Source organism: Neltuma alba, unplaced genomic scaffold (genome assembly GCF_004799145.2).
Source record: "Neltuma alba isolate B1F8T4 unplaced genomic scaffold, ASM479914v2 tig00012476_pilon, whole genome shotgun sequence".
Classification (NCBI taxonomy): Eukaryota; Viridiplantae; Streptophyta; class Magnoliopsida; order Fabales; family Fabaceae; genus Neltuma; species Neltuma alba.
In genome coordinates this window covers 1-68,951 of record NW_021636951.1, presented here as the reverse complement: position 1 = coordinate 68,951, position 68,951 = coordinate 1, and the positions used below count along the sequence as shown (strand labels likewise).

Genomic DNA, 68,951 nt, shown 5'->3' with positions numbered 1-68,951 from the left:
ACTAAAAGACAGGTCTGATTCGGATAATGTGCAAACGATTCTATTCTGACAAATATCGTAAATTTTGTTCGAAAATGTGTAAATGTGAATCATTAGGCATCAAAAGTCATCGAATTTTTGGAAATGAAGCTCATTTCTGATAAATGATTGCCTGTCGACAAACCAACATTCAAGTATTCAACCTTCACGAGCGAAACGCGCTCAAAGAGCGCGTGCTTTTCTTGTGGGCTGAGTTGGTCTGATTTTCTCAAATAAAAACCTCATTAATTGTCCCTATTAATTTTCGGCCAAAAAGCATTGTCCTGTTTTATTATACTCCTCCGGTCCTAATTATAAGACCCAATTGACTTATTTGAAGAGATTAAGGAAGTAAGTTAAGTTGGTTATTTACAATAAATAAGTGTTGTTATTCCTAAAATATCCTTACTAATTAAGTATATTGGCTAAAACTATCATTATTAGAAGGATTATCTTAGAAAAAAATGCATAAATATAAAAGAAAAAATGGATTGGATCTTATAATTAGGACCAAATAAAAATTCAAATTGGGTCTTATAATAAGGACCGGAGGAGTATTATCTTTAATCATATCTGTCAATTTATTTTTAATACAGGTAAAAAATTTATTTTTAATAGATTAATTGAATATTATTATCTTATTGGCAAAAACAAATTGATATAACAACTTTTCACATATAGAGGTAAAATAATACTCCTTCTTTTCTAAATATAAAAGTTAGTTATAAATATAAAATTTTAATTCATTTTATCTTTTATATATATGATTTTTATTCAAATTGTAAGTTAATAGATAATTTAATATTACACGGGATTATTTTAAGAAGATAATATCATAGTTTTTAAAATTAAATGATTTATTTAGTTTTTAACCTATTCAAATTAATTAAATATTTTTATTAAAGATAGAAGGAATAGAATAAAAAATATAATTGAAATTGATCAATGAGAAGGAAAACAAATAAGTAAAAAGTACACAAAAATTCCAACAATTAAAATTAATATATTTTGAAGCAAATATCGCAATATTGGTTCCACTGAAAAACCAACAAAGGTAAAAAGAAATATCGCGTGTTGGATGTGGAGGCTACGCGGACGTTGACGCTGATGTGCGGAGCGGTATTGCGTGACGCGGCATCATTGAGGTCAAGAGTTATGTGGACCGCACTTGCCCAACTGCCGATATTCCCACTATGTCTCGGGCGCTATATTCTCTTTTTGTAGGCACACTTTGACTTCATATTTTTGGGATTATTATATCAAAGTCATTGTTTTTAAAAAGATGGCAATAACGGTCAAGACTAAAGTAAATATATCTATTATTATAAAATAAAAATACTAAAATAGGTTTTAAATTTGAATTTTTAGCAATGTACTACACTTCCAGTTCTTAATATAAGAGCTCGTTTGCTTTTTATTTTAATTCTAAATATAAGACTCCAATGTATTTTGTCTATCATATTTATCTACTTTTTTTTCCTAAGATAGTCATTGTAATAATAGTAGTTTACTAATACACTTGATTAGTAAGAATATTTTAGAAAAAAATGTATTTATTACAAATAACTAACTTTACATACTTCCTTAATCTACTCAAATAGTCCCTTACAACGTAGCGAAATAAGATTCGAATCCCTACTAGGAGAGATCCACATTTAGTGCCAAACAGTATCTTGAAGAGGATTGCCTCTAATGGAATGATACCTATGCTTTAGCCAAAAAAAATCTATTCAAATTAATCAATTAGCTCTTATATTAAGGACAAGAGGTAATATCTGTAATTGAAAATGTAAGAATTTATGTAAAATATGATGTGTTGATGATTGATTATATTTAATGAGATTGCAGTCTCTAAAGCAAAGGAAGTCAAGTAGTAGAGGAGAACCACTCCTGGTCCTTGCCTCATGCACGGCTGTACTCTAAACGCAATGCCTATTCAAAATGAACTTAAGCAAATAATTTGCCTTGATAAATGACGATTATAAATAAAATAAGCATTTCAAAAAATTAATATGAACAATATCCAAGTGTAAGTCAAATCCCGTTACTATTCATAAGCTTTTATTATTATGTCTCATTTATAGAGACACCACCATTAAGTTCCCAATATCTAACAGGAAGGAAAAAAAATGGTCAAGATGAAATAATCAAGGTTCCCTTTTTTCTCTTCCGGTTAAACCTGCAATTTATTAATAGAAAGAATGTCAGTTACTTGCCAGAGGCAAGCATAAAATATCAAGAGTAGAAAGGTGAACTAAATTAGAAGAAACAATAATACTACTTCTCATCCTTAATATAAAAATTTGTTGACTAATTTGAATAGAGTAAAAAAAAACTAATTAAGTTAGTTATTTATAATAAATATATGTTGTTTTTCTTAAAATATTATTACTAATCTAATGTATTAACTAGAATTATCATTATTACAAAAACTAACTTAAAGAAATAAATAAATAAATATGAAAAACAAAATATATTTGTTGACTAATTTGAATAGAGTAAAAAAAAACTAATTAAGTAAGTTATTTATAATAATATATGTTTTTTCTTAAAATATTATTACTAATCTAATGTATTAACTAGAATTATCATTATTACAAAAACTAACTTAAAGAAATAAATAAATAAATATGAAAAACAAAATAAATTTAAATCTTTTATTTAGAACTACTATTACTACATAACTAAGAACTAAAAAGAGCCAAATCAGACTTGATATGTTTGGAGGATTGTTGGAGAAAGTCACCCTTTGAAAGCGCCTCATTTTAAAGCAAACCATGATCTTTGTGACTCCTTTATTAGCCCAGAGCAAGTTTTCTCCAAGCCGCAATGGCCCTTCATGTGTATATGCGTGTGTGCGTGTGCCCGGACTGTATGCACCATCTGAAACTGAAAAATATTTCCTTTTCCAGAACAACATCAATAAAATAAGAAAAACTTGACGCTTCGTTTTGCTTTTATTGAACCACACCTTCCATCCCTTGCTGCAGTATGTGCTAGTAGTTACAGTGGACGAGACCTAGCTTCACTTCCGAGAAAGTTATAGGCAGATTTCAAGTGATCTGTACGGACTTGGATCTCAGAAAGACCTTGCCGGCAGAGGTTGTAGATCCTTGATGAATGACCTTACTTCAACTTTTTCCCAGATGCAGTTATATCCAACATGGAACAATGTTATATCAACCGAACTCAATCTTTGACAAGTCATAACATGTCCCAGTCACGATGTAGAGTTCTTTTTTTTTTTTTGGGGGGGGGGGGATGCAGGGAACCTTACATGAATGTATGAGTGAATTTGATTGTTTTAAATTAAAAATAAAACTTCTACACTTGAAGAACGTCTATTTCAGACAAAAACCAATTCTAAACCACGCAACATCAAACGAAAATATTAACTCGCTTGGGTTTCAGCTTTGAGGCCATTGTCTGCTGAACCAGTTGAGCTCGGTGAGCTTTCTGATGATTTTACTATATTTTTAATGTATCTCCAGCAGCGCTTGTGAACCCCACTAATTTTCTTTGGAGCGTCTGCTGCAGGCAAGCCTGCAATACGTTGTAAAAAATTAGAAAAGCCCCATGACAGTAGGAAAATATCTTGAACAAACCCCCATTTTTAAACCCATAAACAACAGAAATAAACTAAACTAAGCATCAACTCAATCATTTAGACAACATAAATAAATTTAAGATTGCATCCAGATGAATAGTTCATAAGAAGTATCCCAGGTGAGAATGCAACAGCATATAATAAAAAAGAATATTAGCCAAAAGGAATTCAAAAGTTTAATGACTATCCATTTAGTTATTTCTCTGTGGTTTATATATTCCACTAAAGTGATTGAGAAGGGATTTTGCTAATGCTTCAGATTGCAAAGACTTCAACCGAGTAACGAATGCCATACAACGCAGAAAATATATAAGGAGCAAAGGTTATCACAAAAAATAATGTTGTAAAAAAATCAGAACCAACAGCCACCAAAATTGCGAAAGAAACTCAATAAATGCATCCTTGGTATTCCATCTGGAATGCCTTATGCCTAAATGTAATTCCTCGCCAAGAAAGTGCCTTTGGAGCTAATTCAGTTTCTAGGCTGGAGAACATGTTTGGACAGTCCCAAATTTGCATTTTCAAGCAACATAATTGCTCCCCCCCGCCGGCTTGGGGGCCCTGCTGCCCCCCGGGGGGGGAGTTTATCTGTGAACGCATTCTTACATGTCCACAGAGCTTAGAAACTCCCCCCTCCTAACAATATCTCCGTCTGAGAAAAAACAGTGGTAGAGTCATAACCACGAACAATGAGGCAATTCATCCATCAGAAAGGCAAACTCAAACTATAGTCTCATTGAAGAATACCACTACAACGCATGATCACTACCTTCAACGATTGTCAGGATATAATAGTTCAAGTACTCTTGCATTGAAATCTTTCGCAGTATGATGAGCAAAACTAAAATGACAATAGGGAAAAACAAAAGGAGGGAGGGGCAGAACAAAAGAAACCGCAGGATGATAAGAAACTTTAGACTGACCATTTTTATGAACTATTCCCCATGCCTTGCCATGCCTTCCATCCTGAAAATTCGGTAGACGCATAAAATGTAAGTCTTTAACAAACTAATGCAAAAGCGCATTTGCTGGATAAGGTTAAATTCAAAGGGACAAAAAGACCTTGTAGAGATTGATTTTGGTGATTTCATAAGAGACGTCAGTCCAGTGAGTCTTGGCCATGTGGTATCCGATTCCCCAGCTCGGCAAGAACTGAGCGACCTCGAACAGGTTCTTCTTCTTTCTTCTCTTGGACTTCTTAGAGTTGGTAGGGTTTTGAGAAGCGGAAGAAGCCGAAGACGAAGCAGAGCTGAAGTTTCTGAAGAGACTGAATGAATATCTGAATAAATGAGAGCCTCGAAGAGGCAGGGCTGTGCTAGCGAGAGCAGTCCCCATTCCAGTACTTCCCTTTCTGACAAACTAAAATCACTCCTCTCCTCCTCTTGGCAGCTGCTACCCAATCCAATGATGCTCTAATCTTGAAAAACAATAATCTTGTTACAATGCTATGAGTAATGCTCTAAGTTAGTAACAACTGGCAATGCATCAATTCAATTTGCTCAGCGATGGAAGAGGACGTCATCATACACAACGTTTATGCAAGGTTTCTACAGAAGCATATAGAAGCAGAAAAAGATTATACTTGTAAGTCTTTAAAATTCCGTACCTGACGAGAGAACGCCGCCGACGATGTCTGATCTGAATCAGTAGAAGCGAAGACTATATGAGTCCCTCCTTCTGAATCAACTGGAAGTCCGGTAGATTGGGAAGAGAAGGGATGCGAGACTGTGAAGTTAAAGAAGGAGTGAGAGAGATCTGTCAAAATTGTGGGGATTGCGGGAGAAAGACACAGAAGCGACGGCTGAACCCACGCTCGACGATCCTCGGGAGCGGGGGGAAGGTTGGCCTATAGTCTTAAAACCGGGACCGCATTCCGTGCTCATCAGCCTGATGAGCTCGGCGTGCTCATCACTCAAAACGCCAGCGTTTTGAGTGCTGAGCAGTAGAGGGCCTTAGTTTGTTTTTTTTTTTTTTTTTTTTTTTTTGCTGTCCTTGTTCATCATTAAAAAAAATTATGGTTTTTAATATGAAAGCTTGTTTAAATTTTATCTTGATCCTAAATATAAGATTATAATCTATTTTATCTCTCATATTTATCTATTTTTTCTTAAAGTCATTGTAATAATGGTAGTTTTAACCAGTACATTTGATTAGTAATGACATTTTAGAAAAGACAACATCTATTTATTACAAATAACTAACTTAACTAGTTTTTTTAAATTTATTTAAATTAGTCAGTTAATTCTTATATTAAGGACCAGAAGTAGTATATATTAAAATTATTTTTGGATTAAGTTTCATTGAATACTCTAAAATAATTTTTCATGTGTATTCAGTAAAAATATGGATGCATCTAAAAGATATTTTTAAAGCATTAGATGAATCACAAAATATTTTAAGATGTTAGATGCATTTGACAAAAAAATTTCAGGATGATAGACGAATCAAAAACTATTTATAGGATGCTGAACTTGCTTGAAAAATAATTTAAGGTGTTAGATAATTACAAGAAAAAATACATTAAGATGTGGGACACATCTAAAAAAATATTTTAGTATGCTAGATAAAACACAATATTTTAGAATAATAAATATACCTGCAAAAAAATATTTTAGAGTATTAAATAAAACTTAAACCAAAAATAATTTTTATGCATATATTTTTTTTAAATAATAAAGGTGAAGGGGGGAGAGACCTAAGGTCCCACGGTGCTCAGCACTCAAAACGCTGGCGCTTTGAGTGCTGAGCACGCCGTGCTCATCAGGCTGATGAGCACGGAATGCGGGCGCCTTAAAACCCCACTCTAAACGCCCAGCATCATCAATCATCAAATAAATAAATAAATATTTTTCTAGTCTGGTTCGTGCAGCGAAGAGAAATAATATTTTTAGATTCTATTTATAAAATACTGAGAGAAACCTTTTATACGAATATGTAATTTTAGTCTTTATTTATTATTGTGTTAATTTTATTTATAAAATGTATAATATAAACTACCTCCAGTTCTAATTATAAGAGTTAGTTGACTAATTTGAGGAGATTAAGAAAAAAAGTTAAGTTAGTTATTTATAATAAATATATGTTATCTTTCCTAAAATATCCTTACTAATAAAGTGTATTAGTTAAAACTTCCATTGTTAGAAGGACTATCTTGGAAAAAATGCATAAATATGAGAGACAAAGTAGATTGGGGTCTTATATTGAAGATCAAAATAAAAATAAACGAGATCTTATATTAAGAATTAGAGGTAGTATTAATTAGAGATAAGGTTGGAAAGTCATTGAATTTTAAATAAAAATTAATAAAATTTAAGATTTTTTTAAATAAAATTATTTATAATCAAGAGTAAGCATACTGAGCTTGGGCCTTTGCTTTGTTCGATCATGCAACCTCTTGATGATGAGTTTTATCTACTTATGGGGGAAGTGACAATTCTTAGAAAGTTACTCCCTCCGTTCCTTATTATAAGAGACAAATAATCAAATTACATTAATAAAAAAAACAGTTAAAATTAGTTGAGGACAATTAATATGTAAAAAGTATAATGTTTTTTCCAATAATACCCCTATTAATAAGGAGAGAGAGTATGAGAGAAAACAATTAAATTATTAAAAGAAAGAGAAGTGGGAGGGGGAAAGAGTATGAGTAGGAGACAAAATAAATAGGGGTAAAATAGGAAATCAATACAAAAAACTAGAGACAACTTTTAAGTGTCTCTTATATATGGGAACATGCCATAAGCATCAAATGTCTCTTATAATAAGGAATGGAGGGAGTAACTTCCTAAAATCTTTTTTTTTTTTATTTGAACGACGGAAATTTTCAAGGAAGTAGGACTTAAAAGTTTTGCTTAGGAAATTGCTCCCTCCTATCTTTTTGTATAAAATCTCATTACATGGTTTTTCGCTTCTTTATATTATTTTTTTTGGGGCCAAACTTCTTTATATTATTCGGTCTAATGTTTAACGGCGTCTTAAATAAAATTGAGATGAGGCCTATGTTAACTGAAAAAATTGATTGAATATAACCAACGGTTAATCAAAGAGGTTAGTTGTTGACAATAATATTAACACAGTTGAAATTATGATTAAAGAGGTGTGCATATTGAATGTCTGAAAATACTACCTCCTATCCTTAATATTACTTCTGGTCTTTAATATAAAATTTTATTTGATTTTTATTTTGATACTAAATATAAGATCACAATTCACTTTGTCTTTGATATTTATGCATTTTTTTTAAAAATAGTCCTTCTAATAATAATATTTCTAACTAATACACTTGATTAGTAAAACTATTTTAAAAAAACAACACCTATTTATTATAAATAACTAATTTAACAAATTTTTTAATTTGTTTAAATTAGTTAATTAATTCGCATGCTAAGCAGCTGACTTTGTATGAGTATGACCAAGAGCGTGCTCCCTCGGCCCGGCCTGCCCACGCAGTCACTCGCCCGTGCTGGAGCGAAACCCACTCTACCCTTCAGTGCTTTGGCGGAAGTAGCTGCCCTATTGTTACCGGTGGCCGTCGATCTATCCGCCGTCTGCTACGGGTAACTTTCCTTTCTTAATTTCTCTTTGCTTTTCTACGGCCGAAAAGTGCTTTTGGGCTATGAAATCAAGTCCTGATTTGCCATCTCCATTCCTTGCACCATCAGAGCCTACCCTGAAGCTCTCTTCTTTGCTTTCTATAGATTATATATTTTAAATTACCAGAATTATTCATTTCTGGTTCTTGCTGCCCCATTTTGCGTTTCTTTGACGGGAATGGTTAAATTTATCAGGCGTATATGATCGTGGCTGCTGCAGTTTGTGAGTCATGTGTAACTTTTTTTTTTTTTTTTAATTATTCAAGTCATGCAATAAATTTTTTGCTTTTTTCTGAACGTTGAATTGAATTTTCAACCGTGAAGTTTAAACTGCGGGGAGGTTATTGGATTAGATTAATAATTTTGAGCTGGACATGATCCTTTTAAAGTGTTGTTGTTTTACTATTTATGCAAAGTTTGAGGCGGCGGGTTTTGCTTGTGTAACTTTTTCTCTCTGGTTTACAGTTTACCTTCATGTGTTTGGCCCAGAAGCAGTCTATCTTGTGGCTTTAGGGTGTCTCATTCAACTTCCATGTGGTGTTTGGTCTTAATTTTAACCAAAACAAATTGAAAGTTTATCTCAATGTACTTTGAACAGCTTCAAAATCTTAGATGTAACCTAAAACATTCAATGTATAATTGTATAAGTAAATCGGAGATGTGAAATACTACATGGTGGTTAAGTGGTTATTGAACAAATCATAGGGGCGTTCAATGACATACATCAAGTTACAGGGAGGGGTGAGAAATCAAGTCTGGGCCAAATAATAGGAGTATATTGAAAGTTATCCTTCAAGAAGATTTGATACATCTTATTGTGTGAGTTTTATGACTTGATTTTATTTATCTTCAAATGATGTAAGTTGACGTCTGAATATTGTTTCTACTTAGTTTTATTGTTCTACTTAGAGTTATTGAGTGAGATCTTTCAATTAATAATCTATTCAAAAACTTGGTCGTTGATAAAGCACAGTGGCACTGTACGATCTATGTAGCTGACTTTATCTAATCGGATAAGGTTTTGTTGTTATTGTTGTTGTATTAATATACATGTTCTGTTTTTGTGTATCTGACAGATATTTATCTGCCGCAATACGAGTTGTCAATGTGTGTTTTACTCAACTGACTTGCAATTTTGAGAGAGATAGCAACCGTGCAAGCTCAGAATGAGTTTGCTTTCAAGAATAAGGCAACATATACCTAACGGGTTATATAGACGACCTTTTCATTTGGCTTCAGTAGGGATCATTCCGAGCAAATTAAATTTGGTTTCAAGAAATTTTGGTGAAGCTGCAAGGAAAGAGGAGGAGGACGTAGAGGAAGTCGAAATTGACCAGAGAAGACTCCCAGCTGATTTTGATCCCGCAACATTTGATCCTACTGAGCATCGAAGTCCTCCGTCAGAGAGAGTTTTCAAGCTTGTTGATGAAATGGCATCTCTAACACTTGCTGAAGCTGCGGAATTGGGCCCTATCTTGATGAGGAAAATGGGATTGAAGGAGATGCCTACTGTGGGATATATGAAACCAGGAGCTGCTAACTTAGCTGGAATGGCAGCGAAGGCACCGGCTGCAGCAAAGGAGGAGAAGAAGCCAGAAAAGACCGTATTTGAACTGAAATTGGAGTCCTACGAAGCAGCCTCAAAAATTAAAATCATCAAGGAGGTCCGAGGCTTTACTGATTTAGGCTTGAAGGAAGCAAAAGATTTGGTGGAAAAAACACCCTCAATTATAAAGAAAGGCGTTTCAAAGGAAGAGGGAGAAGAGATAATAGAGAAATTGAAAGCTCTCGGTGCAAAAGTTGTCATGGAATGAAGGTAAACCGATAATTGTTCTTCTGAATAATTATCGAAATGTTTATTTCAATATTCCAGGTCGCCTGAACTCAAACGAAAGTTAATAATATACTATCATCATTTTTGCCTATTTCTGTGGACTGACAGTCTTCCTGAGGTTGCTTTTTCATTGTTGCCAGTTCCTGAAATTTAATTTTGGGCAACTATTTAAAGGTATCATTCATTGACAAAGATCATCATATAACCAATTTCACCTAGTGGGACAGGGCTTATTGTTGTTACTGTTGTTATATTTAAAGGTGCCCTTGATTTCCATCATGAAGGATGTTACGGCTAAGTCCTTCCACATAATTTTTGAATTGGGGAGAATATGCGAAGGATCTCTCTCTACGTACAACACATTGGGTGATGCCTTGAAAACTGTATGGCCTCTTTGAGATTTGTTGTCTATGTGACAGAAGCATACTATGTTGAGATCCTTTGCATATTCTCCCTGCTTTGAAACTTCTAACTATGATTTCTATCATAGATCTTGTTTTCGTTAAGGAATATACCTCGTTTGTAAACATAATAAGTTACCGTCCTATATATAAGTCATCTTCAAAAGAATTGATGGTCTCTCTTACAAGTCACTTAAGGTAGAAATATGGAGAATTAGTTACTTTTTCCCAATTTACTCGTCACAATTTTCTATGAGAAAGGTAAGAGATTGCATGTGAGAAATTCAAATATTTTTAAAGATGACGCATTTGACAAGGGTAAAATGAAAATTTCATTTTATTTATTGATAATATGAATGATTTAGAAATGATTGGTACGCAGGATTGAAGAGACAATTGCAGCTTTTGGTCTATAAATCCTATTAGCCGTATCATGGGCTTCAAAGAGTATATGCTCTAGTATATAAACAATCTAAACAATATGCAGTATTTTACCCTCTCCAGTCTCTATCACGTCTTTTGATAGTATAGATGTTCTTTATAATCTCCCCCTCCCTGATTTCTTGATACGCTTTACAACCTTCTATCAGAAGATCAAAACTCAATTGAGTATTGAGAAGGGAACCATTGTGTTTTAAGGTAAGTGTTCTTTATTCTCCTTTACTTTGGAATACAATTTCATGTTTGTGTCATTATTGGGAAATACAATTTTTGGCTCGGTGTATAGTACCTTTAATCAACTTAAATATTTTTATTCAGATTTTATTTGTTAAATAAAGTTCAAATGGACAAACCTGTTATCTGTACAATCATTTGGCATCTAATATTGTTAAATAAAATATAAGGATTATTTGGCTCAAGATAAGTAACTCTTAAGTTGAATTTTTTTTATTAATTAATAATATTCAAACTTTATACTTGACTTGAAAGAAATTATTATCCATTAGCCTTAAAAGTCTTGTAACATTAAAAAAATTTTATAAGTAGAAGGATCTAATTTGATCTCATTTATAATCTCAAATCATTAATGCTTGTTAAATAATTTTAAATATAATCTTTAATATAAGAGTTAGTTGAAGATTCAATTTGATCGTAAACATATGACCGCAATTAATTTTATCTTCAATATTTATCCGTTTTACTTTCAAGTAATCTTGATGGTGATTGCATATTTTAAGGAGTTACTATTAAGATGTGATTCAAATGTATGCGATTAATAAAGATATTTTAGGAAAGATAATATCTATTTATTATAAATAATTAATTTAACCAATTTTCTTATTATTTACAAACTAGTTATCTGATAATACTTGACTACCCTTCAGTCCAATTTCTTAAGACAGGAGATGACTTGAAAAAATAGCTTTATTCTCATGCGCAACCATGTGATCCCTTCATAGTGCACAAGGATATGCTGGCCATTTTACCATGTTTGGCACCATGGAATTATATTCTATTATGCCAGTGAAGTCTAAACCATTAATAACGCATCATTTACAATCTTCACCAAAAATATTCTTCATGGGAAACAGCAATATATTTACTGGATTATTAATTATTAATTATTTTTTTCTTAGAAACATAATTGTTATTTTTATTTTATAAAAAGTACTCCTTCCGTTCCTTATTATAAAAGACGAATAATTGAATAATGTTGATAAAAAAAGCAGTTAAAATTAGTTAAAAACAATCAATATGTGAAAAATATAATTTTTTTTTCAAAAATGCCCTCATTAATAAGGGGAGAGAGCATGAGAGAGAACATTTAAATTATTGAAAGAAAGAGAAGTGAGAGGGAGAGAAAGTGTGAGTTGGAGACAATAAATATGGGTAAAATAAAAAATTAACACAAAAAAGGAGAGACAACTTTTAAGTGTCTCTTATATATAGGAACATGCCATAAGCATCAAATGTCTCTTATAATAAGAAACGGAAGGAGTACTAAACAAGCTCCTCTTCCTCACCCTATTATTTACACATCATTTTGATCCACGTAATTTTGTCCCCACATTATTATCATCAATGGGGATCAACATTTCTTATATTTTATTGAATTTGAAATAGATACTTTGTAAATTAACAAATATGCATCCCAACTAAAAGTCATTATCCACATGAAAATGAAAGAAAAATTAAAACTAAACCTCTTAAGATAATTGTTGATAATTATGGATTTGGCATTATCAAAGTGAATTATGTGACATATGAATGGCAATAATAAATAATCAATCTTAAAATTAATTAGTTCAAAAATACCAATCTACATAACTTTGTAAGATAAGTCAGTTCATCAGCATTGAAAGAGACTAAAGCATTGCATATATTAGGGGTGTGCATGAAGCCCAAATGCCCGCAGAGCCCGCCCGAGCCCGAAGAAAAATTGCCCAGCCCAGCCCGAAAAAGAATGGGCATCTTTGGGCTGGGCATTTCATGGGCAGGGCTGGGCATCGGGCAGGACATGCTGCCCTGCCCATTTGGCCCTGCCCAGATTATATATATTATAATTTATAAAATAATATTAATATATTACATTTCTTTACCTAAAAAAAAGTTATCTCCCTCCTCTTTGCAATTTAACTTATTATTATTACATGTCTATTAGTTTTCTATTTTAGGGGATCTAATTCTTCTAAAGAAGCAGTAGTATCTTGTTTTTAACTTGTTCTTCGTGAGCTTTATTGTGCATATCCTATTGTTTGTTATTGTTGTAGTGTTGGCTATTTATAAGTCAATCTTCCCCTCTATGTCATTAACAACTTTCTTTGTTAGAGAATGGAGTTCATACATTACATATTTGTATAAATAAACAATTTTGAATATTTATGCAAGATAGAAAACAAGATTGGGGTAGGAGCATGGAAAGAAAATTGGGGTTTAATTATCTGAATTACATGTTTTCTATTTAATTTATATTTAGTTATTTTGTATTAATTTTTTATGAACAAGTCATATGATAGAAAGAAGTCTTTTAGTTGTATGGACTACTAACTGCATTGTATCGCATAATAAGTATTTACATATTAAAAGTCGTTATATTAAATTATTATGAGATTATAAGATTTTTTATTTTTCTTTTTACAATTATTTTCACCCATTTTTATATGGTCTATGTTATTCCTGTTAGCCTATTGCTTCAGTTTTAATATCTTTTTGCAATCCTTTAGGTAACATTTAATTTTTGCCACTTAAATGGATAATCAAGTTTCTATTACATCGCCATCCCTGGCTCCCAATGGAATATCTCAATGTGCTTCAACCCCTCTTCAATTTTTTCAGATGTTTTATTCTTTTCTCAACTTTCTGGAGATTAATGCAAACCGTTTGAATTTCAAGACTTTAATTACAATCTTGAGAGTTGTTTTGTTCTAAATAGATTATGAATATTATTTATTTGGATATTTCCTAAGACTTGTTTTGAATTATTTTTGGATAATTTTAATGTGTGAAAATATAAAATTATGAAATGTAATTTTCAGGTATGGATGAAAGTTTTTTTACATGTGATATCGGTAGGTCATCACCATTTGGGCAGCAAAGCCCGCCCTGCCCAGCCCGCCCATGCCCAGCCCAAAATGGTTAGGGCTTCTATGGGCAGGGCCGGGCAGCGGGCTGCAAAATGCAGCCCGTTCATGTTTCGGGCTAGGCATCGGGCAGGGGTTCTGCCCTGCCCATATGCACCCCTAGCATATATGTATTTTTGCGCTTGGGTGGTAAATGGGAAAAATTTTTCTTTTAGTTATTTTTCAAATAAAAAATTATTCTTACAATGATTTTTTTTATTTGACTAGAACCAGTAAGATTATAAGATTTTTAATTCAGCATTCAGCAATTAATAAAGATTTCATCAGGCAGCTCCTTATTTTTTATTTATTTTGAACTTTGGATATTAAAGCAAATTAATTCGTCAAATTCAGACATTTAAAAAATCACACAACTCTGTTAATTTCGTAAGAATCACATACAATTATTTTTTTTGCCAACCACATGGAATTTTTTTTTCAGTTTTTCAAAATGTATATGACTTTCTCATGTAAATGAAATAAAACTACATGGAAATTTAGACTTTATGAAAAATTGAGTCTTTGATCAACTCAATTGTCGAACAGTAAGCGATATGTAATTTTAATGGAAATTAAAGATGACTTTTTAATTTATTTTTATTTTAAAAGAATAATTTTAATTTAAAAAATTATTATTTAAAAACTAAAAGAGTTTAATATGCTGGGATTAACTTTAAAAAATTTCATATTATTTATGCAAAAAAAAAAATCTAAAAAAAATGAAAAAGAATCCAAAACTCTTTTAACCAGCACGCTAGTCCCTGCCTCCCCCGTGTCTGACAAGCAGCAAGCGCGCTCTGAAGCACTAAGCCACTAGCCTCCACTGCCGGCGCCGCCGACTTCGTCACCGGCGATCACTAGGTCGGTCTCTCTTATTCATATCTCTGGTGTGAATATTCTACTTCCGAATGCTTGCTTCCGGCATTAAACATGTTGGCAGTCTCGGCTATCAATGAGCTCTTAGCGTCTGTTTTCTATTTCCCTATTATTGCAAGAATAACCGGATTAACAAGACGTTATTTCTTTGTTTGAGAATCTAGTTTCCCCCCTTTTGATCATTTCGTCTTTGTACCTGCACTTGTCTCCTGTAATTTCTCTCTCAAGCCATTTAACCTTTGACTTGTTAGTCTCTGACAAGCAGAAGGCAACCCACGAGTTGATCATTCTTTTCTACTGAGCTGAAGCTCCTGGATTATATTTTTCCAAGTAAAAATATCATCTTGGTTGAGTTTTGGTTCATTTTTATAGCTACATAGGGTACCTCCTTTCTGCGTTATGGCTGGCGTTTGAGTAAGTTCATTTTGTTGATTAAATGCTACAAAGTTTGCAGTAGGGAAATGAATGATTGTGAATTGGGATCATTTACTCTTGTTATTTCAAATTTTTCATGTGCGTTTCATCTCTCAAAGTTTATCATTTAATTTGTAGGCCATTGGCCTCTTGAGTTACAGTAATTTGTAAAGTTTGCAAGAACTGCTTGCTTCTATGCTACTATCCATAATGTAAAGTTAGTACTTAGTACTGCAATGATGAAGTCTGAGCTGAATGGTTGCCACTTTTATGCATATTGACATCTGTTTCTTCAAACATTATGGTTGACGATGCACTTATTGGATGACGCAGGCTGTTTATAGTGTCTTGGGACAAAACTTGAAACAAAGAAATTTAAGTTATTTGCGAAGGAAACTCAACATCATCCATGGAGTCTCTAGTTCTTAAACTCTTTGAAATCTCAGCTGTCAAATTTGGAAACTTCAAACTCAAATCTGGCATCTTCTCTCCAATTTATATAGACCTTCGCCTCATCATTTCGTACCCTTCCCTCCTTCAGCAAATATCCCAAATTCTAATTTCATCTGTCGCTTCTACTTCCTTTGACCTTGTATGTGGGGTCCCTTACACTGCTCTTCCCATTGCTACTTGTGTCTCAATCACTAAGAACATCCCCATGGTCATGCGACGCAAGGAAATCAAGGATTATGGCACTGCTAAAGCCATTGAGGGTGAATTCAAGCCTGGCCAAAGTTGCTTAATCATTGAAGACTTGGTTACCAGTGGCACATCAGTTTTGGAAACTGCTGCTCCACTGCGTGGTGCAGGGATGAAGGTCAGTGATGCTGTTGTTTTAATCGATAGAGAGCAAGGTGGGAAAGAGAATTTAGAGGAGAATGGCATAAAGCTGCATTCTATTATAAAATTGACTGAAATGGTCAAGATTTTGAGGGAAAAAGGAAAGCTTGATGATGAGATCGTTGGGACTGTCATGAAATTTTTAGAAGAGAATCGGAAAGTTGCTGCTTTGGCAAAGGTGGAGAAGCCTGTCACTAAGGCCAAAGCCTTGTCATTTGAGGAGAGGCGAAGCTGTCAAAGAATCCAACAGGAAAGAGACTGTTTGATATAATGGCTAAAAAGGAGAGCAATCTATGTTTGGCAGCAGATGTTGGAACTGCGGCAGAATTGCTTGAAATTGCTGAAAAGGTGAGAACGTCGTGTCTTTTTGGTATAGATTTGCACCCCAATCTTACTTTTTTTTTTTTTTTGGGGGGGGGGGGGGGGGTGTGTTTTAAAAGCACAAGTGCTATCTGGAAAATGGTTAAAAATGAAGTAAGTTTTGTTAGTGGGATTTTTTCCCCTTTTGCCAACTGGGTTATGGGTTGAACTATTGCATGAGTAAATTATTTTTATTTCAACGAATTTGATTTTCCTTGACAGGTTGGTCCTGAGATATGCCTGCTGAAAACTCACGTGGACATATTGCCAGATTTTACTCCTGATTTTGGCTCTAAGCTTCGCTTGGTATAATTCTAATTGAAATGCCCCCTTTTTTTCTGTATATCTATTTTGCCTTGCCACTCAAGATTGCAAAACAAGCTTTTCCGTCCTAGGTTGATTGACTTTTGTATACTTTAATATATTAGTTAACATCTATTAAAATAAAATGTTGATTTTGAGAATGTGATAAGTTTTGTGGAATTGCATAATTTTCTGGCCTCGCTTTTTCTGATATGTTGCTCATTCTATTGAAGATTGCAGAAAAATATAACTTCTTAATCTTTGAGGATCGGAAATTTGCTGACATTGGTAATACAGTAACAATGCAGTATGAAGGGTAAGACCTTGCTCTTCTGTTTTGGATTTTTTCCCCCGGAAGTTCCCTCAAACTTCTCTTTTGGTTGAGACAAGTTCCTTTTCTTTTTTTTTCCCCTTCCCCCCCCCCTTTTTGTGTACTTTGATATGACATTTTTTTCGTTCTGTTGTTTGAAGAGGGATCTTCCATATATTGGATTGGGCTGATATAATAAATGCCCACATTATCTCTGGTCCTGGAATTGTGGATGGATTGAAATTGAAGGTCTGTAATGTCAGATATTATTCATTTTGAATGCAGCATGACCTCAATTGATAGATTCATATGACTTGAATTGTACTCAGGGTTTGCCTCGTGGTAGGGGTCTCTTGCTTCTTGCTGAAATGAGTTCTGCTGGTAACCTTGCCAAGGGAGATTATACTGCTGCTGCAGTGAAAATTGCCGAGGATCATTCTGATTTTGTTATTGGCTTCATCTCAGTCAATCCAGCATCATGGCCAGGGGCACCCCTAAATCCTTCTTTCATTCAGGCAACTCCTGGCGTCCAAATGGTGACTGGTGGTGATGCTTTGGGGCAACAATATAACACACCATATTCTGTAAGTTATTGAATATTGACATTCATCAGCCAATTTTTTTCTTATCTACATGTATCAGAAAGTTGAACATTTGTAGAAATTGACCTTGTCGGAGTTACTTAGTTTTACCTGCTTAGGATAGAAAAGAATTCTGTTGGGATTATGAGAAAGAAAATGGAAGGTGGTGGGATCTAGTTTCAGTCTCAATAATAGATCTTTATGATATTTAAAATGCCAATATTTGATATGTCAAATGAAAAATGCAAGTGAAAGGATATAAACGCTATTTTGCGGAAGTTAATAAAGCTAAAAGGAATGAGTTAGATGTGCATGGTGTTTTGGGGGGGTATGAAACGCCACCTAAAGGATATGATTTTAACATACTCGGATCTCTTGGATTACACCAGTCAGCTTTGATTTCATTGTACAAAACAAGACATCAAGATCAACACCTAAGATGTCTAGACCATAGGGGACCAGCTGCCTCTTGGCTAACATCGTACAGGAAGATTGATCAGAATAAACAAAACTGATAGAATAGTTGAGGCTAATACCTATATCATGAATCACAATAGTGTATCATTGAAGTGATGAAAAATTACTTATTGGTTTTTTATCTTAGCTTTGAACATTAAAAAAAAAAAACCTGTAATTTTGGTAATTAATAATATTGCTAATCTTGTCATTGCAGGTGATCCATGACAGAGGAAGTGACGTCATAATAGTGGGACGTGGCATCATCAAAGCAGCTAACCCGGCTGAAACGGCTCGTGAGTACCGTCTTCAAGGATGGAATGCATATTTGGCCAAGTGCACTTGAGGCCTCACTTCAAACGTTTAATTGGATGAGTCTAATCTTTGTTTCTGTGACATGTTTAATTTCACTACAAACCCTAGAGGAAGAAAGCTCTTGGGTGAAATATGGTGTGCTATAATACTTCTGGGCTAATTTAATGTGAGACCCTTGTGTTTTCATGCTCATGTTCTCGATGGTGCAAGTTTTCATAACTACCACCACTGATCGCATGATGTTAGAGTAGAATACTGATCGCATCATGTTTTATTATTATTTGTCATTAATTTCCTATAAAAGTTATATAATGATGATTGATTCATATTTAATTAAATTTTTATATACGTCACTTATTTGTGTTTTTCGGGAGAGAGGATCACAAAAGGTGGCAGATTTGTATTTTACATGCTCTCAGCATCATTATTTATTTATTTATTTATTTTTCAAATGCGTTATATGGTCTATTTATTTTCGTTCCTATCCTTCTCTGTTGACTCTCTCTGTTTTATACACACACACCCACATATGAAGAGTATCTCAATATCGATAAGAAGTAAATCAAACTAATGAAAAATGTGATCTGACAATTTGTTAAATTTTTATGTGAAAACCAAATTCGACATGTAAACTTCAAATATGGCATCTTCCAATATTTATTTTAGATTCATCTATTGAACAAAAAAAATCCAATAAATACAAGAAGAAAATTACTGCCCGAGAATTCCATTGAAAATAAAAATGGCAGATGTCCAGTCCCAAAAAAAAAAAGGCAGATGGAAATTATATACAACTACAGCAGAAGCGACGTTTAAGATTCTCTAAAGTAAACATCTTGCATTGCGTCATTCCTTCTGCTTGACAGATACTTTAACTTGAAAAGAAAGCAAAGGCCACTGAAAGAATCCTAAATGTCATAAATTACAGATAACTGCCTAATAGAACAAAAATAAACAAAGTCAAATGATGGTACAAAAGCTGATCATGTGTGTTGTACATCAAACCAGAAAAGTAGAGAAGTTCGAGCATAAATTACCCTGACTCGTTGCAGCACGAGATCGCCACTTGTCAGAACAGCTTTGGCACCTCCCTCAATCCGGGTTTCAGAAACAAAAACACCATCATCATTGTTCTTCATGGATGAGGGAATCACCTCACGGCTACTGGCTGTACTCACAATGGGACATGAGAGGTAATCCAGAGGATCAGATTCACACTGAAGTATGCATCCATCTATAGTCAGCCTTCCCTTTCTATGGAGCAAGCAACAACCAAGCTCTGCCTTCACCGTTAGATTCGCTAGTTTGCATGTGGAAAGGAGCTCCAATGCACTGCCAACACAAAATTAAGAGCAGATACCACATGTTGCAGAAGAATACAGTGGTGACTTGAAGACCTGTCCATGCTGCTGGATTATGGTTGAAACAACAAAGATCGATTTTCGGATGCAACAAATGGTATTTGCATTATTGTGAATCTCATTCAGGGCATGTAGCTCAAAAAGTATTATGTCTAGCCATGAATATTATCCATTGAACCCAGCAGCATGGAGGTGGGTCTGAATTACCACTTAATAAGCTCAGCAAACAAGGTAAAAAATCTAAACACGAGTTCTGCAAACCTGTCTGAACCTCGAGAACAAATGAGCATTGTGTCATCTGGAAGTTCACCTGCACCAATCTGAATAAAGAAAGAGGAGATTAAAAATGGAAAATGTGGGAACATTTCTTTACATGAAAATTCTTTTCCCATGGACTAGATTAGCAATGACGGTCAAAGCACCAATTTTAATTAACGGAGAATTCCTCGGTATTGGGCAGAGAATGAAGTGAGCAGACAAAAAAGATGTACTCTCACAGCCAGAGTTGATATAGTTGTAGCATTGCCATTTAGAATTCAATATCAGATGTAATCTCACACAAGCACCAAAAAATTATATGTATGTACGTGCTACCTCCAGTCCTAATTATAAAAACTAGTTGACTAATTTAAGGAGATTAAAAAAATAAGTTAAATTACTTATTTGTAATAAATAAGTATTGTCTTTCCTAAAATATCCTTACTAATCAAACGTATTAGTTAGAACTACCATTGTTAGAAGAGTTATCTCGAAAAAAAAATACATAACTATGAGACACGAAGTGAAATGGAGTCTTATATTTAGAACCAAAATAAAAATCAAACAAGGTCTTATATTAAATCTTATATTAAAGAGTGGAGGTAGTATATTTTCTTTTCACCTACTTCAGCTAGAAACAGCACGAATGTTTTTTATTCTTTCAGCTAGGACTAAGAAAAGTGTAAGAGGACTTACTAGGCAGATCGGTTTCTTTATCTGAATATTAGAGACCCGGTGGCTCCCTCCAGCTGCAACTAGAATGGTATCACCTGGTCTGAAACAAAACAAAACAATGATCATAATCTATAAGATGACAAAAATCCCATAAACAAGGCAATGATGACAAACCTAGCAGCAGAAACAGCAGTTTCAATGCTGGGGAAAACACCAGGTTCAGATAAGTCTTTGGCTGATCGATCTACTCGAAGCCACAGGCGAGGATGACATGCCAAGTAATTCCATCTGTGGCAAACGAGGGCGGTGTTATAGCGATCTGCAAACTCAATAGCAGCTTCGTGACAGAAATGACACTAATTTTTCCATACCCTAACCCTACTTCATACTCCAAATTAACAATAACAACCCGAAGAAACATCTAACAGCATAGCATACACAATCACAATAACCCCAAAAAAAAAAAATCCGAATAACGAAATTTTTAATTTTGACAAAATCCTAAATTGAGCCTTCTTCAATTAAACCAAACAGGTAATGGCAAAGAGATCTACAGACTCAATAACATCAACGTGACCGAAATGGCACCAATTCCACACCCTAATCCAACTTCATGGTCCAAATTAACAAGAAGAAGCTGAAGAAACATCCAACAGGACACCATAGCATCAAATTCGGCAGAAAGAATTCAACTTGAAGCAAAAAAAAAACTGAGGTCTTGCAAAATCAAACGAAAGGAATCAGATATGACAAAACCAACACGGAAGAAAGGAAATAGGGTTTACCAGGAATAGGGGAGAGGAAGCTGAAGATGTGCATAAGACAACCATCGTCGAGATTATTGATGTGAGCAACTGAGGATGAAGAAGATGAGATTCTTCTCCTCAAACTTCGCTTCCACCTTCCCTTATCTTCTTCAGCGATGCTCGGTTTCATCTGAACCACATCCGGATCCAACTCCATTGCCCACCTACTTCCCTCAATCGGACCCGCGCTTGGTTCGACCTCCTCGTCAGCCCTATCCCGAAATTTTATTTGATCGGCATTACGACCAACCGACGACAAACGCTCAACACAGTTGTCATATCTTAAAAACTGGTTTTCATTACTGGCCAAAAAAAAAAACACTGCTTTTTTCCTGCCAGCCAAAAAAGAAAAAAACACTGCTTTTCTGTCTACTATTCATAAGTTTCAAATTTAAGAAAAAAAGCATGAGGTATTTAGAGTAGCTTTATAAAAATAATTTTACAAACTTCAAAATAAAATATATAAAAAAGTTTTGTATTGACTTATGTAAAAATATTTTTTAAAATTATTTTGAGGATATCAAACGCTTACTAGTCTATTTTGTAAATTTTAATTTGGCTTGTCTTATCATTTAATAAATTTTCTTTAAAAATTTTTTTGAATTATTTATTCTTTCTCATTTGCCATGCTATTTTGTATCACATCTTTCAACAAATTATCTTTTTTTTTTTCCATTTATGATAAGATCATATTAATCTATTTATTGTTTTTAACTAATTACTCGTTATCTGTGAATTTATCATTTAAAACTTATAATAAGAATAAGAAGAAATATACATTTATAATAATTTTAATTTTAAAAACTTAATTTTTTTATAAAAGAGTTATTTATAATTTTCAAGAGTCTGTTTGTGTATAATTCCTCTTGTCGCTAAGATGCTCATTATTACTATCAAAGTGTTTGGATAAATATCAAATCATAATTTTAAAAGTAATTTTACAGTATACAAAATGAATATGTGGAGAAGTTTAATTCGATTTGTCAAAAAGTACTTTTTAAAAGTATTTTTTTAGTTACCCAAACACTTCATATATCTTAAAAATTCCAATCAACAATATCAAACTTAGAAAAGAGTTTTTTTTTTACCAACCTTAAAAAGATATTTGTGTCAATTATTCAATTCACTTTTTTAGTGAATTAAGATTGTATGGCACACATCAATTATGTTATTTTTCAAAAAAGATTTGGATTGATTTGCTCATTAGTAAGGTGTTTGGATGTAATCAAAAGCATAGTTTTAAAAGTGCTTTTACGGTATACGAAATAAATATGTGGAAGAGTTTATTTAGTGCCCAAACACCTCCTAGGTTCTTGATACTCAACACTCAATACTCTATTTCCTTTCTTTTAATTTTTTCTTAATAAAAATATTTGAGAGAGAACTGCGAGGCATGGTACGAAAATGCAATGTTGTACATAAAACTATTGATAAACAACAAATTTATAAATAGTAAATATATGTATATATAGCATGGATATATCTCTTCTCTCACCTTACGTTAACAGATAGTTTTATGATAGCAAAATTACAATAAAGTCTTAAGAAAAGAAAATAATTACAAAATAAGTCTTATAAATTGTCATTTTCTACTTTAAAACTTGTCATTACAAACTACTTAGATTGTTATTCAGACTTTTTAGTAATTATTTTTATTTCTTAGACCTTTATTGTAATTCTCCCTTTTATGAAGTGTAGAGAGAGAGAGAGTTTTGTGAAGTTTGGATTTTAAAATTTTAGAGGTATTGTTTTAGAATTTTTTCTTAATTTAAACTCTGAACCAAAAAAAGGAAATTAATTTTAACCGTTTTTAAGAAGAAGTAGAATTCCAATTAACTAAGGAGCTTGAGGACTTTAAGAAATTAAATTAATTAATTAATTGCGCACACTCTAAATGAGTCATGAAAAAGTCTCCAATCATCATTATCAATATTTATAAATGCATGCACCACAACTTAAACACAATGACACACGTTTCAATTGGAAAAAATAATAATAAGGGCACCGATTGCTCTGTATCATTAAAGCACTAATACCTGTTCCATAAATATTATAGGGGCAAAAATGCTCTTTAATGCTACTTCTGGTACTTAATATAAGAGTTAGTTAATTAATTTGAATAGATTAAGAAAACTAGTTAAGTTAGTTATTTATATTAAATGTGTTATTTTTCTTAATATCATTGCTAATCAAGTATATTGGCTAGAACTGCTATTATTACAAAAACTATTTTAAAAATAATTGAATAAATATAAGAGAAAAAATAGATTGGGTTCTTATATTTAGAACCAAAATAAAAATTAAGCAAACTCTTATATTAAAAACAAGAGGTAGCATAGAATTAATCTTAGGTTAATAGTCAACATTAGTATTCACTAGTCAATAGACAATATAACAATAGTTTTGATACTTAAGGAGCGACATTACTCCAAAAAAATCTCTTTTAACCCTAAAGGCAAATGTTTCCTGTATTGTTAGACATGCTTCCAAATTATACAAGTGCACAACATGCACATCCCTTTTATTACTTTTAAAAGAACGAATTAATATTATTAAAAAAGAAGTGCTTGGTTTACTAATAATAATAATAAACTTAGCAGTAACAAAAACCGGGAATCAAATAAGACAAAATACAACACTAAGTCGGTAACTACAACTAAGTTGTCATGGTTAAGATAAAACCTGATCAACAGACGATTCCTTAGCACACATGCCTATCAAGAACTCGGGCAGTGGTTAATCCACAACGATACAAACATCTGACTCAAAATTAGGTAACACAGCTGTTGCAATTATTTGAATGCAATATAAGAACTTATTAGTGGATCCCCCACATTTACAGAAAAAGAGAAAATATGTTTATCGTCTTTTCTTTCTCTCTATCTAACCTTTTTTCCTGCACCAAGTTCTCTAAATGTAGAGAATCAATTCAACATTCAAGCTTCAATCCCCTCATAAGCATTTTAGCCTCCAACCAATGAAAAATATATATTTGCGCAGAAAGTTAATCATTGAGGATTGAGGTGCAAAGGGAATAAAATCGGCTCATACGCAGAAACAAGTCAGCTAGAGAATTTAAATTTATATGAAGTATGGCTTCCTGTACCCCCCTTGGACGTGATTTTAGTAGAAACCAAAATCTACAGGCCAACAAGGAGACTCAAACTCCACTATTGACAAATAGATATTGATTCAATGATGAGAGGCAACTGTCTGCCAAATTTGCATAATTAAAACTCCCATAATATGCCAACCATAATATGAGATTTGGGTGGTTTTGGTACTCCATACACATATCTAGCTAGTTCTGACAGAAACAACTTCTCAGCGCTCAACACCTTTAGTGTGTTTAGGCACTGGGAGGTCCACACTAATAGTCATGCTTTATGGTTGAAGTATTATATAAGCCCTAAGAGTACACAAATTACGCAGCTGATGCTCGGGAATCTGTGAAGATAGGCCTAAGCACTTGGGCTCGACTAGAATCCAGACAGCTGACAATGAAAGAAAATAGTTGCGTTACAAGTAAAGCCATACATATTCTATGTAGAGACAATAGCAATGAACATGGAAGCAATAATGGAAAGAATTACCCCTCAGATTTCTAGATAACTTTTCTCTTCATTGAGACGTTTCAATCTCCTGAGCTCCGACATCTGCCGGCCCATTGTTAGAAGCATTCTCTGAAGTGTCTATGCAAGGACTGGTTCTAAATTGATCTATTGGTTGGGAATGTGCCTCAATCAATGAACAAGAATTCTTAAGCCCTTGGTCAGAAAATTGTTTGTTACTTTTCATATTTTCATCTGGCAAGCACTTCACAGTCAAATTTGGCTGGTTGGCAGCAAGGCTTTTATTTTGCGTCCTAGCAGAGATAGGTGAGTCAAGTTTATCAGCATAATTTCCATTTAACTCCAGAGGCCTATGAAAGAGCAGATGAGCCACAGTTCGATCAATGGGGTTTGTCTCTCTTTCACCATGGGGCGTCTTGGCATACCTGTGATCCCGATTTGGTTCATACAGGAACATTAACCATAACCAAAAAGTTAAATTGATCATCTTTCAAGCAAAATCAGCAAATATAGTGGAGACTTTACTTTCATCTTTGAATTGAAGTTATGAATAGCCATTCAGTTGGAAAACATGATTACATGATTAACCTGTTGACTGCAGCTTAGCAGAACACCTGTTCTAAAAAATGAATTATTATTTAGGTAATTGTTAACATAGTGTCCAGTGGCTGTCCATGAATAGCAAATACAGTTTTGGCATGCAGAAAACAGCCATGCATCCATGACTAGTTCTTAAAAGCCTGAAATATTCTTTTAGAGCTTTGTTTTGGTAAAATAAAGAAAAATATTACCAAAAAAAATATATAGTAACTCAAGTGCCATGGGCTCAATGAGGTAAAAGTAAAATCAAGTTGGCGCAGCTCTACTTATATCATAAATGTACCATCTCAAAGAAAAAGGGAAAACTGAGAGGGCACGAAGTTGCCACCCTCACCATAACATGACTCCACGACTATCTGTTTCTCAAGTTGTGCATCAGAGATGAAGAAATATACTGAACTTCTCCATGAGCACAGGATATTTCTCATGAAGTGATGGGAGTCGCAGGTAGCAAAAATATTTTCTTCACCATTTCCGCTTCACTTGTAAATGATATAAAATAATATAGTAAATGAAATTTCAGCAAGCCATGGAAATTAAGGAAGCATTGTATTATAAAATCTTTCCTAACCTGTATTGGCAATTGACTTCTTCTCTTTGAAGTGCGTCATGTTCTTCCCTGATATTTTTGTTCGCACCGCTACTATCACTAGCAGGATTCCTATCCATTGCACTTTGTGCCAAGCGGAACAAGCTATCTCTGAAGCAGAGTCTTATTTTGATGTCCAACTGTAGATAAAAGCATGCCTCGGGATTGTAGCCTTGTCCAAATTAGCATCCAAGGAAATAATCATAATATAAAGTGTTCACCACTAACAACTCAGCCATACCTTTGATATAATGTCCTGAAGCTTGTACAGTATCGTTTCTTCAACAAAACAATCATCAATAGCTCCAGAGACTGTATGGGAGTCATCTTGTTCAATAGGTGGATCCAGGGCAGGAAAAGTGCTTTGATCTTCAACTTCAGGATCAGTCCCATCTGAGGAACGATTTTGCATTTCTTGAAGATATGTTTGACTAATAAATTTATTAGTGCTAGGAACTTGATTGCCCAATTGCTGCTGCTGTTTCTGAATTGCAAGCATTGCCTGCATTTGTTGCCGCCTCCTCAATTTTTCAATTTTTTCCTGAGGAGTCATGGTCAGACTTTTGACTGAGTCCCCAGTCTTCTTCACAGGATTCACTAAATTACTAGAAACTTCATATCCAGAAAGTAGAGGTTGATGCCCGAGATCTGCCTGAGTCTGAGATAGCATTGGGATAGCTGGATATGCATTGGCTGGGTTTCCATACACAGCAGATACTAGATATGGATTCATGATGTTCTGATAAAAGGCCTCAGCTCCTTGGATCTGCTTCTGTTTTCCAGGAACCGAAGGGTGAGAAGATTGTATGGCAGAAGGTGTTGATTGATTCTCAAATTGTTTTGACAGGTTTGTTGAAGGAGACCAACTACCATAGGAATTCTGCAATCTTCTAGCCTCTTGTTTTCCCTGTGGTTTTTTCTGAACTTTCAGCAGATTATTTTGCCCACATTCCTGAATAAATATAATACAAAACAAGTTAAATAAGTTGATATAGATATGTTGATCAGACCTGTTGCACAAAATTATTTACTAACAGACACAAATACCAGTATTTTTTAATTTTGGTTCCATTAATGGCAGCTATAACTTGTTCTGAAGCCGCTTAATTTGTTCTCCATTTTGCCCCAGGTTGCTTTCTGTGGCCTAATATCCTTGTAATACATCTTTCCTTGTTTTGATCTAACTAGTTCTATTTCAGTTTGTGTGCCTTGAGAAAGAGTTTGAACAAATAAATGCCTAAACTTTCAGTCATCCCATATCAATCATTCAATGCGACTGTGTTATAATTTATAGAATTAAAGGTTATTTTCCCACAACTGGGCGAAAGCTAAAAAGAACCAATATGCTGCTTGTGGTTCACCCACCAAGGAGCCATGAATTAACAAAAAGTTACTTGCAACTGTAACGCACTGAAAGTAAGGGAAATGCGTCTTGTGTGATCATAGTCTTGGAATATAAATAAAAGTTAGCAAGTTACCTTTTTGTCAATTTTGCAACTGAGCCTTTAGATAAGTTATTTTGACTTATTTTAATTAATCCCTTCCATCTATCTCTAACTTTAATCTTCCCCATTTACTCAACATGGTTCTGGGTATTTGGAATCATCATACTTGAACCCTAAACCAAGCTTCCACAGGCACACAAAATAAAAGAAAATAAAAAAGAGAATAAAAATATCCCGCAACTGGAGTAATGCTTTTGCTTAACTATACATTTTATTGCAAGTTTGTATTCTATTACTGAATTGAAGTATTCTAGTTTGGTTTAACATTCAAAGAAGTTGAAATCATGACTCTCCGTGTGAACTAATGACTCATAAGGAGGGGATATCCGAGGAGCTGTGTATTGGAAATTTTGCCACTGATAAGTAATCTCATAGTTTAACATAGATTTTTCTTCCTTATTTTTCTCTGCCCAATTTGGATCCTAGCACACTGGTACAATTATTCCATGTTATTTGTATTTTGATGTGAAATCCAAATAGACCAGACAGGAGAAAGTCAACGGAGCCAGCTAGGGGAAACAGTATGAAGAACTCAAGGAATTGCGATTTTGGGTATTTGTTGGAAAGAAAAGCTAGAATTTTTAAAGGTGCTTTGAAAACTGTCAATGGCTTATAGGAAGAGCCTCATAGCTACTCTGTTCATGGTTATCTTAAACGAGTCTCTGTCAGTCTAAAATATATTGACCTCTGCAAGCTCCATTTCGAACAACTCTGGGTCTTGGATTTTGTCGGTGCAAGGACCGTGCAAGCTTCAAACTAGTGACTAGCCAAACATATGTTTGGGCTTCTGTCACTCGTTTCTCCTAAGCGCGAGCAATGTCTCCTTAGCTTTGCCATAAAATTCACAAAGCTATATACCTGAAGCTTACACTAAGGTTGCAGAACTCAGTTGTACCTGGGTTGACTGGGGGACACAAGTCAGCAATAAGCTAGTGCTCACACATGAAACTGGCCTTTCAAATAACCGTCAAGCTCCTGAACAAGGTCTGTGTTGCATTGGTTTTGCTTTACAGTTGCTTTCCACTAATATGGGGGAGTGGGTTGAATACACTTCCCTTGGAGTGTGAGACCATGGATGAGTAGATTACGGTGGTAGATGTGCAACAATGACCTCATCAAAACTAGTCTCGCATGGAACACTAGAATTGATATCACCCGCCATAAATTAGAGAAACTCCGAGACTTAACTATCAAAGGCCACATAGATGACCCGGAAAGCAATGCTACACAGAGAAAGGACATATTACCAAATTTATAAACAGGGAACAAGAGCCTAGAATCTTTGATAAGATCCAAGATAGGTAGCGAGAAAGAAGGAAGGAAAGTCTTTAATAAAATATGAAATCAGAATCTAACTTCACAGATTAATAAACTTGAAGGAAAGTCTTTACTACCATATAAGCAAGAAACTTAAACAACTAATAAAGCCTAAAAAGAATCTCCCAAATTACAATGAATCTCAAAATTTACCCTACCTATCCTGCTAAACTCCATCTTTTTATAACATAAAAATCGATGTCACATGATAAATAAATCAGAAAATAACCAACTAGATCCTAATTCCTAACCAACATTTGAAAAATAAACAAATCCTAATTGAGATATTTATACATAAATATCATTCTTGTTTGCAATCAAAAATATATTAACATCACCTAAAAGTATGTTAACAAGCTGACCCACTAATTCGCCCACTCTCCCATGATGTACGATGCCCTATCAATCTAGTTCTACTGAAATTCTCAGATGTACACTATTATCATAGGCTATAAACTGGAAGAACAATCAATCACGAAATGTGGTTATGAGCTGTAAAATTGCTGCGCAACCCCTAAAGGCTAAAAGTACTCCATCACTGAATTCTCTCACATGTAAAGGAATATGAAAACAGTCCTCTAGCTTTGAAAAGGCTAGAGTCACTCCAGAGTCTTGCCAAACCTGTTATTGACCTCTCACTCCACAATATATTCCATCATTCCCTACCAACAGCCCCAGCTTCCCTGTCTTACAGCCCATGAGATGTAGTAACAATTGCAACTGCCAATTATAGGGATCACGTCTCTTTTTGCTATAGCACGTGCAAAGTGGCTTTGTATCAAAGGTTCAGCTTGAGGGCATGTTAAGAGACATCAAGAATGTAGTGTAGTAGATAAAAAGAAGTCAATTGTGGCGCCCCCATGATAAAGGGCAGGTATCATTATGTTGTTATACCATCATTGTATTGTTTAAATACAAATTTAAGGGCAAAATATATGCACACATCAAACACTATCATTGAGTTTGTCAGTAACAGCTTTTGTATCGTCTCGTCTTTTTCTTTCTAATTTCAACCCTCATTATTTTCTTAACAATTTCCCATTCCAAATGATAGTTGCTCTATCACAATCTGTGCAACATCATAATTGCTGATCCACAGTTACTTTCTTTTCTTAATGACAAAAATCATCCAGATTCAAAGTTTTTTAGCCAACAATGACAAAAATCAATTTATACTCCGTGTAATCCTAGCTCACTGTGTCATCTAACCATCGGAACTCCTACTTGAGTAAATATGTATAATGTTGAGAAGATAGTGAAAAAGCGTATATCACTTAATGGAGGGACAAGCAATGTGCTTATACTCTTCGTTTTCAGTAAGAGTGGGCTTCTTTTAAGCGCCAACCATATAAAATAGCTTCTTTTGATTGTCGTCTCACAACAAATGGGCAGGAAAATACCCCTAGAACATTAATCGAGTTCTTCCATTAGATAACAGAACATAAAGTGTATCGTTTTATAGTTCCAAGATAATCTAGGGGTTACCTTATCAGCAAGTTCATTGGCATTTGCTACATTTTTTTCACCAGATGTTGAAGAAGGGATTCTACCAACAATATCCTGATTTTTTGGAGGGGGGAAAAATGAAATAAGTAATCTCATAGTTCCCATATACAAGCAAAGAACTTGATATTATAGAGACAGGTGTTTCAAATTGAGTTAACATACCTGATGCTCCTTTCTAACAGGCTTGCTTCTCTCTCCACCGTAAGTCACATCAGTTGTGATAGCATGCACATTTTGTGTATCATGGCATGCGGAACCACCAATCTTGTCATAGCTGAGGGCAAATAATTTGTCATTACATTGAACGTAATCTGCTTTAATTTCCAAAGGCTCAGATCTGTTCCTTAAAGCACCTGCTGTACCAGGAGTATCCAAGGATATAGGTGCTGTGCTGTTACTCACATCTTTTGAAGACCACAGTTCACCAGTATTATCAAGACTTACATTGCCAAAAATAGAATCGTCATTGCTGCAAAATATCACTTGTGAGAATATTGAGTCAGACAGATGCCATTGTAAAATTACCCCCCAGGGGGGCGCTCGTATATAACTGATAGCCATATGATAAGCTACATATTAATGATATTCATCATTCAGAGGAATTTAGTACTTCTATTCAATGTCATCCATCATGTGATATTTACAAAATAGTATTGAAGTTACAAGACAATGTGACCAGTTGTGCACTGTTGTAACTTCAATAATATGGTAAGCTGTAAATCAGTGGTATTCACAAATGCCTCTCTATTTCAGTCCATTCACTCAAAATATTATCGAGGTTACAACACATTTGTTTTCAAGTTGAACAAAAATATCATTTTATGTGGAGCCACTCAAATTCAGATGGAGTGATGTATCAACAGTTGCATACATTTGTGACTGCTAAAGTTCTTAAAAAGAAGGCAGGGAAGAGACCTTTTTCTTTATGGAAAACGTTCTAGAGGAAGGTAAATAGACTTTGGTAACTTGGAAAAAGAATGACACCCTTGTCAAAGAAATTTGTGATAATAATGTGCTATGAAGACAATGCATATATCAGATATACAATAATAAAACAAATTTACATAACCTGAAAATTCGCTCAGGTCATCAAAGCTTCCTATGTTTCCCCACCCATAGTCACCAAAGTCACCTTGTTCTTTACCTTCATTTGCAATTTGGAAAACTCCAACATCCTTTCCAAGTTGAGCGGTCTCTTCTGTCAAACATGTACATAGTTAATAATTAGTATTAGTAATAATGAGATAAAAATACATTTCATGGATTTTTAGTCATTTGCATATAATATGGTGAGACAAATGTGAAACACACAGGCAGACATATATCCACACTGCACATGGACATACATAGAAATCCATGCTATATACGCATAATTCCAGCAATTAGCAATTTTACCACCTCTTGATGAATTGAGTTGTCTAATTTCACTAAAAGTTTTAGATACGTCGGTACCCAGGGAACCCTGATCAGTCTTAGCTGCACTGGATAAAGACAAGTCAGCCCATGAGTTAGTGTCATATCCTGACGCAGGTAGTCCTCCACTATTATGAAGTTTCGATGTGCTTCCTAGCTTTCTGCGCTGAACATCAATTTTAACCTCTGGCCTCTTATGCTCTGAGAGCTTATTGCTACTGGCTCCCTGGTTCCATTCTTTCTTGTTTCCAAGATCTGCAGTTACCTCTGGATAAGGCACAATATGATCATCACTCGCACCTGCCTCGCCCCATATTATGTTGGCAAGCTGAAAACAATCATTTATTAGGAATAAAATAGAATATTGATGAGGTGAAAGTCATCAAGAAAAAGAAAACATTGGGAATATATGGTCACTATTATATGTCAGTAAAGTTCAAAACAAGTCCATAATCAGGTACGCATCAATGGTCTGATGCTAAGATCACATCTTAAAGCTAAAGAAGGATATTCCATTTAATTTTCAATCAAACAGAAGTACTCAACTGATTCTGAATCAAATTTTCAATATAACAGACATACTCAAGAGGAGTAGAATATTCACCAAGAACACAGGGGAAAGAAAGTAAAAGGCAAACAAGAACTGCATATGATATTTCCTGATTCCATGTTTGGAATCAATTTTTTTTATTTATATTTCAAAATTGACTATAATAGAGACAAAAGTAAAAGAAAATTTAGAATCCTGTGAGACCATACGGCAAAAACTCAAGAAACTTGGGGGGGGGGGGAGATTCATAGGTGAATAAGAAAACATTTTGGCATGAGCATATCAGTTCAGCTCCTGTTCATGCTGTTAATTGCCCACTCTAAAAATAGATAAATAAGAACAGATGATCTGCCATCAGCAAAAAATAAAAAGAGAACAGATAATCCACTTTTATGAAGAAAAAGTATATCATGTTAATATTTATCTAGATTTAAAAAAAAAAAATTACTCCGCCCCTCATCCATGCCTCCTTGTCATAGCAATTGAAGATGATTCTGAATCAGAGTGCACCCAACAGCTAACCTTCCCGAAATGAATCAATATCATTATTTGGTCTTGATGTTTCTCAATCTTTGCAGGAAAAAGATCCGAAGAATTATAATAACTCCCAGCTCCATCCGTAAGGGTTGAGGGGACAGGCTATTGCAAGACCTCTAATTGCGAGTTGTGACTACACATGTCGGCTCTCTACCATTTCATCTCATCTCCACTGTATCATTTCCATAGTGTACAAGTTCCACAACATTCGAATCAGACTCATTCGTATAAATTTAAACCATTGCAAATCCAACTCCAAAGGCCTAAAATCCGTTTTACAACTCGAATCAATGCAATATTTTTAATATTGGATTTGGAACGCTATTTCTGAAGCATTGTTTGATGGATGTACTTTCCACGTCTCTTCATGAGGTACATCAGAGAAGTTTCCGCTTCGTCAAATATTCAACATCTCCCTTATCACAACACGGTCAAAGACTTCCCCAACACATCCCAGCGGAACCAGCTAAGTTTCCAACTCAGTTCCAAGTTCGTACGATCATTTCACATTCAAACCACCAGAAACTATCAACTCAATTACAACTACAAAAATTTAGAGACCTAAAACAACGACGTCGTTGACTTGAACAAGAAAAGAAGTAGAGCAAAAAAAACAAACACAAAAAGAAAAAGCTGGAACTCAGCTCACCTCTTCTTCGTTCCAATCAAACATTTCTTGCATAACTAGAACAGAAATCCTCAAGTCCAAAACCGGAATCAAATACAAGCCCGTGAATTAGTCCACTCATCGCCGAAATCACCAGAAGATCACAGAGAAAAGCAGCCCAAAAACACCATGAAATTGAGCCGAAGAAACAGAGGAAGTCAGAAAAGCGGCGAAGAAAGGTAAAGTAGAAGCATGCAGAGAGAACAAAACTTTAAGCTCCTATCCTTCACGGTGAAACGGCTACAAAATTTGCAGAAGCTGCGAGACAGACAGACAGAGAGAGAGAGAGAGAGAGAGAGGATTGACGAGGAGGAAGAAGGTGGTGTGGTGGGTCGAGCTCACGTGACGTCGCGTAAGTACGTGAATGGCTTACAATTAAGAGGGGTGGGGTCCACACGTTCGACACGTGTGAATGGGGGCATCTAAACTAGTGGCGAGGAGGAGGACGATCAAATGCTGAGACGTAATTGGCTGGTGGGACATATAATAATAATATAAAAGATTTTTGAAACAATAAATTTTTCGCGTGTTTGGATTTCCTTTTTTACTATTCGTTCGCTCGGTTTTTCCCATTCGGGTGGGCCCCAGGCGCTCTTTCTAGTGTCTGGTTCAGGTCGTTTTACGGGTCGCTTTCGCCTTTCAGCTTGGCTGCTTGCCCTGCTCCGCACCTTGAGTTTTGCCACCGTGGCACCATTATCATCATCATCATCATATCAATCAAATAATTTAAAAATAAAAAATTAGTATATTAATATTCATTTGTTTTCTTTTTGTGTTCTTATATATTTATCCAACGTCTAATCCATAATGGAAGGATTCAAAAAAAAAATCTGATATCATGGGAAGAGATTATGACCTGCCTTAAAATCGAGGGACAAATTTGTAATTTTGTAATAGGAGTCTTCGTTTCCAACCTTCATGTACCTTAACAAGCAATAAAACTTTTTTCTGGTTAAGGAAAATTTATAATTAGTTTCCATTCCCTGAATTTGATTTATCACTCAGAAAACTTATTAATAATTAATCTTTTATTTAATACTCCTCCAGTCTAATTAAGACCCAATTGATTTATTTGAGGAGATTAAGGAAATAAGTTAAGTTGGTTATTTATAATAAATAAATGTTGTTATTCCTAAATATCTTTGCTAATTAAGTATATTGGCTAAAACTATCATTATTAGAAGGATTATCTTGGAAAAAATGTATAAATATAAGAGACAAAATGGATTGAGGTCTTATAATTAGGATCAAATAAAAAGTCAAATGGGGTCTTATAATAAGGACCGGAGGAGTACATAGTTTTAAGTTTTCCTTTCTTAATGTCTACTGCACATGCTCTTCTTGTTTTTTTTTTTTGCCAGAATACTGCTCATGTTCTAATGCTATGCGTGTATACCTTTACCTTACGGGAAATGGTAGAAAAAGATGGAGAGGAAAAATTTTAATAAGCTTGATTTTAAAAATTGGAAAAAATTGGGTTAAAAATTTTAAATTAATTTTGCTTGGTCTTTATCTTACTTTTTTTTTATCAAAATTTTATAATCCCACTTCTCTAATTTTTTAAATCAAACTCATTAAAGTTTTTCATCCCCTCATCTCCCCTCTAATGCCCTTGTTACCAAACATAAGGTAAGACTTCTTTATAAGAATTAACTTATAGTTAAAATCTAGCTATAAATTGCTTGGTATGGGACCTTAATCCATGTCATATCTCATATTTATTATTATTTTTTAAATTAATTGATCAAACTTATAAATTGGTGTGTAATTAATGTAACACAAGGATATTTTTTGGAGATCAAATCCTATTTGATAAAATTAAATAATTTATTTATATTCTTTTAATTTATATAAATTAATTAGATAGCTCTTAGAAGGATATCATAAAAATGACCTGGAATTTTGGTACGTACGAGTTTATGTTTCATGTTGACCACCAACTTAGATGGTGGGGCTTCGTGTATCAAGTTGTAATATTAGGGTTTTGAATGAATAAAGTTTGAGTTGTTATAGATATTTATATAATATATGTACTCATTTCGGTTTCTAATAATGGAATTAGTTGATAGTTAAATTTAGTCTTCTATATAATATATCAATTCAATTTGTTTCATGTACTTATTATTTTCTCCAAATTAATTGCCTAACTCAGAAACATATATATAATGCAACCTTATATAGGGATATTTTTAAAAAAATTAAATCATATTTGCTGTAATTAAGTAATGTATCGAACTTCTTAAATCTATCAAAGTAAGTTAAATAATTCTTTGTTAGGCCCCCTCCTATAGTCCTACCTTTTATACAAGCTTGTGATTCACATTGATATAATGGCAGGAAAAGAAAATAATTAGTGATTATTGGGAGTGATATGTCATCAATTACTTTTTAATAAATATCAAAATGCATATTGATATGGAAATGATAATTAAACAACTTGTTTTTTTGGAAGCGTGTTTAACAAAGGAAGTATATATTGGGAGCAACTTTCTGGTACAACAAGTGGTGCTTGTTGCTACCTAAAATATTGCCATGAGAGAGGGAGAGAGAGTATGGGCAACATTTTACATTTGTACCAAATATATATATTTATATATATTATTGATCTTGATATTTTTCTTCGCGCTTATCATCTTGAGAGGACACATGGTAATGAGCTTCTTATCAAATTTCTGTTTTTGTTCCTTATGATTCTCCTAATTCATGGTATCTTTACTTTTATTATATTTTTAATTTATGTATTGAAAACGAGTAAGGTGAATTGAATTTTAAAAGTTGGTTATTCATATATATGTGTGTGTGTAAAAGAACAGCTTTAATCGTACATCATATTACATATAATGAGTATTTAACATATTAGCATATAAATATAAATGACGATGAATAACATACAATAAAATTGGGGAAAAAATAGTAGTAAGTAATGAGATGATATCCTCATGCAGATTGAGAAAAACTTGTGAAAACTACTTGGAATTGTTGATAATACCGTTTTATATATTTTGGATTACATTTTGATTGATAATAAAGCTTTTTTTAGTACACACATTGTAATACCTCCGATCCTAATCATAAAATCTCATTTATAGTCTATAAATAAAATCTTATAATTAGAAGAGGAAGTAATAATTCATTTTTAGGGATATTTAAAAAATATATATATAAAAGAACAACTTTAATCGTACATCATATTGCATATAATGAGTATTTAACATATTAGCGTATAATTATAAATGACAATGAATAACGCACAATAAAATAGGAAAAAAATAGTATGCTTCTGGTCCTTAATATATGAGCTAATTTTTAAGTTAAGTTTAATCTTAAATATAAGACCCATTTCTTACATTTATTAATTTTTTCTAAATTATTCCTATAGATACTCCATCAACCATAATCAAGTAAGTAAGGGAAAGAGGATATTAAGAAAGAGGATTATGGTGTTTTAGAAAAAATATGTCATATTTCTTATAATTAACTAACTTACCTAACTTCCTTAATCTAATCAAATTAGTTAAATATGTTTTATATCAAGGATTGGAGAAGTAGTAAGTAGTGAGATGATATCCTCATGCAGATTGAGAAAAACTTGTGAAAACTACTTGGAATTGTTGATCATACCGTTCTATATATTTTGAATTACATTTTGATTGATTAAATAAAGCTTGTTTTTAGTGCACACAGTGTACTATCTTTGGTCCTAATCATAAAATCTCGTTTATAGTTTACAACTGAGATTTTCTAATTAAGACCAGAGATAGTAATTCATTTTTAGGTATCTTTCAGAAATCATTCTTATGAGCGGATTCCACGAAATTAAACACCTTTCGTGGCTACTAGAATTGTTAAAGCTTCTGTAAATAGGTCTTATCCAAATAGATCTTATCCTTCAATTTAGGTATTGCCATCCTTATTGTTATCGGATGCCTTGTTCCTCTTGCTTGTGTTGCTTTGAAATATCGTGTCTTTATTTCTTTAACTACTTCTCTATGTTTTTGTGTTTATGGATGTGTTCTTGTTTGTTTAGAGTTTTGTTAGACTCTTGAAGATTTGTATTTAATGCATCTTTAATATTTGAAAAAAAAAAAGGGCAAGATGTTTGTGAGTTTTCGTTGGAATATAATTATTCAATATATAAGTTTTACTTTTTCTGAAATAAGTTTTATTTTATATTAATTAATTGATTGATGTTAATATTAATATCCATGATGTGCTTTTTAATCATGGTGATCGAGTGAGCCATATATCATCTTATTAATAGATTAAACGCAATGCAAGCAATTAGCGGTAAATAAGTGTGATGAATAAACATAAATTATGCATATATATGATGTTATTATTTGGTGAGGAGAAAATCACTTTTTATTGTTATAAGAGTTTGCCGGAAAATATTCTTATCATAGGAAGAAGTTATAACAATAAAATTAAATTAACCATTTTTTCAAAAAAAAAAAATCATACGAACAAAAATATAACTTAGTCATCAACTGATTAAAAAAAAAAATTAAGGACAACATTTTGTCGGTAAATACTATTCAATTTTTTTAAAGTTAGTCAAAGTTAGATTACTTTAAATTTATGTAAAATAAATAATTTTTTATTTAAGGGGATTACGCAAATATTTTATTTGAAAGATATGAACTAATAATTTGAAATTACAAAAGTGAGTCATGCTTTAATTTTAGGGGAATTTTTATGCCATAGACGATAAAGTTATTGGCTTACAATAAAATAATACTCATTCGATCCTTAATATAAGACCTATTTAATTAATTTAATTAGATTAAAGAAGTTAGGTAAGTTAGTTAATTATAAAAAATATGACATGTTTTTCTTAAAACACCATAATCATCTTCCTTAATATCCTCCCTCTCTTTTAGGAAAAATTGATAAATATGAGAAGTAAAACTTATATTTAGGACCAAAATTAATTCAATAATTAGGTCCTATATTAAAGACCAAAGGCATATTAAATTATTCAAGAGGAAAATTTAGTAAAAAAATTCTTGTTTGAAAATTTCCTCAATACCCTTTTTATTTTCTGTTCTCCTTACAATTTTATTTGAAAAATTTGGTTAAAAGTCATGTTTAAAAATTTAATTGGCTATTAAAAAATTTAAATTTAAGTGAGTATAACTATGATTCACAGGTGTAATTTTTTTTTTTACCGTGCACAACATATTTTTTATTATGTGCAAATAATTTTGTATTAATAATTGTTACACACTATTAATGATATGCTGTACAAGGTAAAATAAAAATTACACTTACGAATTATAGTTACATCCACTTAAATTTAAATTTTTTATATAGCTAATTAAATTTTTAATTAGGATTTTTGATCATATTTTTCAAATAAAATTGTAAGAGGAATGGGAAAAAAGAAAGTAAATAAAAAGGACAGTTGAGGAAATGGTGGTAGAACTGTATTTGGTGGCCAACTGGTATCTGTCTCGAGCCTCCACTTGGAAAGCGACGTTGATTTTTCTTAATGCCAGACCGTCACTGTATGACCGTACGCGTCTATATATATACGCGCGCGCGCGCGCGTGCAGGCGCCATGCAAATATGAAATTATTGAGTCGGATTTTGTGTTCCAATTTTTTAGATGATACACTAAATATATTATAAACATGAAATATATTTTTTCCCAAAAAAAGAAACAGAAATTGATTGTTGGAAAAAAAAAACCTTGATTGATAGGTTTTGGTTAACGTTGTCACATTAAACAATATACTAACTTATTATTATAGTTTTTTACACATTAAACAATGTAACATTTGTTGCTTTTATTTTTTTTAAAAGTTGATACAATCATTAAATATCTACATTTATTAAGTTAAATTTAAGTATTATCAAGCTTAAATTCTTAATTAAAAACAATTTTATTATAAAAAATGACTCTTTTTTTCTTTTGACCTAACTCTTGTTAGTTTGAAAATAATTTTTTCCGAAAAGTTATAGAAAACATCATTAATAAGCATATAAAGCCTGATATGCAAGCTTTAGTACAATTTGATGATTGGATAGGTGAAATCAATAATTATGAGAAAAAGAAAGCTCACATGCTCATTTGACATCAATATTGAAGCATGCTTCTAAATGGAAGCGATATGCTAATTAATCTAGGAATATGCAATTAGGTATTGTTAGGTATGCATGAGAAATAAAATTTTTTATTTTATTGTATAAAAATTAAAATATACAATATTCATTATATTTAATTAGTTAGTATCAGGCATAAATGAGAGAAAGGTGTTTCTATTTTATTGCATAAAAGATTGAAATATATAAAATCTATTATATTCAAACAACTATTGTATAGCAATAACTATTTTTATTATTTTATACTATCTTTAGTTCTAAATATAAAAGTTAGTTACTGATTAGATTTGATTTTAAATATAAGATATCAGTTCAAAATTCTTCTATCAAGAACAAATCCAATACACATGATTAAAAAAAATAGTTTAGGAAGGTCAACACACTTTTGTGACAAATAAGCAACTTAACTAATTTTTTTAATTTTCTTAAATTAGTTATTAAATTTTTATGTTAAGGACTAGAGGTAGTATAAAATATCAAGGACATTTCTAATTCATAATTTTTTTTGTCATTTCGAGACGAAAAAAAAAAGTTGATGAAATCATTGTTGTCAAACTCGCGAGTTAACTCTCCGAATTTAACGTTTTTACGTTTTCAGCCAACAAAATCATGTTGATTCTCTCTTAAACTCGTGATAAATGTAAATTCAGTTAAACTTACAAGTTCATTTACTGAGTTTACCGTTTTTATGTTTTAAGCTTACAAAATCATGTCAACTCGCTTTTAAGCTCATGCTAAATTTTTTGATTTGATTATGTTTAGTGACTTTATGTATAAATTTTATAGAAATTTCTTTGTTGAATGTGATGAATTATTAACATTGATATATATAATTTCAATTATTTAAATTTAAAATATATTTAAATGAAATTGTTTTCCTTTTTTTTATATTAATTATTTGATTATATACTTTTAATACCAGTTTATTAATAAAAATAAACTCTTATGAGTTCACGACCCTAGTTTATAATCCGAGTTTATATCATACTCATGAGTTTGTTTGAACTCGCAAGTTTGACAACCTTGGATGAAATATGACAGGAGTGCAAAAAGAATTAAATTAAAAAAAAAAAAAATATATATATATATATAAGGTAATTTAAATAATAAAGCCATTTTGAGAAAGACTATCTCTGCCAATGACATGGAACATGAAACATCTTAAGGACACCCACCTTCTTTTACCCAAAAAAAGTGCATGTTTGATTCTGGAGAAGATATTTGGAATTTTGATACGTGAGGAAAATAATAATTTTTTTAAAAATTTTGTTCAGATTTCTAATATTTTATTCCTAAACAGGTAAGTATATTGAAGTTGTACTATGGTCCTTTCTATCTATATGAAGGCTGAGAAAGTCAGCATGCCCAATTGACAACTTGAAACCTGCTTTCACATGGGAATGACATAAAAAAGCTAGAAGATATATCTAATTAGGCCATGGATGTTTAGTTAGGTATTCTTTGGAATGCATGAGAAGAGAGGGATATTTTTATTCTATTATACAAAAATTAATTTATTATTATTATTTTTGTATTGAAATATAAAAAGAAATTTAAATTCTGTAAAATTATTTTCTATTTGTTTCATTCCAATTTTTCATGTGTGCCAACCCATAAATTGTGAAAGATGAGGAGAGGGCAACAAGTATTAATATCTAAAAAATATTATGTAAAAATGTGTTTTATTTTACACAAGTAAACATTACACAAAGACGGCCAATTCATTTGTTGCCTTCTATTTAAGGTAATTTGGTGAAATTTACAACTTGTGGACGTTTTGATGACTTCCATTTTATGTGACCAATATTTCATTTCTTCCTCTTTTTAACATTTTTATATGTAATTTTTTTTAATTCAGAGTAGTTTAGTCAAGTAATAGAAATTCAACACCATTTATTTAAATAAGGTCTCCATTCAAATTTTTATAAATAAAAAAATTATGTGTAACGAGATTCTTTTTTATTTGAAAATTCTACCCTATCCAACTTAAATTGGAACTAGTTGACGATGACTGGATATCAATTTTATTAATTACAAAATTATCCTCAACTGGGGGGGGAGTATAAAGTAATTTTCCTTCATCAATCATCACCCCAATACGGTGATATCTTGATATTTAGCATATATAGTAAGCTAGCATTTGGTGCGGAAAATCAATCTAGGTTCTGGCATGAGATAACTATTTAAAATCTTACAGTTTGTTTAAGATTTTATCACATCTCATCCAAAGGGACACTTGTTAGTTGTTTCCCTTGTACCCCTTTTTCTAAAGTTCATGGATTGATTCAACTTATTGACCCTAAAAAAAATTGAACTTTACATGAGCAATTTTCTTGGTGCTTGTTTCACATTATTTGTAACTGCTTATAAGTCATTATAAACTGCCTAAAACTTTGAATCACACAAAAATTAAGCTATTGACATGTCATGTTCTGTAATTGAAATAATGGAGTAAATGATTGTAGAGACTTTGCTTGCATATCATAATTTTGAGTTTAAACTATTTATATTTATTGTTTTTCTCAAACTAATGTGTTTCTTTTATAAATTAATATATAATCTAATGATACGCATAAATATTTTAGAGAGATCATGTAACATATATTATAATTAGATAATTTAATAATTTTCCTAATTTTTAAGGATTAGTTAACTCGGTTTTATATTAAAAATCAGAGATAATGTGAATGATATTCATAAATATAGTAACATGGCATAATCTTGTATAGTCTAGATGTCCGACACCCTAAAGCATATCTTATCATGTGAGTGTGATTACTCCGATTGATGAGGCTACGTTTGTGCTTTTCGCTTGATTCATTTCTCTTTACTTCTAATCATTTTTAATTATATACTAAATTTGTTATAAAATCAAAGAGTACGATTACAAGCATATCTACGGAGTTGACCCTATTTATCTTGAAGAGTTAATAAAGTCCACATGCCCATTTGTACACCTATAAACCTGCCTCCACATGGGAGGGTTATAACAAGCTATGGATATTTATTTAGGTAATGGATATTTAATTAGGTGATTGGATATTTAATTAGGTGCTGTTTTGTATTAGGTTAAAGTATATATTTGGTCCTTTAACTTTATGTAAAATTTCAGTTTGGCTCCTTAATTTTAAAAAGTATATTTTTAGTCCTTTAACTATAAAATTGTTAGTCTTATATGATGATTTTTTGTAATAATTATGGTTGTTTTGAAAATTAAACTTTATGTTATAGCATTTAGTAATGTTTTATCAATATTCAAGAACTCAATGTCATCATTTTTTGTTAATGGTTTTGAGGGTAGAGAACTAAAAGTTTACTTTTTAAAGTTAAAGGACCAAAAATATACTTTAGCCTTTGTATTAAAAAAAGAAGGGATATATATGCTGTATCGCAGAAAAAATTACATATAATTGTATTGCATTTATTATTATTAATATTATTCAGCTGTAGAATTTTCAGTTTTTATATAAAATATGAAAGCCTATATTTATTTTGTAAGAATATTTTTATTTTACTATATTTTGTGTTATGAAGCATGGATAAAAGTTCAAAGAAAGAGTTTAAATCCAAAAGATTAGGACTTGTTTGGATTGACTTATAAGTAGCTTTTCAAACGTAATTTACGGAGTACGAGGTAAGTATGTGAAGAGAATTTTATCTCGACTTACATGAATTTATTTAAAAGTTTATTTTGAACATAACTCCAAACAAGCTCTTAATCTATTATGATGAAGAGCTCTGGTGGAACTCATAACAATACTCCACACCATGACACTTCATTCATCCTTTTACTAATTAGAAAACTTGATAAACACAAGTTGAAAAGGAAACTATGATCCTAAAAAACTAGCATATTAGAAAGAAGGCTTCTTAAAATTACAAACTATATCAACACTTGTGAGGCTATTCAATATCGGACTCATAACAATTTGATTCCATTTTTCACGTACCAATCAATAAATTACTTGTGAAAACTACAAAAGGAAAAAACAAAACAGAAAATTGATATCCATTTTTCACGTATCAATCAATTTAAGAATTTTAAACAGTATAAAAAGAAACCTAGATCATAATAAGTACATCATTACGCTATTATTGTAGCGCAGCTGAAAGGAACCTAAGAACAATAATATTTGGGATTCAATGCATAAAAGGAGACACAAATGTGTGAATTGATAAGGAGAATGATGGTTATAAATATAAAAAACAGGTCACAATCTTATACATGCAAAGATATCCGACATTCAAGCCATATATCTCCATCTCGATGTGAGCTTCCATTTGCTTCATTTCTCCTTACTTCTGATAATGTTATGTATCCTTAAAAGTAGGAAATAATGGAGAGATTTGCTTTGATTATATATCAATTCACCTTGTTTTCTGAATTTATGATTTGTCCTCCAAATTATTCTTATTAGTGTTTTGTTAGAAGTACTTTTCAGTACAAATGATTTAAGAAATATTTTAGGAAAGTAACACATTTCTCACAAACATATATATATAGTGTACTGTAGTTGGAAATGGGAAATAATATATTCCAGCTAAGATGCAACTATTCTATTTATTTATCAATAATTTTAGTCATCCATTTGGGAAAATGCAAGACTTAGGAACTTGGAGGTAAGGATTTTGTTTTCTTTTCCTAAACATAAGCATCCTCTTATTAAAAGTTTTTTTTGGAGACATTATTGGGCATGAAATGTGGACACTTTTTTTAAGTGGAATTCAATTATTTATTTGTCATGTTGTAAAGAACTAGGCATTTTCGCTAAATCCAACTCCTATCAAAAGTAAGAATTGATAATGAAATAGTAGATCCAACCTTTTTTTTTTGGGCTAAATTGAGATTTTTTTTGAAAAAACATACTATCTCCGGTCCTTAATATGAGAATTAGTTTAACTTTCAGTTTGGTTATAAATATAAGATTCAAATTCATTTTATTTTTTATATTTAAAACTTTTTCAAAATAATCCTTATAATAGTTGCACATATTAAAAATTCTATCAAATGGTTATTCTAGCTAATAAACATGATTAGCAAGAATATTTGATGGGATATGAACAGACCCTTTTCCATCAATATTGTAGAGAAGATAACACCTATTTATTGTAAATAACTGACTTAATGAGTTTTTTTAATCTATTCAAATTAATCAACTAGTTATTATATTAAGGACTAGAAATAGTAGAAAATAATATAATACAAAAACAAACAGAGTTAGTTAATATTTGGCCCAAAATTCCAGCAGCCTAGGCCCAAATTTCAACAAATATTTGAGCCCGTTTGGCTTTGCCGCTTACTTTTGAAGGCTTCACAGGCCCATTCCTTTGCTGAAGGTACATGTGTCGTTTAGATTTCTCCTGCGTGGCAAAATGCTAACCCAGGATTTTTCTTTATTTGCCGTTTGGTTTGGGGCAACAATATATTTATAATATTAAAAATATAATACTACCTCTAATCCTAATTATAAGAGCCATTTAACTAATTTAAGGAGATTAAGAAAGTAAGTTGAGTTAGTTATTTGTCCTAAATAGGTGTTATCTTTCCTAAAATATCCTTATTAATCAAGTGTATTGACTAGAACTATCATTATTAGAAAGGCTATTTTGAAAAAATATATATATATAAATATGAGAGACAAAGTGGATTGGGGTCTTATATTTAGAACCAAAATAAAAGTCAAATAGGGTCTTATATTAAGAATTGGAGGTAGTATAATATGATTAAAAGCATATATATAAATATATATTGATTGTTCCGTGTGAATTTTCACATTTCAGAAACACCAAATACCTTTTCATTTTGTTGGGCAAAAAAGAATATTTTTCATTTTTAATGGTCATTCAAAACAAGTCCTTAAAATTGGAAGGCCATATCAGAAAGAAAGCAGTATTAGCTACTTTGCTCATGTATATGGAAATTTAGTGCAAGTGAAATATTCAAATATATGAATCTGCTATCAGCTTTGTGGTTAGAGATTCTAAAAGATGGTTGCAAGATGGATTCGTGAAGAAATCCAAGGCTTCTTCTGGCATTATGGCAGAAGCAAAACAATGGAAAAAATTGGTCCGATATATTGTTAATAACAGATTTGGATTTGGAAAACATAGCCTTTCAATCTTTTTTCTTTTTGGCAACAACACGACCTTAGAATCTGATAACGAAGAAATTGCATAAATAAGAATGTTATTAATTTGGTTTACGTTAATCTGCATAAATAAGTAATGGTAGGGTCTTTTGTTCTTCTTTGTACATTGCTTTGAGTAATAAAATTTCTTTCACTAAAAAAAGAAAAAAGAAGTAAGGGTAGGGTTTTGGATGTGAAAAAAGGTGAAAGGTCGAGTTCTTAATTCTTGTTCATAACCATTTATTAATTTAAAGTAAATAGCTCTGTACCATTCAGCCAAAAAATACAAGTTAACTTTCCGCTTATCTTTGACAAAACTGAAATCTACAAACTTAAAAAACGCGACTCCACTGGGGATCGAACCCAGAGTCTCTGGTTCCGTAGACCAGCGCCTTATCCATTGGGCCATGGAGTCATTTGATGCTGCGAGGCATTAACAATAATAATTTAACACTGCGATTATGGCTCACGAAGAATTCATGAAACACTTAATTACGATTTTGATTTGATTAAAATTCAACTTTGAAATATTGATGCAATAAAACTCTTCATTAAAGTTTTAATAATATGAAATATTGGTCTCTAAAAAATGTACATAAGGACTAAAGCTATTTTTAAAGTTTAAAGATTAATATTTTAAATGACTAATACTATAAGAATTAAATTGTACTGAGTTAAAATTTTGAGTTAAGTTTGAACTGAATTAAAATTAAAAATTGAGTCAAATTGAATTAAAATTTAGAGATTGAGTTATAAGCAAAGTAATATGATTAATTTTTTTGAAAGAAAAATTAGGGCATTTTCATTTCAATGGCGCATGTGACTTCCTAATGATGCTCCATAGGTATTCACAATGGATTCATAATCTTGTCGCAATCTTAAAAAAAATTCACTTTATTAGTTTATTTAGGGTCAGTATAATCTTTGATCATTTAAATTTGTCAACATTTTGGTTTTAATTTCTTAAATTTTAAATTATAGGTTTTGGTTCCTCAAAGAACAAAATGGTCCAAATTTTTATCAAATTATAGGGATTAATATTTGAAATGAAAAGAAACTTAAGAGACCAAAACCTATAATTTAAAACTTGATAGACCAAAATTAAAATGGGGGTAAATTTAGAGGATAAAAAATTATGTTAACTTTTTATTTTATTTGAATAATTAAAGCGAGTTTGTAGCGTTGCATTGACACTGAAGCCATTCCACTAGTACCAGTTACCAAATACCAATCATGCATGTCGGTAAATCATATTAACAACTTTGTTAACCATATGATTATATTAAAAACTAATTATGAGTAAAAAGTTAAAATCCAGTAACATCAAACATAAATATTCCTTCCCATTCTAAATATAAGAGCCTGTAAAGAGATTTATTTTGATTTGATATATAAGACCTCAATTATCTTAGTCTGTCAAAAAATTATAGCAATTTTTTTTCCTAATATATTTCTATTAATTGCAAATAAAAAGGAATATTTTATTAGGACAGTAGTTTTTAATACAAATGATTAAAATGAATAGTTTTAAAAAATAACATATATTTTTTTACAAATAACTAATTTAAATATTTTTTAATATATGTAAATTAATTATCTAATTTTTTATATTTAAATGGAAGAAGATATGATTATTTTAGGGAGGGAGTGAAAAATGGGAGAGATTGATGGTGGCATTTGTCGGTCATGCAAGACAAAGGAGCCACCAGAAACGCCTCCTGATTCGACTCGCCACGCTTTCCAGCAAAGCATTGTCAGTTTACCACCCAAAGCTTTTCCGTTTTTTTTTTTTTCCGATTTTTTTCATTAATTCTTTTAATTATTATACGAAATTATTATTAGAAGGCGTTAATTCCGAAGCATTCATTTTTGGCTATAAATTCCGACTTCCCACTGCAAATCTCCATAGCCATACTGACACAGAGAAATAACAGAGGAAGAAAGAAGAAGAAGAAGAAGAAAGAGCTCTTTTTTTAACTCCGATCACTCCAATGGCCACTCTGGTTTTCCCCAACCAGCACTCTCCTGCTGAAGATGCTGAGTCTATCCACAAGTGCTTCCAAGGTATGTGTGTGTGTGATATTTTTCCCTTTTTCGTAATTCTTAATACTCTTTTTCATCATGCATTAGATTTATTTTAATATAAGCTGTTCGTAAGTTTAAGTATTAAAATACAGCTTTATTTATAATCAGTCATTGAGTTGAAATATAATCTTAAGTCATTTGGATCAGATTTGTTGTTTGGTTGTTTTTTTAGTTAAGTTTTAGAATATGAAGATGTCATTTTCTTTGGATGTCTTCTTCTTCTTACTTCTTTTTTAAATTTGGGTTTTGATTTTAAGGCATACTTAACAAAACTTTAAAGGAGGGTTTGGCTTTTTTATGAAATACTAAGTAACATTACCTTCGATCTTAATTATAAGATCTCGTTTGTAGACTATAAACAAGATCTTGTAATTAAAATCAGAGATAGTAATATAATTAGGTGGCCTACCTGCCTTAGAAGCAAAAGATGAAAAGGCTATGTGTGTGGCCAGCTCATGAGTATAAATGCAAATCTTTGCCTTAGAGGGAAATTTTTTATCTTTTTAATAACTATTTATTTAATTATTTAATATTTGATATAATTCAACACTTTATATTCAAATTTTGTTGTCAAATTAAATAAGAAATTTTGGTTGCTCACAGCTTTGATTATCCAACTAATTTATCCGGTCATGGACTAGTGATAGGAGCATGAAGCCATCTTATTTTAAGCACGTAAACCAAAAGAAAATAATAAAAATTTGATTTTTCTCTTAAAACAGAGAGGCAATAAATAAATAAATACAGATTATGTGAGATTTATTGTGTAGGTGGCGTCCATCTTTCTATTCATTTTTTTGGTTAAATGAATTACCTATATTCAACTCTTCCATAAAGGGCCAAAAGGAATCTTGCAATTTTAGGATTGATAATAAAGAAAAAGGAAGGACTCTTCAAGGCAAAAACCTAAAGGTTCTTTTTCCTTTAAAATTTCTCATACTCTCTTACAAAAAAATCATTAGTGCAAGGACAAAAATGTGAGAGATCTCAAAGATCTCTTCTTTCTTTCGTTTTTATTTCCAGCCAAAGAGATCTCAAAGATCTCCCATTTCAAGATAAGATCAATTTTTTGAAATTTCACCTAATTTGTTCCTTCTTCTTTACGTGATAGAGAAGAGGCAATTAAACTTCAATATCAATATTAATATTAATAAAAATATAAATAATACGGGCATTGTTCAACATAAATAATACCCCTACGTATTTTAGATCAACCCTACTTGAGCAATTAATTAATACTTTAGTCCCAAATATAAATCATTTTAACTAATTTATGATTTTCAATATTAATTGATCTTATTAATTATACTAAATTTTAATTTCATATTAATTTTTACTCTTGTTCACTATTATTATTGAATATGAGCATATATAAAAATATTTAATATTTTTTTAAAACATCAAATGTCTTGTAAAAATAACCTATAATATTTTCTGCAAGATCTGCTATGCATATAATCAGAGGGAGTACAATTTTACCATTACTATAAATTACAGCCTACCAACCATAGCGTCTTTTACAATTTTGCATAAAGCTAATGCATTAGTAATAATAGCTGGCAATTGTACTATTTTCAGCCATAATCCTGCTTTCGGTGTGAAATTTAACTAATCTTTCTTTCAACAAAAAATCTAATAATTTAGCGTCCGCGTGACTGACTCATAATGAGCAAATTCTGACTCATCAATTCATTTAAACCATGCCTATAATCTTCAAACAAGATACTCCTCTCCTTTAGTCCTATTTATAAGGAAGAAAAAGAAGATATTTTTTTGTCCTATTTATGGGATAGAGAAAGAAAACATTTTTTAGCCCTATTTATAAGATAGTGAGAGAAATTTTTTATATAAATGTATAATTTTACCCTTTATTTATTATTATGTTGACTTTATTTATATAAGATATGACATATATTAAATAGGGATAAAGTTGATTAGTTGTTGAATTTTAAACGATAGTTAATGAAGGTTAAGATTTTTTTAATCTGTGTGAAATATATTAAAAATAAAAATAAACATGCCTTACTGAGTCAAATTTAACTGCATATAAGGCCAAACTTTGGAATTAGGGAATCACAAAATCAATGTAAATGATTCTCCTAATAATCCCATAATGGTTTCAGAATTTGGATGCATGCTATGCGTACAATGCCAAACGTGCCCTTCACGAAATTTCCGAGGCAAGGTTAAATAAATAAGTAAATAAATTATTGACTTTGGTACGGACCAATGAGAGAAACACACTTTAATAGCCATAAATGTTAGATTACATAAATTTATTTGATAATGTACAGTCCATAAGACTAACCACTACAGCAGAGGGGCACTAATACATATAGAACTCTAAAGACTGTTTTCATTATCACAAAGCTTCAATTACGCCCACAGACTAGGATAACATTCAACCATGGCTACCCTTATTTTTCCCACTAATCATTCTCCAGTTGAAGATGCAGAAGCTATCCGAAAGGCTGTGGAAGGTTCTGATTTTCTGATGAAAACCCATCTGTTTCTTCCTAAGCATTATAGAGTTTTGGCTTATGATCCTGACTGTGTTTATTGGCTGGCTTCTATGTTATCTATGGATCATTTCAATGTGAATTCAAATCAGTAGTTTATCTGCATAATCTGAGATTGATTTGTTGTGTGTTTTTCAAATTTGTAGGATGGGGGACTGATGAGAAGAGCATAATAACAATCCTGGGTCACAGAAACACTTACCAGAGGCAGCAAATCAGAAAGGCGTATGAGGAACTTTACCAGGAGGATCTTGTCAAACGCCTTGAGAAGGAGATCTCTGGCGACTTCGAGGTAACATTGGTTATTAAATTCATCATCAGCATGGCTGTCCTGTTAGAGATCATAATGAAAAACAGTTCATGAGTTCTTCACTTAACAGAGTGAACTTTTGAATTGAAAGTCTTTAACATGGTGTGATGACTAAGCGGTCAAGAGTTCAAATAAATTCTTAATCATTCACTTATTTGTTGACAAATCTTGTGTGCAAAACAGAGGGCTGTGTATCGGTGGATTCTGGAACCAGCAGATCGCGATGCAGTGTTGGCCCATGTGGTCATCAAGGAAGGGAAAAACTACCATGTGATTGCAGAAATTGCCACAGTGCTCTCCCCTGAAGAACTTCTTGCTGTGAGGCGTGCTTACCTCCATCGCTACAAGCACTCATTGGAGGAAGATGTGGCTGCTATCACTTCAGGCCATCTTCGCCAGGCAAGTTCATCATTTCCTCCAACTTTTTTTTTTTTTTTCATTTTTAGATGATTAAGTGAAATCTTCACAAAACATAACGGTGAAAAATGGTCAGCTAAGACTTTAGTGGGTTTGTTTAAGAAAAGAAGTAAGTGGAAGGTGTTTAGGTGTGGTAATGTGGTTGTGAGTCTGTGGGGTTGTTTTTTGGGGCCAGCTTTTGGTGGGGTTGGTGACCTCATATAGGTACGTTGGAGAAGAGATCAATGCAAGATTGGCACAATCTGAAGCTGAGATCCTTCATGAGGCTATCAAGGAGAAGAAAGGAAGCCAGGAAGAAGTCATCAGGGTCTTGACCACAAGGAGCAAGACCCAACTTGTTGCAACCTTCAATCGCTACAGAGAGGCCCATGGAGCTTCCATTTCTAAGGTACCAAACTTATCCATCAGCCGGTTCAACCAAAATCACATCCTTAATGGATTTTGCCCCCCCTTAAATGTGTCTCCCATAGAATCCCATTAGGTGACTAAACAAAGAGTTTGCTTTTTCTTCTTGATCTGTGCAGAAATTGGTGGATGAGACATCAGATGAGTTCCAAAAGGCATTATACACAGCCATCCGCTGCTTCAATGACCACACCAAGTACTATGAAAAGGTAAGGTTTCAATTTTTTATTCTTCCAAATGGGAGATCATTATGTAAGACACGATTATGAGCACAAAGAAACTAAACGAGGATTCACTGTTGGAGTAATTTCACCAAACAGGTGGTGCGCAATGCGATAAAGAAGACAGGAACTGATGAGGATGCACTGACCCGTGTGATCGTGAGCAGGGCAGAAAAGGACATGAGGGAAATCAAAGAACTGTATTACAAGCGGAACAGTGTTCATCTTGAACAGGCTGTGGCCAAGGACATCTCAGGAGACTACAAGAACTTCCTCCTCGCTCTCCTGGGGAAGGAAGATTAAGGCTTTTTAAGTTGTTGTGAGGCCACTTTCTGATGATGATGGGTTTGAGTTGCAGAGTGGTTTGAATTTGAACTTTGAACTGTGTGGGATTTCGCTCTCCTTTTTTTACTTTGTGGTTTGATGAACCTCAAGCTGTGATATGCTCGGTTGGTTTGGTTGCCATATGAATAATGGAGAATGGTTCGTGCTTGCAAAATTCATCCCCTACGCTTCAAATTGAGTCACATACATCAAGGGAAAAATTAGTTGAGGTTTTTTAAAAAAAAAAAATTATCAGAAAAGTTCAAAATCATTTTTAATTAATGTCATTACATAATATGTGAGAGTAGTTTTATCTATACGAAAGGTTGAAAATCTTTAATTTCAATAAAAAAAAGATTTATCTGAACAAAATTTAAATAGGTTTCGAACATTTTGTAAAATAATTTATATTAATGAACATAAAAAAGTTTAAAAAGTGTTTTATAATTAGAAAGGGGAGAAGTGTTTATTTATTTATTAAAAGCATTAGAGAGAAGAGAAAGAAAATACATGAATCATGGTTAAATATCCGTATATAATAAAAAATATAGTCAGTATTTCTGTCAGAAAAAATATAGCAAGGTTAATAAGTTGTCAGGATCTTATAATCTAATGGTACCAAAATTTTTTCAAATCTTTCTTAGATATGGGGTTTTATATTTAAACTCCTTGTAATAACTAATAAATATAGTATAGTATATTGTTAATAAATCCAAAAAAAAACTAATAAATAAGTGAATTATGGAAAAAATAAAAAATATACTAAGGGCGTGTTTGGTTGGAGGGGAGAGGAGGGAAAATGAACCCCTCCCCTCTTTTGGTTAAAAATTTTGGAGGGGAGGGAAGCCGAAATATTCCCTCCTCTCCTCTCCCTCCTCCCATTTTAGCTCTCCTCCAAATTAGGGGTTTTTAAAGGGGAGTTAAATTTTTAGACCATTATGCCTTTATGATTTTTTTTATATTCTATAACCACCCATAAAATATGTTATTATAATATTTATTTTAAATAAAAAATATATTATCCTAAGTAAAAAATAAAAAATTATAATTAAAAAATATATTAAAATAAAAATTAAAATAAATTATTATAAAAATAAAAAACATTATTTAAATAAAAAATTATAATATTATAAAATTAACTGTTTTTTTATAAATATATTATTTATTAAATATATTTTAAAGCTGAAAAAAGGTATAGCTTAAAGAGAATAAAATTTCAATTTTTTTAGAGCATATAAAATTTGTTAATTTGATTATTTCAAATATATTATTATATTAATTAGAATTAAAAAAATACTGTACCAATTTTTTAATGCACATATTAACATGATAAGACTGAATTTTTATTAAATTATATGATTTAAATTAAGATGTAAATTAATTTATATAATATATCAATAAAAAATATAAACTAATATGTAAGGGTAAAATAGTAAATTGATTATTACTATCCATCCTTGTCCCTTCTTGAACCAAACAAAAAATCATTAAGTATCCCCCTCTCCTCCTTTTTAATCAAACCAAACAAGGTGAGGATGAAACCTCACCTCGCCTCGCCTCGCCTCGCCTCCCCTCCCCTAACCATAATGATTGACTTTATTATTTGTTATTTTGTGAAAGAAAAGAATTCTTCCCATGTAAGAGAATTTGATCATTTGAAGGAAAAAAACATATTTTGAAGCAATAGAAGAAGATATAAACTTTAATTAATGAAAACTGATGACTACGTATTTTATAAAATTAATTATTACAGAACTGATTATTACGAATGAAAATTGACACGTAAAGAATTTAAAGGAATTCAAACTTATGTCTCATATGAATGGGAATGGACAAGAGAAAATGAGAAGGAATATATGAAAAATGAAATATGTCTTCATTGTTACCATTATCATCATATTATTTCAGTATTTTTCAACCAATTCATACAGAATAAAATAATATTTTTGTTCTTTTCATATCATATTGGATAGATATAATTAATTTTTTTATTAAAATATTAGTTGTAACTTGTAAGTGAGATATTTGGATATTTTCGACACATGTTCAGCTCTGCTGCATCTACATATCATTTTTAGGTAGGCTTGTCTTCTTTATTTTATTTTCATATTATATATTTTGGCTTAGTTTAAAGTTTAAAGAAAGAACGCGTCATCCATTTCTTAAGATATTTCAGTGGTTAGTTCAACAACTCAACGATCAAACATACAAAAAAAAAAAAAAAGAGCTAAATGAGTTGACTTAATTTGCTTTTGTTGGCTAACCATTCCAAACAAGTTTTTCTAGCAACTCTCAATTTTTTTATTACTTAAATTTTCAGATCCAAGTAGGTATCATGATTTGCGATTATGCAATCACATATCACATATCATGCCTAAACATATGCAGGCAGAGTTACATTTCAGAACTTTAAATTAGCACAACTAATTCTAGAAACACTTACCTATAATTTTTTTTTTTAAAATCTAATCATGTGGTAAAATTATTGCAGATTAAATCCTCACTTCTAACTTTCTTTTCTTTCTTTCTTTTTAAATCCTTACTTCTAACTTTCTTTTCTTTCTTTCTTTTTTTATTTATGCTCTGATCATATGTTTATTTTTCAGATTCTAAAATTAGCCTGCTCTAGCAATCAAGGTTAGCAAGAAATCCTTGAAGTTGCCATTAGTTGTGTCTTCAATTTTCTGGGATAAGGAAACTCCATACAAGCTTTGATATTCATCCATGATCTCCTTCATATCTGTGTCAGCTCGAGTAACAATCACACGTGTAAGAGCTTTCTTGGTGTTCTTATCTGCATCAAATCTCAATGCTGCATCCAGAACCTGAGGAACCAGAAAAAAAAAAAAAAAAAGAAGGAAGAGATTACAGAAAATCATCTCAAGAACATACTTTTCATATAACTGATATTTAACTTGTAAACAGTTTCATCAACATTTATTTTTCTGTAAAACCAAACGGATAAAAACCACAGCAGTTTGGAGATTGAATTTAAATTTCTAATATAACATTACCTGAATAAAGTATGTTAAAGGGGAACAAAGGCATTGCACAGTCTCCTTTAACCTTGAGTCATCAAGATCCTAGCCAAAGGCAGAGAGGTTTGATCAGAAATAGAACTTCACAAGTGAATCCTTGAAATAAAAAAACAAAATCTTAAAGGGTTGAGGTCTAAACACTGAACATGAGGCTTACACACACACACACACACACGTGTTAGTTTATAGTACGTCAGTAAGGTCTGATACCTCATCAAGGTTTTTGCCACATAATTCTTTATAGTGCTTATGAACTGCCTGGAGATGAGGTTTGCTTCTTGTTGCTAGTATCCTTATTACTTCCTCATCCTCGAGGATTGACTTCTCATGACCAGCCTGAATGGCAACAGAAAGTGCTTGGGCCTCTGATTTTGCAGTCTCGTCTTTAACCTTTGATCCTTCATATCTATAAGCACTCACAAGGGCAAACAAGAGCTGTTGCCAAAAGCAACATGAACCAAGTTAGAGAATTTTATTCCACTAAATGATAACATACCGAGAAAAATTGTTGTAAAGAGACTCGTAATCGTGTTAGAAGTAGGTCGGGATAAAAAGTGTACCCTGACATCCTTACATGTTTATTTATAACTGATCTGTTTCCAATCATGTTTATCAAAGGGAAAGACCAGTAAAAGCATCAAACATAAATGGGTGATAGTCAAATGAATAATATTAAGGTAGAATGAGGCTACGAAATAGGAGTATAAAGATATTCGCGAATACACAAGGACAAAAAATGTGAGTTTCAGTGTTGCACAACAAATGTGATTATATGCGTGTCTCTTTAATTAGTTTGATCTTCGTATTTCGTATAGATTAGATCTGCAAAAGAATATCTCAGGCATCAACCAATGAGAACAACAATAATTATTATGGGCAGTCTTGAATGAAGCCCTTAGAAGGGTGACACTCACCTTACGTTCCGCACCATCAATAAGAGAAACTATGTCTTCTTCAAGGGAACGGTCGAAAAGAGAATGGTAGGCCTTCCTAGCTCCCAAAAGCTCTTCTGAGGTCCTGGTGCATGCAATCTCAACTAGCAATCCATAGGCATGAGGACCCTTCTTCAGCGCTTCCTTTGCCAAGCGAGCATCTCGTTCCCACGGATGCATTGCCCACAGCACCGCTGCATTCTGACAAACACAAATGATACATATATCATCTCCTTTTTCTGAATGATGCATGATGTGAATCTTGCCCAGTGATTCAGAATTTAGGTATATATTTGAATCGAATTTTGTATGACTTTTAAGTCCAATTCGCTAACAAATGAACATCATTGCTTGAGATTTGGTAGCAATCAGTTATAATGTTCTATCTTTGGACTCTTATGAGATTTACTTCCTTTTAAGTAACAATTCTTGCACAACCTTTTCTTTTCTTATTATTCTTAATTGTTCCCCTGAAAAAGGTTCAGGCTTTATGCATGTGAGTGCGTAAGTGTATTACAGGACAAAGCAGTGATTTTAAATTAGGGTTTCCCGCTAGCTTAAGACACTTGCAGAATAATTTGCAAAGAATAACAATAAGCAAAACTTAATTGTAGTCCTTTATAGACAATCATTTATCAATCTAGCTATTCATGTAACTTCCTCAAGTGAGTCCCTCTAAGATGAGTTTCTGAATTCAGGTACTGATATGTTAAAGATTACTATTGACAAATGGTTTGAGTAGAGAATGACTAACTAGAAAAATGCCAGCATGACAGACACTGGAAGAGATTCTGATGAGTGAACAAGTTGAAAAATGATTTATGCATATAAGAACTTGCATGAATATACCTTAAAACGCATGAATTCATGTTTTAGAAGTCGAACCCGACGATCATCCCACTTCTCAAATTGGCGTTCATCCTCTATGAAGAGATGCGGTGTTCCCTTCCTGAAAGCCTTCCTATTCTCCGGTTCCCATTTCCCCAAAATCGAAACCACTGATTTCTCATCAATTCCATGTCCTTTCATCGTCAACAACAGCAAAAGTCAATTCCCATACTCTGAAGCATCGGAAAAGTTTTTAACAATAAAACTATAAAATCTTCTGGGAATCTATCCCAAAAAGCTGCCCATTGCTGATATTGGACCCCCTAAACGTGAATCCCAAATCAACTGGATCGTAACATTTTACCACGAAAACAGTTCAGAAATTCCAGTGAAATCCCACACCTCTCAAATTTATTGAGTTCGCACGCAAACTTCAAAGTAAAAGTAATTTACTAATCATAAATGTTAAAGAGAATGATTTGATTGGTATAATGGTGTTGGAGTAAAGAGTAGCGGAGAGGAACCTGAGAAAGCTTTGGTGAGAGCTTCTACCTCTTCGGGGAGCGCCATGGTGGGTTGAAGAGAGTGTGATTGTTCTCGCTTAATATTTATACGAATCTGTCGGGTCACTTTCGTCATTTGATCGTTTTCGTTTGTATTACCTTACATTCTGTGTTCTCGTTACATTAATTGCACTTCTAATTACGGTTCTGTAAAAAATTAAAATTAAAATTAAAATTAAAACAACGTTTCAGAATAACAAGACAGCATTTCTGAAAAATATGTTACTTCCCTGGTCCTGTTTATAGGATAGAGAGAAAAGTTTTTTTTATCTTATTTATAAGTCACTTTATTAAATTTTCAGCATGAATATACTATTTTGTCTTTTATTTGTTATAGTGTGGGTAGCTATCTTTTTTAAAAGGTGTATATATATTAAATATGGATAAAGTTAAAAAATTGTCATATTTCAATGAAGAATTAATGCATTTTAAAATTTTTTTTGTCTGTGTGAAATATATTAAAAGTGTCTTATAAATAAAATCAAAGGAGTAAAGTACACTTATGGAATACAAATGCTCTTAAAGACACATTAAGGTAATTAATTTTTAGAAACTTACTTGGTGACAAAACTGAAATTGAATCTGAAAACCCCCACAAAACTCTTCGAACATTCATTTAACTGTTACATAAGATCACGCAATTGTTTTTTTTTTTTGGGTTGAAATAAAAATAAAAGTAACCCGATGTTTAATATAATGAGAAAACTTAGGTTGATATATGCTAAAATTTGATTAGAAAATTGGATGCAATGAATATAAGTAAATGTACCTAAGTTTTACCTTTAATATACCCCCTCTGGTTTTTATTATCCGAACCTCCACTATGTTTCGTAATATTGCATGCTTTCGCTATTAAAAAACATTCTAACTAATTAACCAATTGGTTTTATTGAAAATAATCATGATATTTTATAAAAAAAATAATTTCTTTAATACTTTATCTTTTGTGTTTTTCATTTTCTTCCTAACTAATTATATCTAATTTATAAATTGATATATAATATAATACTCTCTCTAGTTTTTATTATAAGTTTTAAATAACTAATTTATTAATAACAAACAATTAGTTAAAATTAGGTAAACATAATAAATAGGTTAGAAATAGGTTTTTGTTTCTAAATATGTCTTTATAATAAATGAGAAAAAATATGAAAGACATTATGTGGGAAAATGTGATAAGAGAAAAATAAGTAGAGGCAATATTAAAAAAATATATTAAATATTAAGACAAATCCAAATTAAAGCTCATAAAATAAACCACACTTTTTTTTTTCAATTTAAAACTTATAAATAGGACCGAAGGTCGTATTATATAAAAATATTTTAAGAAAATTTTCTTAGTTTTCCTAAATTAGTAAAACAACTCCCGGGTGAATATTAGATAGTTATAAGGAGAGGCCAGGAGGGAGCAACTACACCAGTGTGTAATGAATATGGCGTTGTTTATTCATTTGTATGAAACGGTCACAACTTCTGCGTTTCAGATATGTCTGACAGTTATGAACAGTAAAAACAGGCGAAATGGAACAACAATGAAGATTCTGAAAAATTATAACTTGGGATTTTCTAATTACCAGAAACTCATTTCCTGCAAGAGAGCAAAATCATCAAAATCTCCCAAAAGAAATGAGTACTCTTAGAGTTCCAGAGATTGTTCCTTGCCCTGCCCATGATTGCGAGCGACTCCGAAAGGCTTTCGAAGGTCTCTTTCTCTCTTCCTTCACTCTTTCTTAGTTTCCTATTCTTTGGAAATGATCGAAAAAAGATGAAAGTTGCATTGTTTTAGCTCCTATAAGATAGATGTTGTAATGAAAATACAAGAATTATCAACCCCATTGATATGATCCTCCTGGTAACTAAAATCGGTACTTCACAGAGCTCACCACAGGATTGTATGGCTCATGTTTAAGAGATTTTAATTGCAAATCACAGGAACTAAACTAAATTGATAGATCACGCATCCTTTAAGAATTTCATGGTAGTTTTCTCTTTTTATGATTCATGGGCATTCAATGTACGATGTTGCAGGATTTTTGACGGATGGGGAGGAAGTAATCTGGGTATTAGGACACAGGAATGCCAAGCAAAGGAAGGAAATCAGAGAAACTTATCAGCAGCTATTCAATGAATCACTTATCGATCGCCTTCGTAAAGAACTCTCCAGCAATTTCAGAGTACATCATGCTTCTTCTTGTCTGCTTTTTCTATGTTAAAATTCAAGGCTTAATCTATCAACATTTTATTCACATATATACATATATACCCTATATGTTAAAAGTTTCTAAGGCACACACGTAGGATAAATGGATATCGTAGGTAATTTACAATAATTTCTTGTCAATTCAATTTCATATCAATATGAACATCATTAATGCAGTCTGCAGATGTGCTATATTAGTATAAAGTGATGTCTGCTACCTGGTCAAGAAGATTCATAGTGATAATAAACATAATGTGCTTGTAAAATTTCAGTTCTATTATAAATCGTGATATATCAGTGAGAACGTAGCTCATCTGGTATTGGGCTATGCTTGCTTAACTAATCATCTCGGGTTCAAGCCCTGGGAATGTGGCTGCATTAAAACTCAGAGAGTTTTGCTCTGACGTGGCTCACCTATTTTGGGTGGTTTGATTTGAAATAAAACAGGCAGATTTTATTTCTGAAATAACATGAGATCCCACTATATTCTACTGCAACTCAGAATTTTACATAACAGGATGCAGTAATTCTGTGGACATATGACCCTCCAGAAAGGGATGCACACCTAGCAAACAAGGCATTGAAGGATAAGAGAAAAGATGTCTCATGCCTACAGGTTCTACTTGAAATTGCATGTGCATCCACTCCTAGCCATCTAATGTCTGTGAGGGAGGCTTACTGCTCTATCTTTGATTGCTCCCTTGAAGAGGACATTGCATCCTGTGTTTCTCAACCTATCATCAGAAAGGTAAAACAATGGAGTCTCTCAATCACCTGACAAAAGCATTTATCTAATTAATTCTGTCCGCTCAGGCAAGTGTCCTTTCCTGATGAGAAAAGCTCATCATATACACCCTATATCATAATCTCAGACTCAGGTCTCAGAATCTGATTCTCTGAAGTTGGTGTTTTTGAAATTCTTGAAGTTTAACAGCAAGTAATATGCTTTATGTCTATTTTTCATTAAAATTATATGCAATGCAAAGTATGCACCTTTAACTGCAGAAACGTTAAAGGATCCAGATCCCTCAGGTCTCATATAGAAAAGAAGCATAAGAAGCAAGAATATAATGCATTTATAAACTTTAATTTCCACATACTAATCCTGAACAGGTTGCTTCCTGTGTAAAACCTGTGCCAGGTTGACCGAGGGTTGAACTATGTGTTCAAGGTCCTAATATCATCATCTCATACATTACATGCACGCATGTGGTAAAATTCTTTAATAGCATTATCACCACACAAAAAAAAAAAACAAAAAAATCCTTTAACAGCAACTCATGAAAATTGAGACATACACTGTAGAGAGAGTGAATTTCTTTCTTTAAAAACATGGAATTCTAAGTAACAGTTATTCTACTGATATCTATTAGTTCATGGACTCAACCGAACATGTAATCATGTCACAATTTTCAGCTGCGCTCAAGTTTCACATTAACAGTTTAACTTCCAATGTTCTCTATGGTTTCTTGTGGATATATAATCTGGGTACTGTGCAGCTTCTAGTGAACCTAGTAAGATCCTACAGATATGATAAAGAGGTTGTAAACTTGGAGGTAGCAGAGTCAGAGGCATCGAGATTGCATGTAGCAATCAACACAAGGCAGTTAGATGATGATCAACTCATTTGGATACTTAGCACCAGGAACTTTTTCCAGCTCAGGGCAACTTTTGCATGCTATAAGAAACTCTATGGGATTGCATTTGAAGAGGTTTGACTTGGAATCTAAAGTTTTTATGTTTACCTATTTTGTAAAGAACTTAATGATTGGGCTGATGTTCTCTGCAGGATATAAAGAAATGTGGTAATGGTGATTTGGAATCTCTCTTGAATGTAGCATTATTGTGTGTAGAATGCCCTGAGAAACATTTTGCAAAGGTATTTTCTTCTTCATACCAAATTGATGTACATCATAGCTTATATTTTTTTGCCAATAACAATTGGATCAAGCATGGTTGCCTTTTTTAAAATATAGAAGTTATGCTCAGAAAATTCCTTCCATTCAGGGAATTGAGATGTCCTCAAATTTAAGATGGTTGTATCATATACTCAATAGTTTTTTTCTTCTTTTTGCTTATTCTTACTAGAAAAAATTCTGTTTGAGGCATGGTCGAATACTAAATATGAGTATCTTTTCTAGTGAGAATTCAAACTTTTGTTTGTCTCGTTGTAAATGACTAGCTTTTTCTGTTGAATCCAACCCTGATTGTAGTTTTCAGTCAAAAGAAAAATATCATTTTGTTAACTAATGCTCAAAGTGATGTGTTTCTGGTTAAAGCTTTTTTTTTTTTTTTTTCCCATTTGATTCATGTGCAGGTGCTGAGAGATTCTATAATTGGGCTGGGAACTGATGAAGAGTCCCTAAACAGAGCAGTGATAAATCGATCAGAGATTGACATGTTGAGAGTGAGAGAAGAATATGCAAACATGTACAATGAAGATCTTGAAGGAGCAATCATTAGGGATACTTCAAGTCACTACAAAGAGTTCTTGATGACTTTGCTTGGCAAAAGAATCTGATGCATTATAATTGTCAACCCACCAAGCAAGTTTCTTTGAATTCTAGTTAAGTAGTTCATGGTCTGCACTTTCTAACACAAGTAGTTCCATAAGTTCCAAGTCTCAGAACTGTCAGGTAGAAACTTAAACCATGGAAGGTTGACTATTTTTTTTTAGATAAATTATGACTTGACCTTTAATCTCTGCTCTATAAGAAATGAAGAATGTTCAAGAAACACTGCTTGTTTAATTTACCAGATAATTTATTGCTATGACTGCTAACAATTTCGGATGGTCTTTGGGCTTCATATTATAATCACTTTTAAAGTGTTGTTATGTTTTATCACATAATGTTTCATCAGAGTGTTATTTTATTTTTTTTCATTTCTATGACAACATACCAAACATATTTTCAAAACTCATTCTCATCCCTATTCTCAATTCCATGCTCTCGAAATTCAATCCACGTACCAAACAAATCATAATATATATAAAAATTGATTTCAAGTTAAGTAAATTAATTAAAAAAATTATAAATATAAGAGATAAAGTGGATTAATATATTTTACACAAAAAAAGTATATTGAGGTATATTTATAATCAAATCCAACAACCAACTCTTATATTAGGGATCAGAGAGGATAATAATTAATTTATAACGCACTGCAAGTTATAAAACAGAGGGACCTATTTTTCAAGATTATTCTTTTAACAATGTAAAGAGCCCACCTAGTTTGAAAAATGAATGCGCGCCGTCAATTTTATGCAACTTGGTCCCTGCATAAAGGAGTTAAACTACCAATAAAGGTGGCGTGAGGCAAATGTAGGTTGCATTATTAATTAATATAAATATACATTTTTGGTAGGTACAAATATTACCCTATTAGAGGTAATCTTGCTCGAAATACTATCAGGCATTAAATTTGGACACTTCTTTTAGTAAGTATTCAAATAGTAATTTGTCACATTGTAAAGGACTAATATTTTTTATAACCTAACCCTTTTGGTTATATATATATATATATACTACTTCCAGTCTTAATTATAAGACCTCATTTGTAGACTATAAATGAGGTATTATAATTAGGATACAAACGAGGTCTTATAATTAGCACTGGAAGTAGTATGTGTGTGTGTGGTTGCTCAAACTATATACACAAGTGACCAGACCCTACAGTTTAATACTCTCATCTCCTAAATGATATTATTGGCTATTGCGCATATATACACATATACATATATATATATATATATATATAATATCGATCATACAAAAGACCATCTGGAAGCATGTGGACAGATAATACGTCACTTTCTTGGTAGCTCTCTCACTTGGTTGCCACTCTCCAGTACATTTTTTTGTGCAGCATCATCTTCGTAATAGAGATGAGATGAGAAATCATCCAAATCTACTTTATCAAGATTTAAAGTTTTTTTTTAACTTATTAAACAATAAATTCATTTTCAAAAACGATTATTCAAAAAATTGACTCCAAATTATTGGACATCGATTAAAATAGAAGATATTAAAATTTTAAGAATAAAATAAAATAAAATCATTTTAATTTAATTAGACTATAGTCCAGACAAGGAATAAACTCTCTAGTGTTCGACACTACACAACAATAACAACAAAAAACATTACCTTACTAAGTCGATGTTTCTCGTAATGTTATTATGATTTATCAACAACCAAATTTTTTTTTGGAATAAATTATTAATCAGAAGGCCCCGGCCCATTTAATAAATTCATTCAATGTCTTTCCGGTTCTCTTTTACCCCTTCTCAGAGAATTGCATATTGCCTCATCTATATATCCTTTTTATTAGCACCTCCAATAACCTACTTTGTGTATATATTTGAACCACCTCAGGTGGTTTTCCTTTTTTTTTTTTAATCATTTTCACTTGAATAGACACCACTCTAATTTTTTCTTGTGTATATATGTTCAACAATATGATATAGTGCTAAATCTGTCTTGGAAGTTGTCTTGAATTCCAACACCTACCCCCTTGAATGTTCCAAATCATATACGCCCATTCTTTGAACTTCAGATCACAGAACTATACCTAACTAGATGAATTATGCCATCATATACATATGAAAAAGAAAAGAACAAAGTCATCAGTGGGGGAAGAGCTACCTAGCCAGCAAGGCGCTAAGAAGCTCATTTAATGGAGAGAATGGACTCTCAACAACAAAATCGGTGACTAATGCCATTGAACTATATCTAACCTCGAAACTACTCAAATTAATAACAGCAAAATCAGGCATCATGCAACCTCAAGAAGGTCATTTGTTGGTGATAATCAAAAATTAGCTAAGCAACTTGCTTTTTCTTTGCTATATATAGCAGTGCCATTCTGCAGCTATACTACCACTCACTCAAAGCTTTTTCTCTTTGCTTAATTTGCCACATATTTATCTTCAAGTGTGTGGCATTTATTAGTGAGTTTCAGAAAATGAAGAAAGCTGTTAGCTTCACTTTGCTTTGTGCTTTGTTTCTTCTTGTCAGCTTCTCTTCCTTTTCTTCTGCAGCAAATGACTTTCCAGGTGCCTGCTTCTATATATTCTCTCTTTATTAGTTTTTCTGCTATAACAATTTTGGTAATTGGGTTCTGACACTTGTTATTTACATCTTATATAGAAGAAACCAAGTGAGTTTTAGAATACACTAAATTCAACCAAAAGTTGCGAATGGAGAATCTTAATTCACTTCAATTTTGTCTTTAGGAATAAATATGTCCCATAAATTTTACAGTTCCCAGTTAATCTGTTTCGTTGATATATATATATATTTATTTATTTATTTTTCTATTTCATGGGGATAATATGTTTGCATCATTATCTATTGATTAGTTAGACTAACTGAAATTCTGCACAACTGTTTCTGCAGGGAATGAAGTAAAAAGTCATGAAGACGAGGAAAAGTTCAAGTTTATTCCACATCATAAGCCATTCTTCAAGAAGCCATTTTTCAAGATCCCACCAAAAGTTCCATTGAAGCCATTCCCAGTTGTTGGAAAACCAATTCCAGTGAATGATGAGAAGCCATTGCCAATTCCTGGATTCAAGAAGCCTTTCCCCAAGCCATTCCCATTTGTGAAGAAGCCATTTCCCAAACCATTTATTCCAAAGCCAATTCCTTTTGTGAAGAAGCCGTTTCCCAAGCCTCTTCCAAAGCCGATTCCTTTTGTGAAGAAGCCGTTTCCCAAGCCTTTTCCAAAGCCAATTCCATTTGAGAAGAAACCATTTCCCAAGCCTTTCATTCCAAAGCCAATTCCTGTCCATGATGAGAAGCCTTTGCCAATCCCTGGATTCAAAAAGCCATTCCCTAAGCCTTTCGTTAAGCCAATTCCTTTCTTTAAGAAGCCTTTCCCATTCCCCAAAAAGCCCTTCTTCCCTCCAGTTAATCCTTGAGACACACCATGAATATTCCTAAAGCCTAATTAAAACATATCCTTCCATATAATTGGAAATAAAAGAAGAAGAAAACAGGCACTACATGTCCATTATATCTTTTAAGATTGATTCACCTGAATTTTCAGAATTAATAGTATATCTATCTCTGCTGTATGTGTATTGTATTTGCATTATGAAGAGTATTGCTGTTATAAATAAAGCTTCCAAGAGCTATATATGTTATGTACACAGAAATCCATTAATTAAATATGTCATCATTGTTGGTTCTTTCTCACTCTCTCTCTCTCTCTCTATATATATATATACACTCCTATATATTTATTATTAATAAATACGATCCCTAAGGCTTTGCTTAATAGTTAGGTGCTTTAAATTAAATATTGTGGGCGAAGCAAAGAATTAATAAGGGCATGCGCAGCAAGAAGAAGAACGGCCCTACTTGCACGCAGTGAATTAACCTGGGCATATATGTAGATGAAAAACCCAGAATTTATTGAAGTAAATATCTAGTACTTTCGAAGACTGACAAGAAAAATCTAACTGAAATATCAAAAAGCACCAGCAAAAATGAGACCAAGGTTAAAAAAAAAACAAACCCGAAGGCATTTTCTAATGATTTAATTAATTTTAATCTCCTACTACAGAAAACTATATGCAAAAAAAAGTAAACTTTCATAACATAATATATAATCTTTATAATTATAACTCTCTGAAGCCACATCGTCATCCCCAGGCCAACATCTTTAAAGGCATTTTAAACACAGTGCAACACATACACCCGACAATAATGAAATTTAATTTACCCGAAACTGAATAAAAATTGCACACTGGCTTTCCATTTACTGTGGGGAAAACTCAACTATACAATGTGTGCCAGAAACAAGCTTCTCTCTAGAAGTTAATTTTCATTTTTATTTGCACTTCCAGAGGACTCTATAGGCGAACAATTCTTCTCCACCCAGTGTTTTATCAACACTTCTTTAAGAATCATTTATTAATTTATGTTCTCATTTAAACAAAATCTAGATTTAATGTAGTGATTGTCATATGCTACCAAATGATACGGAGTAAGATTGTTTTGACTTTTGAGCAAGGAGATAGTGAAGAAAAGCATTTTCATAATATAATTATGTATGTTATGAGTATTTTTATGATTCCCCACATATTTGATAATATTTTCATATATTTCCAAGAGTTATTTGGGGAGTCATCATAGCACTTTATGTGAAAATTATGAAATTATCAAGAAATATTTGAGCCTGGATTTTTAGGAGATCATGATAATGACAATATAATTTAGTGAACTATTGGCTTAATATGGACATAAACTAGCTGATTAAATTAAAGAGGGGTAGGGAATCAAAGCAAAATCCCTACAGAGAAATTGCATTATGTATGGTGCTATTGCTTTATGATTAATTAAGTTCATAATAATTACCGACAAGCTATTAATTGAGATGATAAGTAGTTTTATTCCAATAAAAAGAAAAATACAAGTCTAAATTTCAAAAAATACACTTATTTAGAAGGTTTTAACCTTAACATTCTTGACTTGATAAATATTAGTATTAAATCTAAAATGACTTGAGATACTCTTGGTTATACCAAAAAAAAAAAAGGTAGTTCATGATAGCTTTAGTTTAAGAGGAAATTAACAATACAAGACTAAACAAGGATAAACCCAACATTAAAAGTATCAAACTACAGGGAAAAGGGAGTAGATTCACCATTTATTTATGTTTAAACGTTTAATGAGGTAAACATATATAGACTTTCATACAAATCTTCAATTTTTTTTTCATATGAAACTTGCGATCAATCGACCGACCAGATGTCACATGATTTAAGATCAAGACTCAAGAGGTGATGACGAGGATCATGTGAAATTCTAGTTAGACATTAAAAAGTTTCTAACAAAGTATCCAATATCTGAAACTTTTCCCAATCCTGCACTCTCTTACGGAAGGCTTCATACTTTAATCAATATAAGTGGCATTTAAATTCCAGCAAGTTTCTTATTATAACCACCCACATTGATATATGCATGTTTGGACATTAGATCACAGAAGACAGAACTGTACGTAATCAGATACCAAAAGAAAAACAACAAACTCATGAATAAGCAAGCTACCAAACCCAGCTAACTAACAAGCTCATTTAATAATGGAGAGAAAATGAAATATCAACGAAAACTTCGGTGACTATATATATATATATAAAAATTCTCAACAAACGAATGGTCTGTAAACCTGTAATCTCAGACTATACAATTAATAACAGAAATCAGACCCATGAAACTGCCTCAACAAGCCAAGTGATGTGTTATTAGTGATTCATCCAAAGCTATCTGGCTTCCTATATATAGAGCAGTGCGATTCTGCGATATATAGTATCAAATAAAGCCTTAACTTCTTCTATAATATCTATATATATATATATATATATATATTGAAGATTATATTGTGGCATTATTATTGGTGTAATCAGAGTCTCTCATGAAGAAGAAGAGTTCCACAATGGATTGCCTTCTTTTGCGCTTCTTGGTGCCTTTGTTTCTTCTTGTCTCTTTCTTCCTCTTATTCTTCTGCAGATGAAGCCTTTCAGGTAACTGGTCTTTCTGTTCTCACCATATATAATAATAAGTTGAAGCTCAACGTAAACATATTCATGTGTTTTCATTTGCAGAATTTTGCAGTAATATAAAAACATTTAAGTCCTTTACGTGAACTTCATTGAGACTTTATTTGGTGTCGCGAATTGTGTTTTCGTCCTGTGTACGAAAGAAGAGAGTTGGTTTTAAGTCTTTTATTTATTTATTTTTTTTAATTTTTTACTACCAACAAAGAGGGGGGAAAAGTAGTTTTAATTAATGCAAATTAAAGCAAAATAAAGAGATACAATCAATGCAGTTTTGACGAAGAAGAAACTTTAGCTGAAAATCATTAATTGAAAAAATAAAGAGATATAATCAATGCAGTTTTGACGAAGAGTAGTATATACATGTTGGTGCATGGTCTTTCAGTGTTTTGGAACTGATTAATATATAAGGTTCTAAATTCACGAAGATAATAATTGGCTAATTAATTACTGTAACAGTATGATCCTGTTGATCAAGACTGACCGAAAATTG

The 68,951-nt window shown here is 32.3% G+C and overlaps 10 protein-coding genes, 1 non-coding gene and 1 pseudogene across 19 annotated transcripts in view; 5 read left to right on the top strand and 7 right to left on the bottom strand.

Moving 5' to 3' along the window:
- LOC114727444 (probable ADP-ribosylation factor GTPase-activating protein AGD11) overlaps positions 1-116 on the bottom strand; it is a 6,248-nt gene extending 6,132 nt beyond the window's left edge. The window contains exon 1 of one of the 2 annotated variants that reach the window (XM_028914150.1): positions 1-116. This exon is cut by the window's left edge and continues 334 nt beyond it. The gene's annotated coding sequence lies outside the window, so the exon portion shown is untranslated. The other variant, XM_028914149.1, reaches the window with a different exon arrangement.
- A 2,531-nt stretch (positions 117-2,647) lies between these two features.
- LOC114727449 (uncharacterized) lies at positions 2,648-5,455 on the bottom strand. Of its 2 annotated transcripts, none has more exons than XM_028914155.1 (4): positions 5,232-5,455; positions 4,688-5,042; positions 4,549-4,591; positions 2,648-3,561 (listed from the first exon to the last, which is right to left on the bottom strand). In XM_028914155.1, exons 2-4 carry the CDS (start codon positions 4,958-4,960, stop codon positions 3,410-3,412), a joined length of 468 nt encoding a protein of 155 aa, XP_028769988.1. In that variant the 5' UTR covers positions 4,961-5,042; positions 5,232-5,455; the 3' UTR covers positions 2,648-3,409. The 2 variants fall into 2 exon arrangements, with proteins under 2 accessions (XP_028769988.1, XP_028769989.1); XM_028914156.1 differs by having other exon boundaries at positions 4,688-5,037.
- A 2,593-nt stretch (positions 5,456-8,048) lies between these two features.
- LOC114727448 (50S ribosomal protein L7/L12-like) lies at positions 8,049-10,998 on the top strand. Of its 3 annotated transcripts, none has more exons than XM_028914152.1 (3): positions 8,049-8,181; positions 9,294-10,033; positions 10,835-10,998. In XM_028914152.1, exon 2 carries the CDS (start codon positions 9,384-9,386, stop codon positions 10,029-10,031), a length of 648 nt encoding a protein of 215 aa, XP_028769985.1. In that variant the 5' UTR covers positions 8,049-8,181; positions 9,294-9,383; the 3' UTR covers positions 10,032-10,033; positions 10,835-10,998. The 3 variants fall into 3 exon arrangements, with proteins under 3 accessions (XP_028769985.1, XP_028769986.1, XP_028769987.1); XM_028914154.1 differs by lacking the exon at positions 8,049-8,181 and adding an exon at positions 8,694-9,036; XM_028914153.1 differs by lacking the exon at positions 10,835-10,998 and having other exon boundaries at positions 9,294-10,292.
- A 3,798-nt stretch (positions 10,999-14,796) lies between these two features.
- LOC114727446 (uridine 5'-monophosphate synthase-like) lies at positions 14,797-18,659 on the top strand (annotated as a pseudogene).
- A 506-nt stretch (positions 18,660-19,165) lies between these two features.
- Positions 19,166-21,829, bottom strand: LOC114727442 (F-box protein SKIP5-like). Of its 2 annotated transcripts, XM_028914147.1 has the most exons (6): positions 21,547-21,829; positions 20,936-21,080; positions 20,783-20,861; positions 20,090-20,148; positions 19,505-19,799; positions 19,166-19,403 (listed from the first exon to the last, which is right to left on the bottom strand). In XM_028914147.1, the coding sequence occupies exons 1-6, from the start codon at positions 21,722-21,724 to the stop codon at positions 19,383-19,385; spliced, it is 777 nt and encodes a 258-aa protein (XP_028769980.1). In that variant the 5' UTR covers positions 21,725-21,829; the 3' UTR covers positions 19,166-19,382. The 2 variants fall into 2 exon arrangements, with proteins under 2 accessions (XP_028769980.1, XP_028769979.1); XM_028914146.1 differs by having other exon boundaries at positions 19,166-19,799; positions 21,547-21,828.
- Positions 21,830-24,362: 2,533 nt separating this feature from the next.
- On the bottom strand, positions 24,363-31,435 carry LOC114727451 (protein LNK2-like). The gene is made up of 6 exons (XM_028914158.1): positions 30,819-31,435; positions 30,636-30,710; positions 26,570-27,280; positions 26,311-26,468; positions 25,161-25,564; positions 24,363-25,061 (listed from the first exon to the last, which is right to left on the bottom strand). Exons 1-5 carry the CDS (start codon positions 31,215-31,217, stop codon positions 25,189-25,191), a joined length of 1,719 nt encoding a protein of 572 aa, XP_028769991.1. The 5' UTR covers positions 31,218-31,435; the 3' UTR covers positions 24,363-25,061; positions 25,161-25,188.
- Positions 31,436-31,576: 141 nt separating this feature from the next.
- On the bottom strand, positions 31,577-34,129 carry LOC114727456 (protein LNK2). Of its 3 annotated transcripts, none has more exons than XM_028914164.1 (3): positions 33,806-34,129; positions 32,055-32,397; positions 31,577-31,854 (listed from the first exon to the last, which is right to left on the bottom strand). In XM_028914164.1, the coding sequence occupies exons 1-3, from the start codon at positions 33,836-33,838 to the stop codon at positions 31,646-31,648; spliced, it is 585 nt and encodes a 194-aa protein (XP_028769997.1). In that variant the 5' UTR covers positions 33,839-34,129; the 3' UTR covers positions 31,577-31,645. The 3 variants fall into 3 exon arrangements, with proteins under 3 accessions (XP_028769997.1, XP_028769999.1, XP_028769998.1); XM_028914166.1 differs by having other exon boundaries at positions 32,124-32,397; XM_028914165.1 differs by having other exon boundaries at positions 32,109-32,397; positions 33,806-34,128.
- A 12,269-nt stretch (positions 34,130-46,398) lies between these two features.
- TRNAR-ACG (transfer RNA arginine (anticodon ACG)) lies at positions 46,399-46,471 on the bottom strand. The gene has a single exon. It is a non-coding gene; the product is annotated as a tRNA-Arg (tRNA).
- A 1,517-nt stretch (positions 46,472-47,988) lies between these two features.
- On the top strand, positions 47,989-52,512 carry LOC114727452 (annexin-like protein RJ4). Of its 2 annotated transcripts, none has more exons than XM_028914159.1 (6): positions 47,989-48,120; positions 50,807-50,952; positions 51,154-51,369; positions 51,563-51,775; positions 51,912-52,001; positions 52,113-52,512. In XM_028914159.1, exons 1-6 carry the CDS (start codon positions 48,048-48,050, stop codon positions 52,314-52,316), a joined length of 942 nt encoding a protein of 313 aa, XP_028769992.1. In that variant the 5' UTR covers positions 47,989-48,047; the 3' UTR covers positions 52,317-52,512. The 2 variants fall into 2 exon arrangements, with proteins under 2 accessions (XP_028769992.1, XP_028769993.1); XM_028914160.1 differs by lacking the exon at positions 47,989-48,120 and adding an exon at positions 50,498-50,621.
- A 2,411-nt stretch (positions 52,513-54,923) lies between these two features.
- On the bottom strand, positions 54,924-57,705 carry LOC114727454 (annexin D4-like). The gene is made up of 6 exons (XM_028914161.1): positions 57,660-57,705; positions 57,157-57,329; positions 56,290-56,508; positions 55,586-55,810; positions 55,352-55,420; positions 54,924-55,162 (listed from the first exon to the last, which is right to left on the bottom strand). The coding sequence occupies exons 1-6, from the start codon at positions 57,703-57,705 to the stop codon at positions 54,953-54,955; spliced, it is 942 nt and encodes a 313-aa protein (XP_028769994.1). The 3' UTR covers positions 54,924-54,952.
- A 1,619-nt stretch (positions 57,706-59,324) lies between these two features.
- On the top strand, positions 59,325-62,518 carry LOC114727441 (annexin D3-like). The gene is made up of 6 exons (XM_028914145.1): positions 59,325-59,400; positions 59,727-59,872; positions 60,416-60,646; positions 61,398-61,610; positions 61,688-61,777; positions 62,216-62,518. The coding sequence occupies exons 1-6, from the start codon at positions 59,325-59,327 to the stop codon at positions 62,417-62,419; spliced, it is 960 nt and encodes a 319-aa protein (XP_028769978.1). The 3' UTR covers positions 62,420-62,518.
- Positions 62,519-64,756: 2,238 nt separating this feature from the next.
- LOC114727455 (proline-rich protein 4-like) lies at positions 64,757-66,095 on the top strand. The gene is made up of 2 exons (XM_028914162.1): positions 64,757-64,951; positions 65,295-66,095. Exons 1-2 carry the CDS (start codon positions 64,861-64,863, stop codon positions 65,816-65,818), a joined length of 615 nt encoding a protein of 204 aa, XP_028769995.1. The 5' UTR covers positions 64,757-64,860; the 3' UTR covers positions 65,819-66,095.
- Positions 66,096-68,951: the final 2,856 nt, after the last annotated feature.

Excerpts from the sequence above, each read along its gene's own strand:
- LOC114727442 (XM_028914146.1), bottom strand. The coding sequence starts at position 21,724 with ATGGAGTTGGATCCGGATGTGGTTCAGATGAAACCGAGCATCGCTGAA. Across the intron at positions 20,862-20,935 it reads ACTGCTGTTTCTGCTGCTAG|ACCAGGTGATACCATTCTAG; the intron begins GTTTGTCATCAT and ends GTTTTGTTTCAG. Across the intron at positions 20,149-20,782 it reads TAAAGAAACCGATCTGCCTA|ATTGGTGCAGGTGAACTTCC; the intron begins GTAAGTCCTCTT and ends TTCTTTATTCAG.
- LOC114727449 (XM_028914155.1), bottom strand. The coding sequence starts at position 4,960 with ATGGGGACTGCTCTCGCTAGCACAGCCCTGCCTCTTCGAGGCTCTCAT. Across the intron at positions 4,592-4,687 it reads CCAAAATCAATCTCTACAAG|GATGGAAGGCATGGCAAGGC; the intron begins GTCTTTTTGTCC and ends CCGAATTTTCAG. Across the intron at positions 3,562-4,548 it reads GGGAATAGTTCATAAAAATG|GCTTGCCTGCAGCAGACGCT; the intron begins GTCAGTCTAAAG and ends AACGTATTGCAG.
- LOC114727452 (XM_028914159.1), top strand. The coding sequence starts at position 48,048 with ATGGCCACTCTGGTTTTCCCCAACCAGCACTCTCCTGCTGAAGATGCT. Across the intron at positions 50,953-51,153 it reads AGATCTCTGGCGACTTCGAG|AGGGCTGTGTATCGGTGGAT; the intron begins GTAACATTGGTT and ends TGTGCAAAACAG. Across the intron at positions 52,002-52,112 it reads ACACCAAGTACTATGAAAAG|GTGGTGCGCAATGCGATAAA; the intron begins GTAAGGTTTCAA and ends TTCACCAAACAG.
- LOC114727451 (XM_028914158.1), bottom strand. The coding sequence starts at position 31,217 with ATGGCTATCAGTTATATACGAGCGCCCCCCTGGGGGGTAATTTTACAA. Across the intron at positions 30,711-30,818 it reads CTGTTAGAAAGGAGCATCAG|GATATTGTTGGTAGAATCCC; the intron begins GTATGTTAACTC and ends CCAAAAAATCAG. Across the intron at positions 25,565-26,310 it reads GAAGTCAATTGCCAATACAG|GTATGCCAAGACGCCCCATG; the intron begins GTTAGGAAAGAT and ends TCGGGATCACAG.
- LOC114727455 (XM_028914162.1), top strand. The coding sequence starts at position 64,861 with ATGAAGAAAGCTGTTAGCTTCACTTTGCTTTGTGCTTTGTTTCTTCTT. Across the intron at positions 64,952-65,294 it reads TGCAGCAAATGACTTTCCAG|GGAATGAAGTAAAAAGTCAT; the intron begins GTGCCTGCTTCT and ends CTGTTTCTGCAG.
- LOC114727456 (XM_028914164.1), bottom strand. The coding sequence starts at position 33,838 with ATGCAAGAAATGTTTGATTGGAACGAAGAAGAG. Across the intron at positions 32,398-33,805 it reads TTGATTGGAACGAAGAAGAG|CTTGCCAACATAATATGGGG; the intron begins GTGAGCTGAGTT and ends GATTGTTTTCAG. Across the intron at positions 31,855-32,054 it reads ACAACTCAATTCATCAAGAG|AAGAGACCGCTCAACTTGGA; the intron begins GTGGTAAAATTG and ends CATGTTTGACAG.
- LOC114727454 (XM_028914161.1), bottom strand. The coding sequence starts at position 57,705 with ATGGCGCTCCCCGAAGAGGTAGAAGCTCTCACCAAAGCTTTCTCAG. Across the intron at positions 55,811-56,289 it reads TTGATGGTGCGGAACGTAAG|CTCTTGTTTGCCCTTGTGAG; the intron begins GTGAGTGTCACC and ends TTTTGGCAACAG. Across the intron at positions 55,163-55,351 it reads CTTTAACATACTTTATTCAG|GTTCTGGATGCAGCATTGAG; the intron begins GTAATGTTATAT and ends CTGGTTCCTCAG.
- LOC114727448 (XM_028914152.1), top strand. The coding sequence starts at position 9,384 with ATGAGTTTGCTTTCAAGAATAAGGCAACATATACCTAACGGGTTATAT.
- LOC114727441 (XM_028914145.1), top strand. The coding sequence starts at position 59,325 with ATGAGTACTCTTAGAGTTCCAGAGATTGTTCCTTGCCCTGCCCATGAT. Across the intron at positions 59,401-59,726 it reads ACTCCGAAAGGCTTTCGAAG|GATTTTTGACGGATGGGGAG; the intron begins GTCTCTTTCTCT and ends ACGATGTTGCAG. Across the intron at positions 61,611-61,687 it reads ATGGGATTGCATTTGAAGAG|GATATAAAGAAATGTGGTAA; the intron begins GTTTGACTTGGA and ends TGTTCTCTGCAG.